Below are 60,948 nucleotides of genomic sequence, written 5' to 3' on the forward strand. Positions count from 1 at the left end.
ACAATTCAGTGAAAAACTTGCCTGAAAATTTCCAGTGATGGTAACCGATAACTGGAGGAGAAGATGTCCTTTAAGCTTCTTTTTCGGGTGGGGACAAAGTGATAGGTCAACCTGTAAAATTTTGAGCCAGAGCTTGGCCTGTGTGTCATCCCAATTTTGTTAATCTATCCTTTTGCTGCTGTACTCAGGTCTCCTGGTTGAGAGAAATCCACCTGTATTAAGAGACTAAAACATTCATTTACTATTTTTCTTACAACATCCATTTGGTTCATCTACCTAAATTTTACTCTCTCTCTTGGTGCATAGTTCACACAGTCAGGCAGTTGCCTTTTATGGGCATGCAAGTTTCCGGTCACTTACCCCCAGCAGCTGCGAAGCCGTCTCTCCCATATCAAAACTCAGCCAAACATCAAACATTCACCGTAGTCATTCAAAACTTTATTTGTAATATTATAATCAGCAAAATCAGCGTTTTAATTACAGGCATGTATCATTGTTTGCAAATCATACTTATAAAACTCAATAACACGCTAAACAGGAAGTCCTCTGTGGGCTTCACAGCAGCCACCTCATTTGCATGTTCACATACTATCTAAAAATAGCTCGCAGCGCTGCAGTGCACTGTCGTCACACACAGCCTCGTTTCACACTCAACTTTCTATTATATTACAAAGACGTCTTATATTTACAATCACTCTCAGGCCTGAAAGTTTTAGCGCCTACACAATTTTGACAAATTTAAGATAACGGGTCCAACCGAAGAAAGTCCAACTTTTTTGTAATCAATTAACCAGTATCAGCCTCTAACTGTATCTGGCCTGATCTCTAAAGTCCCTAAGTCAATTTACAGTGCCCAAAAAAGCGCAGATAAGGAGCCTCTAACTCCTAGCTTGTTCCAGGATGCCCTGTACCCCACAGTCAAGCCAACTGAACTAACCCTGTTCGCCGACAGGTCAAGGTCGCGCGTCCGCGGCCAGGAGGGAGCGTAACCTCCGGGCTATGCGCCTCCTAGTGGCCTCTAACCACCGTTCTAACAAAATTTATAATACTTTTAAACCGCCGTCAACCCTCTAAAACAAGAGTATGACTGACGCAGATGCAACGTTATGGACAATGGAGCCTCTAACTCTCAACATGGCCAACACAGATGCAATCCTTTAGACCAATGGAGCCTCTAACTCACAAACTGACCAATTCCCTATCAAACTACCTGAGCCTCTAACTCAGTATTATTTTACTTTACCTTGAGCCTCTAACTCAGTATTATTTTACTTTACCTTGAGCCTCTAACTCAGTATTATTTTCCTTTACCTTGAGCCTCTAACTCAGTATTGTAACTTATAAGCTTATTTCAAGTTTCAAAACTCATGAGATTTTTTCATCAAAATCAAAACAGGCCTTCACCAGTAATTTCAGTGAGTAGACTTTTAATTTATACAGTCCAATTTGGCACAGTTTGGATTTACATTCAACAGGTTGTGCCTCACCTTTAAATGTGCCGGCTTGCCCACTCACGTCAGACCACTGGCTCGTGCCTGCCCGTTCAACCACCTCGGACCGTCCAAACCTCCAAAACTTCCATCCCAATACCACAGGACGAGCCCCCAAAACTGTTACGGATTCAAATATTGGGAATGGATACAAGAGGAAACCCAAAATAACCACACTGGTCCGGCCGGGTCAAGTCAAACGATGATTTAATGAACACACGCGTGGGAGATGGACACCATACACAGACAGCATCAGATCTCAAAATGGTGGAGCCTTGATCAAACTCTTATAGCCTCTAGTGGCCCCCTCCTAATCATCAGAGCCTAAACATTCTTTCTCACACAGCGCCTAAGCTACGACCTTGGCTCCCTGTTTATCTGCTCCTAATGAAATGGGGCAGTATGCTCTGTTCTCTTCTAATCAGACAAATGAGACGATGACTTTCTGTGAACAATATTTCTTATAACTCAGCAGTATAATGCATCATAAAACAATATCATTCATTCACAATAAATCAGCAGTCTACTGTAATGCAAATCAGTTTACCAAATGTAATAATTATCACCTTCTTCTAATTCAGGAGCATAATGCAAACTAAAACTACATAATAATTCACAATCTTTAATTAGGGGTCTAACATGGCATAAAATAATATCATAATCCGACACTCCTTAAATATCAGTTTGAATATATGTTTTGATTTGTATAATTTTTCATACATTCAACTTTTTGTGCAGTTTACTTCTCACAGTTTATTTATCTTAAAAATATACAGGCGGTAGGATTATGAAACACACACACACACACACACACACACACACACACACACACACTGACATGTCCTGTGTCATGGCCCAACTTTTATAAGATTTTATTTTGTTATTTAAATATTCTATTTGATTTAATCTTGATATTGTTTTCTGTATTTTATCCCTCACTGTTTTTATTCTTTATCTTAGTTTCAAGTTGTTTCAGAGTTTAAAGACCCTTTGGGGGAACACTTTTTCTTCTTGGGCTATGTGTTTTTGTGACTAATCACAAATACACTTCAATACAGAAAACTGACTTTCTATTTCCAAAAATCTGGTTGGGAAAGTACAGATATTTTTTTTTAATGTAAAAAGAAAGGATGTCGATCCTGAAGCACTTATTGAAAGTACTGAGCTGCTCGTTTAAACTTCTCCTGACGTTCTCTGGTAGAGTTGGCCTTCAGATTGTGAATTTAGCATATTCTACTAAATAAAAGGTTTTTATTTAAGTTTCCTACAACTGTATCTTGAAAGAAAATAAGATTCTCTGCTAAGTGGAAGACATTGCATTCCATTGGCTCTATGATGTGACGGATCAATGTAATGGAAATAGTTTCCTTCTGTTGTTGCTGATGAATCACACAGAGGACCCACAACCGCATTTACAAATTCAGGTTGACAATGGGCAGAGCTCTTCAGTGAAATTGTTCTTTGCTTTTCTAACACAACTTATAAAGTTTTACAGCTGTGTACACCACCAATTAGAAAATAAAACCATAAAAAAATCCAATGTACAACCGGGGAATTTCCAGAGAAGACTTTAGCACTTACTGGATGATGTAGTGGTGTGTTTACGTAAGTAGCTGCCTCTGTTTAAAATGGCTACATAAATAACAAGTTTTTGATTAAATCAGAAGATCTTCATCTTTCCTAAATGTTGAGGTTTCACTTTCTAATTGCTTCTTTTATTGAGCATAAAAAGAGAGCAAAGAAGATGAGTGGTTTAGCAGACAGATCAGATAACAAAACTAAACATGTGGTTGAACATTTAAACAACAGGGCTCCTATCTGTGTGAAAAAGACCAGGATTTAGCTGGACTGCAGCCATAATAAAACTGACTTGTATTTATTACATGCTAGAGATAAAGAAGTTATTCAACCCTTGATAAGTACCTCCTTTATCAAAGAATACACTAAGCCGTCCTTTATGAAAGGACAGAAGATAATGTCAACGGACTATTGGACCTTCATTAATAAGATGAAGTGAAACTGATCGTGTAAGTGTTAATTATTAAGTTTCAGTAAAAGGACTAGATGTTACAGTATCAGGGGTTGTAACATCTAGTCCCGAATCTTTCATGGTCCTGGGCTTTGACCCAGTGTTTTAAGTTTGTTGTTATGTTTATTGTATTGTTTGGTCTTGTTCACTCTTTGGGGAATTATTGATTCTTATGTTACGTTTTCAGAGCCCTGATCCAAGTTGTTATTTCACAGAGTTTTGTCACCTCTGTGTGTTCTCACCAGCACCCCTATATGTAGTTAGTCATGTCTGGTTATGGATGTCAAATCTCTGTCTTGTCTCCATGTCGCTCTTGTTCTCCCTCTGTCCCACACTCTCTGTGTTTAGTTCATCTGAGTCTCACTAGGTGATTCTCTCTTTCCTCTTTTTATGTGATATCCTCTTGTCCTGTGTGCATTATGTTCAGTTCTGCTTCCCCTGTCTCGTCAGTCAGACTTCAGCCGTGTTCCCCTCCTCTCTGCCCCGATTTCCCTTTTGTGTAAACATTGTCTCTGTCGTCTCCTGTCTGCTGTCGATCTCCATCATCCTTCCAGCTGTGTGTTCTGTCAGTTTAGTGTTTCCCAGTTTAATTTCCAAGTGCCTTCATGGTTTTGTTATGTCAATCTGTGACTCCTGCAATAAAGCTGCCTTTGAGTCCTGCCTTTTTTGGACCTATCCCGCCTCACCCCACACAGCTTTCATGACAGTTTCCTGTGTGTGAACCTTCATGAAAAGCTGAGAGAAACCAAATATATGAACTATAAACATCTTTTCTTGCTTGAAGATCATACACTCTAATATATATATTACATGAAAATATCATGAATTGTATTTACATTATCAAAGGGAACATAAAGTTTAATATAATTCAGTCTGAATGTGTTTTGTCCTAAATTTAAGCGATGCTGTAACATCAGCCAATCATTACTCAAGTCACAGAAAGTTTTAGTAAAGGTCCAGTGGAAAAGCAAAAATCTCAACCTCACAACAATGTTGACCTCAATAAAACACATTTATGGTGATGCTAACAGAAACTTGATTTCCCTTCGCTTTTAGCACAACTACCATATTAATCTGATTAAAGGCTATTATTAGAGTTTCTTTTGCTGAAGCAAGCGATTAGGAATTGCAATTATAGCACTGCAGGGAAGAATATTTCAGAAATTAAGGAAATCAAAAAATGATGACTTGAGCTCAATGGTGGGCTGAGAACACAAGTCCATAAGTTCTCTATGAGCCTATCAATCTATCATCTTGATGCATTCTCAATCATCTAGGAAAATAAATCTCCAAAAGTTGATTCTGTTCATCTGGACATAGCGTATGAAGAAGTCACTTGGATGAGTGATGTCTCACATGTAAAAACTGAAAAAGAAGAAAGAGAACACCATCACAAATTCAAAAGCCTTCTCTCTTTAAACCTGTCAGCCTATTGTGGATCATTAAAACAATGGATGCTTGTGTACCAACCATAACTTATTTCATTGTGTCAGTTACTACAGTTACTACAGCTGTGTACACAGTGTGAAATAGTTAGATGCTATTAGTTTTATTTATTAGATTTATTTACACTTTAAAAATTCTAACAGGATATGTTCTTAAAGCGTAAGAGAAGTTTGGAATCTCTAAAACTGTGAAATTTTCCAAGGACTTAGAGAGGTTTTTCTCAGAAGAGGTTACAATTATTTGAAGAATTATACAGATACATGAACTTCATTTAGAAATCTCACTGGCAGTATATTCAGTGCACATGAAAAGGGCTTCATTTTATTTCATTTTATCTCCACTGTAAGATTCCCCAAAGACACAGTATGAGGGTCTATAAGCTGGAACACATTCATAATGTGAAAATACATTTTGCATGGCTTTAATATTATTTAACTTTTTATGTTTTATGTAGTTTAATGTAAAGGTTACTGTACAAAAAACAGTTGAGATGCGCAGATTTTTCACTAAAAACTTATGAAAATTAATTATAGCCCCTAATTTTCTTCTGTAATGTTTTTACCTGTTGCTGAAAGTGACCAGTAACTTTATAACAATAACTTCTCAACAACTATAACTCACTATAACTATTACTTAATGAGTAACCAATAACTTGTTCTAGCATAAATGCTATGGTGACTTCCAAACTTCAAAGTCCTTATTTCATCAACAACATAACATTTATTGAATTTGGTTTTATTCGGAATATTTGGAAACATCCAATTTCAATTCTTCTTATTATAGCATACAGTATAGTAGAATGGATTATGAGAAACATTGACAATTACAGGCAAAGCAATATCTATGAAAACATTGCTCTGAGTAAAATAAAGTGCAGTATATAACTACAACCAGTTCACTGATGTTCTCTTAAGGTCTTCTATGCATATTTGATGCACTTAAGGTGGTTTTTGAAGAAATGAAGCTGCAATTTGAATTCTGAGTCATTCTTTCTAGGATTTCTGAACTTGCGATAACGAGCACTTCTGGCTACATGTTGATGGTCAATGGATACATCACCACAAGTGGCAACAAGTAAATAGCCCAGGCCATCCATAAAGAACTCTAGATTTAAAAAAAAACAAGTATTTTAAAATAAAACATTTTGTTATCATAGCTAAGCAAAACTGGAAGCCCCCCCCCCCCCCCTCCCCCCCCTTCTTGTCGCTTTTAAACCAAACTGAAATCTGGACCTACCTGAATGTGCTATCCACTGTAGCTTAGGGTCAAAACCCACCCTCTGTACAGCATCTGTACGGGCCAGGAAGAAGTTGACCACTCCACTGGCCAAAAAGCATTGTGGAACTGAATGTAATTTCTTATTAGACTTCCTGTATAAGCAGCCACCTTCAGTTTCTTCTCCTTCTTCATAGATAAGAGAGAAATAAAACTGATTCTCTTTTACTGACCCACCAACCTAAAAAGAAGAGAAACCGAAAAGCAAGCTATAAATATTGTCATGAACAGAGATGGGCAGTAACATGTTTACTTTTTTTCAAGCAATGAGTAAAGTAAGGGATTACTATTGCAAAAAAAGTAATTAACACGTTATTGCGTTACTAAACTGTGATTTTGTTTGTGAGAGTGTCTCATGACAATGACGTAAGAGCGTGCATGTCCGTGGAAGCAACAGACGTGTGCAGATTAACAATGAACAATATGGAGTGCGGGAGAGAGTACGACCATGCAGCGTTTAAAGTGTGGAAGTACTGACATTACTTTGAGTTTGATTCTGTAAAAAGTGACAAAACCATCAGCGTCCGCTGTTACTCTGCGTGGGAAGAAAAGTTCTTTCTACAGAGAAAAATGTAACTTCAAATCTGAGCAAACACTGAGCACGCTGCCACAGGAATGTGACATTCAAAGAGAAATCCCCGGACCACCCCACTGACATGACTGCTGTGACAACGGGCAAACCCTCAAACTCCTGCAAACAGGTTAAAATAGATTTAAGAGCGACAGGACTCAGTGCTGCTGAGTCTTTGATTTTATTTATTTTCTGCTGTGTTTTACTTGTATATTAAAGAGATTAGAGATGAAAGATTAAAATATGATGGATTGTGCAGAAAAAAGAGAATTGGGCTGAAAGGTCTATTGCTTTATATTCAGGTTGTGTATCACGCTTTTAAAAACTAACTAAGTAACTAATTACTTTTGAAAATAGTAATCAGTAAAGTAATGGGATTACTTTCTTGGAGTAGTAATTAGTAGTAACTAATTACTATTTTCAAGTAACTTGGCCAACACTGGCCATGAACGCCGAACAGATAATTGTGACTTCTGTCGGATTATGATATTACTTTATGCCATGTTAGACCCCTAAGTAAAGATTGTGAATTATTATGTAGTTTTAGTTTGCATTATTCTCCTGAATTAGAAGAAGGTGATAACTATTACATTTGGTAAATTGATTTGCATTACATTAGACTGCTGATTTATTGTGAATGGATGATATTGTTTTATGATGCATTATACTGCTGAGTTATAAGAAAATATTGTTCACAGAAAGTCATCGTCTCATTTGTCTGATTAGAAGAGAACAGAGCATACTGCCCCATTTCATCAGGAGCAGATAAACAGGGAGCCAAGGTCGTAGCTTAGGCGCTGTGTGAGAAAGAATGTGAATGTTTAGGCTTTTATGATTAGGTGGGGGCCACTAGAGGCTATAAGAGTTTGATCAAGGCTCCACCATTTTGAGATCTGATGCTGTCTACTGTATGGTGTCCATCTCCCACGCGTGTGTTCATTAAATCATCGTTTGACTTGACCCGGCCGGACCAGTGTGGTTATTTTTGGTTTTCCTCTTGTATCCATCCCCAATATTTGAACCCGTGACAGTTTTGGGGGCTCGTCCTGTGGTATTGGGATGGAAGTTTTGGAGGTTTGGACGGTCCGAGGTGGTTGAACGGGCAGGCACGAGCCAGTGGTCTGACATGAGTGGGCAAGCCGGCACATTTAAAGGTGAGGCACAACCTGTTGAATGTAAATCCAAACTGTGCCAAATTGGACTGTATAAATTAAAAGTCTACTCACTGAAATTACTGGTGAAGGCCTGTTTTGATTTTGATGAAAAATCTCATGAGTTTTGAAACTTGAAATAAGCTTATAAGTTACAATACTGAGTTAGAGGCTCAAGATAAAGGAAAATAATACTGAGTTAGAGGCTCAAGATAAAGGAAAATAATACTGAGTTAGAGGCTCAAGGTAAAGTAAAATAATACTGAGTTAGAGGCTCAGGTAGTTTGATAGGGAATTGGTCAGTTTGTGAGTTAGAGGCTCCATTGGTCTAAAGGATTGCATCTGTGTTGGCCATGTTGAGAGTTAGAGGCTCCATTGTCCATAACGTTGCATCTGCGTCAGTCATACTCTTGTTTTAGAGGGTTGACGGCGGTTTAAAAGTATTATAAATTTTGTGAGAACGGTGGTTAGAGGCCACTAAGAGGCGCATAGCCCGGAGGTTACGCTCCCTCCTGGCCGCGGACGCGCGACCTTGACCTGTCGGCGAACAGGGTTAGTTCAGTTGGCTTGACTGTGGGGTACAGGGCATCCTGGAACAAGCTAGGAGTTAGAGGCTCCTTATCTGCGCTTTTTTGGACACTTTAAATTGAGTTAGGGACTTTAGAGATCAGGCCAGATACAGTTAGAGGCTGATACTGGTTAATTGATTACAAAAAAGTTGGACTTTCTTCGGTTGGACCCGTTATCTTAAATTTGTCAAAATTGTGTAGGCGCTAAAACTTTCAGGCCTGAGAGTGATTGTAAATATAAGACGTCTTTGTAATATAATAGAAAGTTGAGTGTGAAACGAGGCTGTGTGTGACGACAGTGCACTGCAGCGCTGCGAGCTATTTTTAGATAGTATGTGAACATGCAAATGAGGTGGCTGCTGTGAAGCCCACAGAGGACTTCCTGTTTAGCGTGTTATTGAGTTTTATAAGTATGATTTGCAAACAATGATACATGCCTGTAATTAAAACGCTGATTTTGCTGATTATAATATTACAAATAAAGTTTTGAATGACTACGGTGAATGTTTGATGTTTGGCTGAGTTTTGATATGGGAGAGACGGCTTCGCAGCTGCTGGGGGTAAGTGACCGGAAACTTGCATGCCCATAAAAGGCAACTGCCTGACTGTGTGAACTATGCACCAAGAGAGAGAGTAAAATTTAGGTAGATGAACCAAATGGATGTTGTAAGAAAAATAGTAAATGAATGTTTTAGTCTCTTAATACAGGTGGATTTCTCTCAACCAGGAGACCTGAGTACAGCAGCAAAAGGATAGATTAACAAAATTGGGATGACACACAGGCCAAGCTCTGGCTCAAAATTTTACAGGTTGACCTATCACTTTGTCCCCACCCGAAAAAGAAGCTTAAAGGACATCTTCTCCTCCAGTTATCGGTTACCATCACTGGAAATTTTCAGGCAAGTTTTTCACTGAATTGTTTTTGGCACCATGTGTCCCTGAATCTCACAAGCAAGCTCTAATTCCTGGCTGAAGACATGGAATGTTATTTAAGGTGGGAAATCAAAATTTGGGAAACAAAATTAAAAACATACACAATTAGAGAAATGCCTTGTTTGAGAAAAAAGTTAAAATAACCCACCCACAAACGCACACACACGCAATGAAGAAACAGCTTACACTCATGAACACGTGAAGATTTTCCAGCAAGGTTAAAGCAGCAAAACTTAACATACACATGTTGTTAAATGATAAAGTTTATCCACTACTAACAAATAAACTCTCTGGGTTGCAGGACAACAACTTGACTTCAAAAAGACAGACACTGGTATGACCAACCAGTGATGAAACAACAAATTTAGTGGTTAAAAGAGTCAAATTGTGACATGTTTTCCTCTGATTGATTAATACAAGTGAATATTGAATGAAATAAAAATTCCTTTTTTGAATTATTAAACATGATCTTAAGAATTTTAACGTGTACCTGTGTTGTCCTGTCAACTTGGTGGGTTAGGAGTTGATTATATAGTGAGAAAAAACAAAAAAAAGGGGGGGAGAAGGCTGACACAGGGCCTGGCCCCTCTCTGAATAACATAGCCAAAACAACATTATTTTCAAACAACATCATTTTCCTGTTCGTCTGTTTTTGTTTTGTTTTTGTTTTTTCTCTTTATGCTTAATTACAGGCTGCTTTGTCGGCCCGGAAAGCCGAGGCTGACCTGGACTCCTGCTCTCCCCTCTACCATCTTTGCTCTCCCTTCTACCATCTTTGATGTGACCCTGACCAAATGCTACAGCAGCTGGACTCACAACAACAGCCTGAGAATGTCAACAGTGCTGCAGGAAAACGATCTCATGCAGCGGAGACGGAGAACGTTAAATCCAAGGCCCGTTTCACTACACGGGGGAGATTTCCAGACAGCTTCAGCTGACAGAGCTGTGACGAGATGCCTATTAAGCCCGGATGAAAAGTGAGGCTGAGCAAAGAATGCTGACCTTAACAACACTGCATTAAACCTGTGCAGGACAGTGACGGACCAACACGGAGGATCGGGCAGCAAAAAGGGCGTGCCAGAGACACGAGGAGTAACTGAGGTCAGAAGGCACCTCAGATTGGACAAAAGCAGCAGAAGAACATAAGCTGAAGGCACAGGTGTCGGGGCTCAGCCAGGAGCTGACCTCTGAGAAGAGCCGAACAGCAGAGCTGCAGAAGGCCGTGGAGCAAAGCAAGGAAAACATCAATAAACTTCAATCTGACGTGTACGGAAAAGACTCTGAGGTTTCTGCCCTCAGTGAGAGCTCAAGACATCAGAGCAGAAACTGAGCATGCCTCAGGAGGAGCTGGCTGCTAATCGAACCCATCAGTCAGGCTTGGAGTCCCAGATACAGGACTTAAAATCAGGCCGGAGCTTGCTGGAGCAGGAGGTTGTCAAACCTGACGAGAAGCTCCAACACAGGAGCAAACCCTGAAGAACCTACAGAAGCAAAAAGGGTCATGTTAAGGAGGAGCTGGACAAGGAGAAGATGCAGGACACTGGAGAAAAGGAATGCCTCAATTGGGGCCAGAACCAGTATGGAGAGAACTTTGGGCAGCAGCACCAATGGACCCAAACGGACTGAAAAGGGGGAGGCAGGACCCCAGAGCACGCTTCAGGCCATGGTTTACCCAGAACACCAGAACAGGAAAGTGATGAACACAAACACACACACAAACACACACATCTACATACACTGACTCAGAATCAAGAGAAACACACATATGAACACATATGCACTCGTTGATTGACTGAGAAATGACACACACACACGCACACAAATCGAAATGCTGATTCAATTCACTGAGAAGTGATCCACACACACATACACACATACACATGTTTGTGCAATGAAGAGTGATACACACACGCTGATGCAATGAAGAATGCTTTACTAACAAATGCTATGCTGATACGCAAAATGCTGCACACAAACCTCCAAATACAGAATTTGTTACAACAACAAGAAGTAATTGATTGTTAATTGGTTAAATGCATTTCATGTCACCCAGAGGGCATTTGTGTAGATTTAGGGGACAGGGTCTAAAGCAGTTTGGTTATGAAAACAATGTCTGTGAGTGATGTCTGTTTATGGCTCAAGGCCTCGACTGAATTGTTTACTGTGCTTCGCACAGCCTGATAAGGAGCAGTGGTACAGAGTGAAAATGATGAATTAACGGTGTGAGCCTTATTTCGGAGCGCCACATTTTTGTGATTGAGATTTAATTGAAGGAGGAACACACTGAAACATGAAAAAATAAATAAATTTAAAAAAAAGAAAGAAAAGGGGACCAGCCCTTGGATTTACGTAAGCATCCCATGTGTATTTAACACAATTGCCTCAGGCTTTAAAGATCTGTACAAAATTCAACAGGAAATCATAGCTTCCCTGTATTTCCTATATTGTTGGCATGCTGGTGAGTGCTGTTGCTCCACAGTAAGAAGGTCCTGGGTGCAAGTCCACAGTCTGGCTAGTTTGCAGTGGTTTCTCTCTGGGTATTCTGGTTTCCTGCCACAGTGAAAAGTCATGAAGCTATTAGAGTTAGGTTAATTGATGATTCTAAATTATCCGTGAATGTAAGTGTAAATGGTTGTTTGTTTCTAGGTGATAGACTGGTGACCTGTTCGGGGTGCACCCTGCCTCGTAACCTATCACTTTAGAGTTATTTCCCAGCCCTCGTGCAATTAGGATAAAGATAGGAGGATGGTAGTTGTTGTAGACCCATTCAATTTTTATGGTAACCAGAATTTAGACTTTGTTGAACCGTAGGCAATATGAAGACAACATGTAGTATTTAAGGGACCAAGTAGAATTTGGATAAAAGTTATTGAATAGTGTTGAAATAAAATGACAGAATTGTGAAGGATTAAAATATTCCAGGAGCTTAACTTACTCCATCTGAACATGTCTTAATCGTGTAATATGAACTCAAAATGCACAGGTTTACTGAATATGAAAAGGTTGTGTTGATTTAACTCAGTTGTTTAAGTTTCTATCAAAGCGAAACATTTGTGTGTAACTAGTGTCCATTATTGAATCAAATAAGTCCAACATGTTTTTGTCAGTGCGAAAAGAAGTTACGGTACCTGTATTCCTACACAATATTGTCCCGGGACGGAGAAAAACTTTCTGGTGAAGTTTTGTTGATTTTGGGTTTTGCTTAAAACTAGGTTGATTTTATCAGTGAGGTTTGGATTGTTTTCTTTCTCTAAGAGAGAGAAAGATGGTTTTATGTTTGGACATGTTTCCAACGGGCCCCAGTATTTGTTATTATATGAGTATTTTATTGGTTACGTTTGTCTTTGCTTTTGTTACAGTGCACTGAAATAAGAACATCTGAGAGGAGTGATCCACCGGTGGTGATATTTTGGTATTTTGTGAGTTCCTGATTTAACAAATCAGCTCTTTAATCCAGGCCTGAGAGATTGAACTTTAAAGCGCTATAAAACATGATTACTGAAAACAGTTGCAAAGTATTTTTCTCCATGATTATAATGGGCTCTGGAGAAATTCACTTATATGGGACATTGATCACATGAGAAGTCCTGAGCCTAAAAGGATTGCAGCGAGTCAATCCAGTCCAAAGAAACAAGGAACTGTTTTCCTTTAAAATGATGACGTCATCTTGCTGGTGATGGAGCCTCGAATAGGTTGCGTGTGAGACTCCATTATCAGCAATATCTGGTATGAATGTGTGTGAATGTATGCATGTGACTGGACTGTGATGGACTGACGACTAAAAGTTTAAACTGACTTGATACTGAGACAAAAACGGTACCGACTTTAGGATTAGTAAATGCCCACAAACAATTCACCCAGCCTGTAAAAGAAGGGTGGATGTTTTGTCTCGCTTTGTTTTGTTTTTGCAGGAGTAGAAGGAGGACAGAGACTAAAGGGGGAGGCTGTAGCTTCACATGAGTGTGAACTGCAGACTTAACCCTTTGGTTGCTAATTTTGAGTTACTGATGTTTCCATCAAGAAAATTGTGTTTTATTAGCTGTGTTTCGATTAATGCATCACATTATATTGTTGGGAATGTTAAATGCTAAAATGGAGAGAAGCTTTGATTTCACTCATGACTGAAAATGTTATTATTAACCATAGCAGGCCACTGTAAAAAAGCCAATTAATTTTGATAGAGAAAAAAGCAAAAAAAACCCTCTATTAATGTCTATGAATAACAGGGGAATGATAGACTTGTTACATTTAAAATAGAGATATGTAATGACAAACACTGGTCCACGTCATTTAGGTTCTCCATTGAAATAGTCAATAATTTAGAAAAGTAAGATAGAACCGACAGGGGCATGTGCTGAGATGTGGTGCTGCACAAGAACGAGAGCAAAATAAAGAAAAATTATTGTGTTTAGCTTTGATAAATTAAAATTAAAATGTACCATTACACTCAGAGGATCAATATGAAATTGAATATATGCTAATTTTGTATGAAGTACATGACTGATAACTGTTCTGTCCTGAGCTTTTGTTTTTACAGCGCCCACTTGACCACACCAACAGTTTCTCGCCACCAAAATTGGGGACTTGCAAAGAATAGGGAGGAATATCATCAGAAGTGGGAAAGGTAAGCCCCGATGGGGGTGATAACATTATTAATTTCACGTATGGTCAAATTCTTAAAACTTGACCCCAAACATGAAGAATTCTTCAAACATTTAGAGACAGAGTGGAGTTCTAGATAAACATAATGTAGCAAACCACATAAGGATGGACCATTGGAATTAATAAGATGGTGAAAAACACGCAGGAAAAATGTTGATCATGTTGATTATGTTTATTCCAGTGTGCAGGGATTGGCTAATCTGACCAGGAAATGTTATAAATGGATTGTCGGAACAGTCAGCGTTAAAGTCACCTTTGACAGTCCAGACTAAGATGGCGTTGGACATCTTCAGGGCGGAAAAGGGTTGGTGTGACCAAGGTGTGGTTTGGCTTGTCGTATGTATATTTCAAGATGATATGGCTCTGGATGGACCAGTTACCAGGGCATGGAAGGAGGACAGACTTATTAAAGGAAGAGAAGGAATTTTCTGGGATTGGAGATCCTGTGGGTGAATGGTTGACTAAAAGCATGCATAAAATAAAAGCTATTTTTTGTTATTGATTGGTAATAGATTGATAATTGGCCACATTCACAGTTGTATTGACTTGTAGTGGACGTAGTCTACTTCATGTTTAAGAACTTTAATTAACAGATTGAAAATAGTGACATTAAAGGAAGAATATGCAGCGCCACCCTGTCAAATGCCAGTGCCGGTGGGGCTCAGGGATGAATCAGGTGAGCTGGATTCATGGCTGAATTAAAACATAGAGGCCCCTGCTGTGGTCAGTAAGGGATAAAAAGGGTGTGTTTTACTGTTATTTTAGCATCAGCATTATTGTTACATCAGAATCATATAACAAGTATTGCATTGAACATTTATTGAAGCTATTGACATATTAATATTTGTATTACAGTGATTGTTATAACCCCATGTTAATCTTCTATCTACAGGTGTCAAAAGTAGTCAACAAGTTCATGTTGAAGTGAAGTTCATAATAATACAGGTTTTGTTTGTAGACGATTGTGAAGACGCAGGCTCTGGGCGGAGCCAGGAGTTGAACAGATCTAACATGACAATTAAATTGGTTTCATTCCCTAACACAGAATAACAAGACTGGAGCAACGACACTGGATAGGAGAAAGTCTGATACTTTCTAAGATATGAGGTCACTAACCTTTTCTTTTAATTTTCTAGCTTCATTGAATGGACACATGGTAGAATTAGAAATGGCTAATTTGTTTATGTCTTTTATTAGAAAGAGTGGTTTTAATCATTTTTATACATATCTTGCAAATGTGCTTATAATGAGTTGGCACTCGGTTTTTTGAAGGTCATAAGCTTCGTTCGGCGATAGTCCGGACTGATAAAGTGTAGGAAATGCCTTGAGTGCAGCAGGCTAAATGCAAACACGCTTAAACACACATACACTAAATTAGGATAAGTCCTTGGGACATTCTGAATATTCTAAACAAATTCTGAATCACCAAAAGATCAGTAGACAACAACATTAGATTGTTAGAGCTGGGAAGAGACGTGTTTTGGTTTTCTGTCTCTTACAGAGGAAGGAACAGACACCAGACGAGGTCACAGATATACGAGGATCCTTGGCAGCAGAGACAGACACGGTGACTGCGGAAACATCAACTGGGTTCAAGTGTCATGGCATTTTGGGCTCCAGCTAGTCACCTCAAAAGGATGGATCCCATAAACACAGCAATAACCATGAAGGGGTTAAAGGAAATCCAGGAACACCACACCAACAACGTTCGAGAGGCTGTTGGTCATAAGGGGGACACGTTCCTGTTCCTTTTTCTGGGAAACACAGCGGTGACCCCAGAATACACAGATCATTGTTTGAAATCGGGGCAGAATAATCCCCTGATCTGTGCAACGACTGAAGGGTTGTCTAACCCCTGATGTTGAAGAAAGAAGAGCAGAGGATCACCCGACTGGAAGACACTGGTGCCTACAGCAATAAAATAAAGGTTAAAAGCTCCTCGGACAGAGGTTCTAGTCTGAGTACGTTTGGAGGGTATAAGGTAGCACCGAAATAAAGCTGTGGGAGAACTGGGGAGTGATGGGAGTATCATCTGTACCTACTGTTGTTGTTGTAATAAAAGTTTTTCTTGCATCTGAACTGCGCAAACACAGAGGTCATCTCACATATGGTTCACCCAACAGGGGGACAAAGGGCCTAAGGAGTAAGGAGAAATGAACCCGGCAACACTGGATTGCAGGGTGTAAGTGAGCTCTTTAAGTCTAAAGAGCTCATCAGGGGGAATTGTCGGATTATGATATTACTTTATGCCATGTTAGACCCCTAAGTAAAGATTGTGAATTATTATGTAGTTTTAGTTTGCATTATTCTCCTGAATTAGAAGAAGGTGATAACTATTACATTTGGTAAATTGATTTGCATTACATTAGACTGCTGATTTATTGTGAATGGATGATATTGTTTTATGATGCATTATACTGCTGAGTTATAAGAAAATATTGTTCACAGAAAGTCATCGCCTTATTTGTCTGATTAGAAGAGAACAGAGCATACTGCCCCATTTCATCAGGAGCAGATAAACAGGGAGCCAAGGTCGTAGCTTAGGCGCTGTGTGAGAAAGAATGTGAATGTTTAGGCTTTTATGATTAGGTGGGGGCCACTAGAGGCTATAAGAGTTTGATCAAGGCTCCACCATTTTGAGATCTGATGCTGTCTGCGGTATGGTGTCCATCTCCCACGCGTGTGTTCATTAAATCATCGTTTGACTTGACCCGGCCGGACCAGTGTTGTTATTTTGGTCTTCCTCTTGTATCCATTCCCAATATTTGAATCCGTAACACTTCTTTTTCTGTTTGTTTTTTTTAAATCAAAACCAAGTCTTTATCGCAAACTAGTTTATGAGGTGGCTAACCTTTTGTACTGTAGTTGACTTAATAAAATGGTCTTCAGCTAAGCTTGGTCCTAACTGTGTCTAACTTTTGCTTGTTATTGGTTGTAACTCTGAATAACAAGAAAAAAAAAATCTGATTGGCCACTTTATTGGCTTGCTAAATTGCACTTTGATGCAGCTTAAAAAACAGTCCTTTATTCTAACTTGTTTTTCTTTTTGGAATAGTCAAATAATGCTGATCAGTTGGGTTGTAGTCCAACACAAACTCCAAGTTTAATGACAGCTTCAGTTTACAACTGATATTTGAAACACAACCTAAACCTCTCAACCACTTCCTCCTGCTCACTGTTTACAATATAATACATGTGACTGTGGCTTTTATGCTACATGCTGTACAAAAGGTTATTCCTGTTCCCGTAAAAGTGCAAGGTTTATGATCAGTCTTATCAAAAGGGAATGAGCCTTGGTGGTGATGGTGGAATGGGCGTATTAGGTCACACTTAGAATGCAAACATCTGATTTAGCTAAAGAAGAAAAAAAATCTGACAAAAACACAGAATTCTGCAGTTAATTTAGTGTAGCAGGAATCTAGATCACATTAGTGATGAAAATGATCAACAAATTGGGGGGGGGGGGGGTGCTTACAACTGTTAACAGAAATGGATATATATACATATATATTATGTACATAGATCAGTTAGTGTTCTATTTAAAGAAGAAAACATAAATCAGATAACATGAGCTATTTCATTCTCACCACATCCAGTTCAGGGACCGCCTCCATCATCTCCACAAGCTTCTCTATCTTTGTCTTCTCTGTAAACAAAAAGTCATCATCCACCCACAGGAAGTACTTGGTGGTTACCTGGGAAACAGCCAGATTTCTGCCTGCAAACCAGCCCTGAGGATGAAAACATATTTTACAGTCTGTTTTAATGGTCCTTTACCCTCTGAGGTGTAAGTAGTCACTTGTGACATTCATTACTTCTAGACTGGACTATTGTAATTCAGTATTATCAGATTGTTCTGAAAGTTCCTAAAATCACTAATCCAAAACACTGGAGTCTAATCTTAAAAGCTGCAAACTTTTTCTTCTAAAAGCTTACACGTAGGGCTGGATGAAGGCACACTTGACTACCCTCAGACTACTGGATGATTTCATGCGATGCACTGAGCATTTCCTCTCCACTCTTCTTATATTTAGGGGATGAGTGATTTAAAGTCTAATTCTAGAAAAGAAAAAAGCATAAAATCCTATATTTTACTATTTTAATAAATCCTTCAATAATTATACTGCTCTGTCCAAGATGTCTGATAAAACTCAGTATGAATAAAAACCCCCACAAAAAACACAATCTTACGTTCTAAATGTCTATGCATACCTGTGCTGGAGGCATGATGTAATGTTTTCTCCGGTAATGTGCTCTGGTTCAAAGTTGTCATCTGCAACAATAACTTTTATGGTGCTATAGAATTTTCGGATACTGTCCAACAAGACCTTCAGCTGTTCGTACCGCAGGAAGGTCTTTGTGGCGATGGTAACTTGAGAGCTGATATCTGACAGACAGAAGCAAAAAAATGTTTCAAGAAAATAAGACAGATCATCTGCTACAGAGTAGAATGAGTTTTGTGCAAACTGTGCAAATTGAACAGCAAACTTTTCATTGCTGAAGCCGCTACACTGAAGTGCTGCAGCAAGGTCGTTGTTGCCTGTTGTTGTGGTAACCCCCGAACCAAATGGTGGACACCAGAGGTGAAGGGAGCCACCAGGCTGAAGTTGTGTCAGGCTTGGTTAGCCTGTGGGACTCCAGAGGTACCTGAAAGGCCAAGCGGAACGCAGCTTGAGCAGTGGGTGAAGCAAAAAACTTGAGTGTGAGAGCAGTTCAGAGCGGCCATGGAAAAAGACTTTCGGACTACCTTGAAGAGATTCTGGCAAACCTTCTGGCGACTCAGGAGGGGAAGGCAGTGCTCTACCTGCACTGTGTATAGTGCGGATGGAGCGCTGCTGACTTCGTTTGAGAACATTGTCGGGCAGTGGAAAGAATACTTCGGAAGGAATACTTCGAGGACCAGCTTAATCTCACTGGCACCGTGAAGGAAGCAGAGTCTAGGGACACATTATTTTTCGCATCTGGTTTCTAAGCACTCAGCCAAAGGAGTTATAGATTTAATAATCCACAAGGAACAAAAACAAATTGTGAAGGGGAATTTAACTTAGAATACTTAATATTTTAAGTGGCAGCACGGTGGCACGGTGGTTAGCACTGTTGCCGCACAGCAAGAAGGTCCTGAGTTCAATTCCAACATCAGGCTGGGGTCTTTCTGTGTGGAGTTTGCATGTTCTCCCCGTGTTTGCGTGGGTTCCCTCCAGGTACTCCAGCTTCCTCCCACCGTCCAAAGACATGCAGCTTGTGGGGATAGGTTAATTGGATAATCCAAATTGTCACTAGGTGTGAATGTGCGAATGAATGTGAGTGTGAATGGTTGTCTGTCCCTGTGTGTTAGCCCTGTTAGCCCTGTCCAGGGTGTACCCTGCCTCTCGCTCTATGACAGCTGGGATAGGCTCCAGCGCCCCCCGCGACCCTGAAAAGGATAAGCGGAAGTGGATGGATACTTAATATTTTAACAACACACTATTCCCACTAACTAGTAGTAAGATACAAAATAAAACCAAAGAAATAATTGGGTTGGCATATACTGTGAAAGAACCTTCATAAAATTCATGGTTTTCCTGCATTTCTCTCTCTCTCTCTTTTAATACCCTTGTTTAAAAAGTAGATTCCTACCTGTCCCCATGTCATACAGGACTGGTACATGAGGCTGCTTGATGGCAATAGCGAACACAGCTTTATGGTTTTCAAACTGGAAAGTTACTAAAAAAAGAAAAAGAAAAAATACTTATTGTACACTAAAAAGAAGATTTGGGCTTAAAAGACAAGACTGAGTTCCCAGACAATGCAGACCAAGGTCTCCAGTGTTGATATGGTAGACTGTGCTAGTATAGGACACTTTGACCAGCACGTCATTGAGCAGCTCCAGGCTCCCGGACTTGATTATCAATTCTTTCTCACCAGAACCTGTGAATTACAATTTCACAACATTTCATTCCAGTGTCTTCTTTAGATTGAAGTTTGATTGTGAATGTCATAACATATCAAACCCATCATATCATGCAGTGACCCCTCCATGCCCTATTCATACTTTCAGGACATAAATGTTCTGCCATAGAATAAAGTTAATGACTCAGAACATATTTGTTCCTGATTTGCAGTGACCCATCCTTTTAAAGGATATATCAGACACAAATCAAGCCAACAAATTAACCTCCACAAAATAACAGATTTGTTTAGTACAGGAGTTCTAGCTTTTTTTGTCACCAATTTGTATATAAACTGATGAGAAGTGGAATCTCACCTTCGACTGTGACCTCTGCTGGTGGAATATCTGTGGTCAGGATCCCTTTAGAGACTTTTAAGACCACCTAGAATAGAAAAATCTGAATAAACTAAAAAGTACTCCAAGTATTCATACTTACACAGACATCTGTGACATCATTCATTTTAATCACAGTGACAGTAAATGCTGGATATAAATTTACATAAAATCACAGAAAATTGTTTTCATTTTTAATTTACCTAATTTCTTGTGGTATTTGATTTAGATGTATTATCTTATATTTGAAAGCTGGCCCCAGACTACAACCACAAAACCAGACTCAGTGTCCTGGCCTGATGTTACTGCAGGGCTTTATGTATGCAGCTAGCAAAATGCTAAAGAGAGCTTAGGGGCCATCCACATGGGAAGCACATGACAACCAGAGACCAAAAAAAGTTATTACGGTAATGTAAATAAGTGACTTCAAGTGAGAATGAATGAAGAAAAGCACTGGTGGGGCAACTGGATAGGTCCTGAGTTAGACTTTATACATTAAAGTAATTATATTATTTGAGAAATAGCTTTGGTTTAATAATCATTTAGCAAATTATAAAATTCATATTACTAACACTCTGGCTTTAAATATCCAACTCATCTTCAGCAAAGTATCTAGGGCCTGACAATTTTGCTTACGGTGGGGTTTCTGTCTTCAACTCAAACTCAACACCAAAATGGCTTCATTTGCAAATGACAAAGAATTATTCCTACAACATAAAGAATGCAAATTCAACATCTTTGTTTCTTTAAATCTCTATGATAATAGTATTAAAATGAAAGTTACCAAGAGCTTCTAAGGTCATCACAATTACTATGAGGAAATTTAAAGTTTTACCAAGCAGAAATACTACAGTGGCAGCCTTGAAGTTCACTGTTTTTTTAAATGAAACATACAGACCTACCTTTGGAGAAATATTTGATACCCATCTTGCACCTCTACTATTCTAACAGAGTTTGTTGAGATTTGCCTATCAAGCTGAACTGTTTTATGACACTAACCTTGTAGCTGCTCCTTTTTCCTGCATGCAGCTGTAAACCTAAAATTAAAATGACCACACTGTGACAGCATCCCATGATGGAAAGAAATAGATACGTCAGTGGTTATATTGACCATATAACAAAGAAAATTTAAAAAGGCAAATGATCAAGGAAGTGACTGAACATGTGAAAACCGAGATCCACCTTCCTGTCTGTAACCATGGTAGCGCTACCCTGAAATTGTGTTTGATAATATATGACATGCTGCAGTGCCTTATTTGGCAGGATCTCTTTTATTACTCATTACCTATGTATTTCTTCATGTCTCACCTGGTATGACAGAGGAGGACAAGGGCTTTACTGTGTAACCTTGGATTGGATACTGCAGAGGAGAGTTGGGCAAAGCAAACAGCTTCTTGGACAGTACAGAAGTTGTCCTGTGGAAGAAATGAGGTGTATGCAACACAGATCATTTTGACTGATCAAGTATAATGACCACAAAGCAACAAATAAGTACTGTGAGGCCAAAGGTCAATCTAAGTAGTGGCATTATTGGATAAGCAATACATTTATCCATATGGGAAATAAAGCATGTAATCATGTTTTCAACAAACATGGAATCATTTCAGTGTGGCTAAAAAAATGAAAATAGTTAAACACCTCTTGAGTTTTGTTTTTTTTTTAGCTTTTGAGATTTAGTAATATTAGATGTGGTTCCGCCCCAACTGCTGGTGCTTTGCCCTGCCCCTGTCCCGATCAACATTTCTCACTTTTTAAGAGCTGGTGTGACTAGACCTCTATTCTGTGTGTCAACGTCATACATTTCTGGGCCCTATACTACAACGTGAGATCAACATACCCAGGGTATCTTTCTATTGTTAGGATTAATGTACTTTAAGTAAATTTTCAAAATATTCGTCTTTAAATAATAGTAATAAATATTTAAGTGCAGTTTTTCATCCTAAAAGAAAATAAGGCAGAAACATAAAAGGTTATTTGAACAGCTTCACCTTTAAACTCTGAGCCAACATTATTCTGTACATTTGGCGTCGGTACCAGAGAAAATGCATCAACATGATCCACCCTGGAATCCTTGGAAGCGCTAAAAAAAAGTGCACGTATACATGGCGTGCGATCTGGGAAGCACGCGCGAGTCAGAACTTGGATGCGGCAGGTCCTTGCCACTAGCGATCATGGCTGTTTAGAACTTTTTTCTGCCGCCAAACAGCGCTGCCTTCTTCCGGTTGACCCGATGTTATCGGAGCATGCTCACCCATTGCAGTTTTATTCGTCGCAATGCCAAAGGTATAGGAGGGGAAGTAATAAGCTGGACGTTATGTTCCTAACTGAGACATAGCTTTGCGCTGGTGAAGTGGCACCTTTGCTGGAACATTGCCCAGGTTGTCTGGGATGGGAGACGGGGTTGCCTCTATCATCAAAGACTGTTTTAAATGCAAATAGATTTTTTTTTCCTCATTTGACTCCCAGCTCCTGACTTTAAGCTGTCCTGTGGTTCTAACTATAGTTACCTTTTATCCACTTAAATATATTGGCCCTGTCTCAATATGCGTACTTGTGCATACTTGCGTTCTCATGTACTCGTGATATGGAGACCAAGTACTGTTCCAATTCAAAGTACGCATCAAGCCGAGAACGCGAAAAATTCCCGGATTTGTCCTTGCTCTGCCCATTTTATCGAGCATGCATCGGTGGTGACTTGTGTGGACTTGGTACAGCCAGTGGCGGTCCTAGCCTGTTTGGCGCCCTGGGCGAACACTCCCTCTGGCGCCCCCCCCCCCCCCCCCCCCCCACACACACACACACAAAACATATTAAGGATTGTACATTAACATAAAACTGTTGTACACACACATATACACATATGAAGAGAGAGAGAGTATGCATAGTATCCAAACAGCTACCAAACAGCCATCATACAATGAGAACAGGACAAATCAAAAACTGACAATGACTAATTAATATTAAAATCTGTAACATAATGTATTGTTTGGAGTTTAGTCTGTTACTGTTGCTATTTTTACCATTTCTTCTTGGAGCAACTGTAACCCACATAATTTCCTTAGGGATTAATAAAGTATTCTGATTCTGATTCTGATTGTTTCAGGATACATGACCTGCCATTATCCAATGACACATCTGCTTACCTGTATCTTTTGCTTGTTTCTCTTCCTCTTCTTTTCTCTTTTTTCTAAACTGAAGACATGATGGCTTTGAACTTTTCTTTTCCATCTTCCATTGGTTTTAATTTTGCACTCCAGTATGAACATTCATCCCCCAACCCGAGGTTCACCACAACATAACCTAACAGACCTACACCTTAATTCACAGATTCACTTTGTCTTTATTTCTGGGATTTCACACAACCCAGGATTCAAATCATGAATACATAATGGGCTTGGATTTACAACATTGTGAATGAAATGTGTTTTATTTGGAAGCAGCAGCCCCCCCTCCCCTTTTGACGGGTTGTGTGTGAGACTTTAAATCATCAAACTGTAAATTTAAAATTGTTATTGATCCCTTTACCCCGAGTCCTAAAGTGTATATTTATTTTCTTACTCTTCTTACATATATTGTTTGTTTATTTGCACTGCTGTAACTGGAGCCTCGTCGTCTCGTCTCTCTATATACTGGACTGTCTGTAGCGGAGATGACAATAAAGTTTACTTTGACTTCGGCAGCGAGCAGGCGCACCGAGGGCTCTCGCACTCACTTTTCGTGTATAGAATTTCGAAAAAACATCGGTGCAAATTATAAGTCTGTATCATAATGTCGGGTGTTTTCGTGTTTATTGGTTTGTTTTTATTTTGTTTTACTTTGCGAGTTGGTTATTAGACGCTGCTCCAGCCGGTCAGAAAATCCCCCGCCGCCCCGCCCTCTCCTCTTTGCGCCGCAAGCAGCAGGCGCACCTCGCAAACGAAGGGCGCCCTTACTCCCAGCAAATGGGCGATAGAAAACTGATCGGTGCCTGTGACATTCCCAATATGCGCTGGCTGATGTCGGGGCAGCATGAGTACGAGCATTTTTTATTTTTTTGCCGATGCCCGTGATGCCGCCCCCCACCACGATGCCGCCCTGGGCAACCGCCCGTGTCGCCCGTATCTAAAACCGCTACTGGGTACAGCTAAATATCCCAGAATGCATTCCGTCCAAAACTCAAACGCGGCAATGGCGGAGGACCGCGGCTAAAAAATATTACTTTTTCTGGGTCACAAAATAAACTTTTAAGATATTTTCAGGCGAGGATGTAGCTGTGTAAACTTCAAATATCTACTCAGTTTATCAAGATATCATATATTTCTATATATTTCCAAACGTGCTCCGATGTTTCTGAGGCCATGGTTCTCAGCCGGAAAAGGGTGGAGTGCCCACTCCGGATCGGGGATGAGTTCCTGCCCCAAGTGGGGGAATTCAAGTATCTCGGGGTCCTATTCGCGAGTGATGGGAGAAGGGAGCTGGAGATCGACAGACAGATTGGTGCTGCGGCTGCAGTGATGCGGACGCTGCACCGATTTTATTTGTTCCTGAGTAAATTGGTTTGGCTGAGATTAAAGTTAAGCTTCATAACATATTAATCACAGTTAAATTAAGAGGGGACGGCAGTAAAAACTCCGGACCTGTGACATCATCAAGTACGCTGGTGTTCCAATTGTACAAATCGCGAGTCCGTACTCGCGTTCTCGGCAAGTCCGGTCTCGCCGAGAACGCGAGTCTGTACTTGAGAAAGGGCTCTTGACTTGTTGATTTCAGAATTGTGTCTGGGCCAACATGCAAGGGCTACACCCTAGACGTTGTCCTGGGGTACCTACTGAATCTATCTGTGACTGAAACCTGTCTTTTACCTATTTTAGAACATTTAGCAATTTTATTTGATCTTTTAATTCCTACATCTCCAGCCTCTGAGAGGGGAAATTGTTGTTTTCTTTGTATCTGCTGCCTTTTGTTGTTCTTGTACATTCTTTTAATGTAACCTTTTATTGTTATGCTATTGACCTGCAGCTTTGAAACTGTGTTGACTTGTCTAAATTAGAAGCTTGTCTATCTGCCATTAGTAGCTGGTTATCTGATCATTTCCTGCTTCTTAATACTGATAAGACCGATTTGATGGTCATTGGACCACAAAGATTTAAGTACTTGTCCCAAAATTTCACCTTGAAAATTGATGTCATAAATTGCAAAGACAAGGTAAAGATTTGGGTGTGTGGTTTGACATGGTGCTCTCCTTTGAGTCCAATGTGGAAGAGAAAACAATGACTGCCCTTTATCACCTAAAGAACACAGAACATATCTAAAATCAGGCAAGTTTTATCACTGGACACTGCAGAGGTACTTGTCCATGCATTTGTGCCTTTGCATTTGATTATTGTAAAGCTCTTCTTTCTGGGTTACCGAAGGAAGGTTTTAAAGGTTTGTAAATGATACAAAATGCAGCTGCTCGCATTTTAACCCTTGTGCTCCCCTTCGGGGCAGCTCCGGACCCCGGGGCTCCCAGAGTACCCCTGGGTCGCATTTCACAGGCCGCGCATCAGGGTTGGCTCCCGCGCCCCGTACACCCACGTTTCCCTCCCTGAATGCCATTCCCGTTTCAATTTTTCTCCTAGTTTCGGGCAGGCTCTATCACGTTCGTCCATGGGAGGCCACTGTTAAAGGGTAATTTATAATTCCAACATTAGCGTCCGCTTCAATATCGCTACCATCTGGGTTTGTTATTTTCAACCTTAAACTCAGCAGTGTGTCATTTAAATCCAGGTAATGCAACCCGTTTCCAGGCACATAAAATTCCAGAGGTCCCCGATCTGTGAGCGCTGTTACTGGTAAAATTTCTGAATAACATTTGTCCTCAATTGAAAACTGAGTCAGTGGTGCTGTAAACAGATCCAATTCGCTCAAGGTGCATTCGCTTGATCGTTCGTGAAGTAAAGACATTGTTGTTTGTTTCATAGTTGTTTTTTAGAAAATATCTTGCTTAGACTTGCGTCCTGTACGTCTGACGGTTTTACCAGTCTGCCTCTTTTTCACAGTTTTCTTCGGCTTTTTAAACTCTGTCAGCCTCTGACCCAGAGGACGTTTTAATGGTCTACGTGAAATTATGCTCAGCCCCGAGCCCTCTTGCTTCTTCTGGTGTGTTCGAATGAGTCAAATTCGAGAGTGAGGAGGTGACAACATCTGAAGCAAAGCCTTTGACAGCAGGTTTCAAATGAGGTTTTTGCGATGCTCACACCCCGCTTTATGAACCGGGTTACAAATCTAAACAATTTTGAGAAAATAGATACTGTTCCTCGTCCGTAAATTACAGGCGCACCTGAAAAGCCGGGCAGACCATTACCAGCCTGCGTTTCGTAATACCGTATACATCTATTATTATCCATATTGCTATGAGTTATGGCAGATACTTGACAGGCTGGAAATGTAGCTTGACTATCGTTTTACCGTAGGTAAAGTTTACAGGCTCGTTCTGATCGGTTTTGATTTCAATATGGATATTTTTGATGTGTTTGCGAGCCACAGGAATGTAATCTGGTTTGTTAAAACACAGGGTGATGATATCTCCGTAATTACCCTCTATTTTGACAGTACGCAGTAGGGGGGAGTAGCTATCACCCACGAGCTGTAACGCTGCTATATCAGAATAACAGAATAGATGATAACACCCTGCCTTTATATCTGCAGGATATGGGGCAAATTTGCGCTCGAATCGCTGCCAGACACCTGCTGGGACACCAAGCATATATGCGAGAGGCGGGAAAAACCTGAGTTGATATATGCCTCCAGATGTGAATTCAAACTTTTTAACATTTGGGTGATATTTTAGATAAATATCCGATTCGATACGCCTGAGGCAGGCTTCAACCTCTGCTCTCAGCGTGTTAGCGTCCTCATAAAAGCCGGCGCGTATTTTTGTTTTAACCACGTCATCAGGCCTCTGCTCAGCATCACCCTTTTTCCTCCATTCAAAATAAGCCTTATCATTCGGGAGATTAAGCCATGTATAGGGATATGAAATTTCAGTGAGAGCCACCTCCCACGCCCCATCGAGATTGAGATGCTGGGCCAAATCAACACGGAAGCAGCTACTGGTGTTATTTTTAAATACATTCAAATTAGCGTTTGATGGTAGCTTTGATGGTTTGATGGTTCAGGCCAGTTCCTCCATTTCACCAGGAAATAAATCTGTCCCCTCTGTTTACGTTTTGAGAGAATTTTGTCCATGTGATAGAGCTTATCCATGACAAGACCGATTTTCTGCAGCTCATGCTCGTAAAAACTACCGATAATTTCTTCCCCATCGTAATCTTTGATTTTATAAACAGGAGGGTCTCTAGGTATGCATTGGTCAATAGTAAATATCTCACCGGTGAATGTTTGCTCATACCGCTTATCAAACACACCTCTAACTTTAGACAGCCTCACGTGATCTCCCTTTTTAAATTTCATGGGCTTTTTTCTACAACAAGAAGAAGAAGAAGTGCTAACGCTGTGTTGTATGAATTTACTTGATTCGGGGCCATTTTTATGGAACGATGATAACTAGTGTTATAGCTGTGTAATAAATCTTGTAACACATCGACATTTCTACGTGTATTTGCAGCAGTGAAATATCTATACATTTTACTTTTAAGAGTTCTATTAAACCTTTCACAGACTGAGGCTTTTAGATCGCTCCCTGTAGCAAAATGATTTATACCATGCTTTTTCATTAAAGATTGAAAACTGGAATTAAAAAATTCCTTACCACTATCTGTTTGTAGCTTTTGAGGAATTTGGCTATCTTTTAAGACATAGTCAAAAGCCTTAGTGACTTGAACGCCTGTTTTGTTTTTCAAGACTCTTGCATAAGCTTTTTTTTAGAGAAAATATCTATAACTGTAAGTAAATATTGATAGCCATCGTTATGCTCGGATAACGCTCTCATATCACAAAGGTCTGCTTGGTATTGATTAAGAGGTCTGGGGACAAATACGCGATTTCTCGGAAAGCGCAGGCGTGCAGCTCTGTGCAAGGTGTAAGCATCCTGTTCTGCAAGGAACTGCTGAGCTGTTTGCGCGTTAATCTTTGTACCAGTCTCATCCTGTACGCTTTTAATCAATTGTTGCACACCGCAAAAACTACCAGGGTGAGATGGGTCATAATATGTTCGTTTCAATAGAATCTGCTCTGCCATGTGTGATCTTTGAAGTAATGTTTAACTATGGTTTTATTTCATGATCGAGCGGTTACTTATTTCATGTAAACGAGTTCACAAAAAATATTTTATTTGATGTAATTAATAACATTACACTTTGATTCTAGTAAAACAAAATAATGAGTTTGATTCTTGCAATGCTTTTCCAATAAAGTTTTATTTGATGCAACGGTTTTCCAAAACAGTTTTACTTGCTGTAATGAAGAAAAAACGAATACATTTAAAACGGGTAAAAACAACTCCGAGCAGTAAGAAAAAACAAACAAACAGACAAAAAAAAAAAAACAGCAAAGCTAAAAACAAGAAAAACAAAACATTTGAGAAAAATAATAGGCAAGAGAAGAAAAACGATTACTAGGAGAGCCAAAGTGAGTAATTCTCGTCTAGTATGTTAGGAATAACTATCCTGGTCACCTCCGTGACGCTGGCGTGAATTTCTTGCAGCGCGGCCTCTATATCGCGGACATCTCTGAGTTCAAACAGATATGCCTGGGCAATGTCTCTGACTTGAGCCGCTGGTGGTGAAAAACCCTCTAACCGTAAAATTTGTAATAATGTGTTGGTGAAATGTCCATTCCATAGTCTTTTACAGAGTTCATCATAGTACCTGAAAAAGTAATATTTTTCCAGCGGGAAAAGACAAGGATGTCGTCTCTGTGAGGGGTGGGAGACCCTTCACCTGCAGTGTGGATAATGCTTCAAGTGATGTTCAGATGGAACTCATTGACTTGCAGTCTGACACACTTCTGGCAGAGCACTTCAGGTCAGTCTCACTGCTGGACTTTTATTCCTCCCTCAAAGAAGAGAACTTTCCACACCTGAGGAATCATGCTCAGAGGATTCTAGTCCTCTTTGGATCTACCTATGTATGTGAACAGACATTCTCGGTGATGAAGTTCAACAAATCCAAACACAGGTCCTCTGTCACTGATGACCACCTCTCAGCTGTTCTTCGCATAGCCACCTCAGACATTCAGCCAGATTTCAATGCCCTTGTTCAAAACCAAAACAGGCTGGATTATTCTCACTGAAAAGGAGGAAAACATGACACAAGTCATTATATTGTTGCATTTCTATAAACTTGTTGTTTGTTGAGTTAAACATGTTAAAATAAAATGACATTCATTCGGTGGTTGTTTTTGTTTTATTTGGAATATGCGCCACAATTTCACATAGCATAGCTCAATATAAATATTTACATTATTTTATTTTTGTTTTATTCTTCTGATTACCAGTACCAGCTATTCATAATATATAATTTAGTGAATTTTACAATTTAAGAAAGTTAAGCAGACTTTGGTTCAAGATGTCGTTGATGTGGCCCTCTGACGCAACTCGGGTTTCATGTGGCCCCTTGTAAAAATTAATTGCCCACCCCTGGTGTAGAGGGTGGAAATCAGCCAAGACAGCTCATGAAATATAATAATAATAATAATACATTTTATTTGAAAGGTCACTCAAGGTCACTGTACATAGTAGAATAAAAGCAACATAAAAGCAACATAAAAGCAAGCAGTTTACAGAATCATAAAAGCATAAGACATAAACAAATAAAAAAGCAGAGTGGAGAGGTTATGTGGGATAAGCTATTTTGTACAAGTGGGTTTTGAGCTTGGACTTAAAGAGTGAGAAGGAAGAGATATTTCTTAAATCAGGAGGTTGGGAATTCCAGAGTCGTGGAGCAGAGCAGCTGAAAGCCCGGCTCCCCATGGTTGGAAGACGGGGGGAAGGGACGGAGAGTGAAAGGGAAGAAGAAGATCTGAGACAACGAGATGGGGCAGTAATCTTAACCAGATCAGAGAGATATGGAGGAGAGAGATGATGAATAGCCTTAAATGTGTACAAGAGTATTTTGAAATTGATGCGATATTTGACCGGGAGCCAATGAAGCTGCTGCAGGACAGGAGTGATGTGGTGGACAGAAGGGGTCCTGGTGATGATACGGGCAGCAGAGTTCTGGACGCGTTGGAGCTTGTGGATGGATTTTTGAGTAAGACCAAAAAGAAGTGAATTACAATAATCAATCCGGGAAGTAACAAGGCTGTGGACAAGAATGGCAGTGACATGTGGGGGGAGAAAAGGACGGAGACGATTAATGTTGCGCAATTGATAATATGCAGACCGAGTAACATTATTAATGTGTGAATTGAAAGATAAAGTACTGTTGAGGATGACACCCAAACTTTTCACAGAGGAAGAAATGAAGACCGGTGAGTTATTGATAGTAATAGAGAAACTGTTGGTTCTGGATAATGTTGATTTAGTGCCTATAGAGGAGCTCGGATTTATTACTATTGAGTTTGAGAAAATTAGAAGAGAACCATGAATTTAGTTCAGCTAAACAGAGGGTAAGGGAGGATGGGGGAAGAGCAGAATCAGGTTTAGTGGACAGCTGGGTGTCTGCTTACATATTATTGATTTCAGTTGTGTAAATCTACAAGAGCCACTACAGCTGATTTTACTGTTCCCCACCTGCTAAATTACACTGTAAGATAGAAACCCCTGCTGAGCAAAAGGAACAAAGGCTGGTCTCAGTTTTGCCAGAAAACATCTCGATGATCCCCAAGACTTTTGGGAAAATACTCTGTGAACTGTCTCTGCTGCTCATCTTCAGAAATGAAAAGTATCTCAGTCTTCCACACAGCTAGCCTTTCGTTCTCGTCATTCAGATTGTATCATTGACTTTAGGATCTGTTGTTTGATCTTTTCCTTCCATCTCTCCTGGTTTATTTCTCACCGATCTCACTTGCTACAGTGACTACAATAAAAACATCCCGTTTGTGGAACAGCACATATGTGTCTGATCACTCTGGACTGCATGCTCAATACAAATCTCAGCTCCAGTAAGGACCTCAGTCACAAAGAGAAAACCTCAACACATAATATACACAAATCCCATAATGTGCACCAAATTAATACTGTTTTTTCTCAGTCCTTACAGCGCTTTCTGTCACCCAGAGCCAGTTAATGTCTCCAGACCAGCCCTAAAGAAGTGCTCCTTGATCTTTGAAAATGAATCCACTGTGAGTGTGTGAACAAATGTCATTGTTTTAAGCCCCACAGATACAATCATAGTCTAACTGTACAATGCAATGTAGTCCAAATAATCCAGCACATATGCAGCAGTTAAGAAAAGAGACAGAGGGGTCAGTGAGCAGGGACCTTTCAAAATGCTACATTTTAGTTTTTATCTTTCGCCAGAATCACACTCTTACTTTTCTGTGTTCATGTATTTTAAGTGAAATTAAAGCTAATTAGAGCTTAATGGCAAGAAAGCGAAAGTGGAAAGTGCTAAAAAAAAGAGAGAGAGAGAATTATCCTTTTAAGTGAATCTAAATATTTCCCTTCCTCTGTCTAAAAAAAGCATCATCTCCTCTCTCTGTTTATACCAACTCTATTGTCTGACTGGCTTTTGGAGACTCAGATTTGAAGTTTGCCAAACATAAAAATCGATATTGTTCACTGAATGTTTTCTAACAGTAAATATTTTTCAAACATTTGTTCCCAGTTTCTGTCTTTCCATGTGTTGTCCCTTAATCTGAACTGGAACCCAATGAAGCAGAGTGTAATCACCTCCTACGAGCCATCCTGTCACAGTGAGTGGAAGCTACAGTATCATATACTGGCTCATTGTGATTTACAATGTGAGCTATTCATGGTGGCCTAAAACAAACTGTGTGCATGCTCTTGTTGTTAAAGGGAATCGCCCTGCGAAGCCACAAGTCAGCGTCACCTCTGTTTCCTGCTTGTCCAAAGTGAACAGTCATGAAAAGATCAATTCATACAGAAGTGAATTGTAGTGGAAGCAGCAGGATCAGTCATGGACGCACAAGTTGTTTTGCAGTCTGTTTTGTGGCACCACAAGGGAGCCTGTAGTGACTGGAGCCCCACTGGATCATCACCAGTAGGAAAAAAAAAAACACCACGTGGAACATTTTTGTAGAATCGTTGCAAATTTTCCAGCACACACTGGATGTGATCTGGGAATGTAGTTTCTTGCAACATGTACTCATATATTTATGCAATACTTATGTAAGAATGCTGTTTGTTTACTTCAACTCAGCATTCAGTACAGTTATTCCCTCCAAGCTGATCACCAAACTTGTGGCTCTTAGACTCAGCAACTCCATCTGTATCTGGATCATGGACTTTCTGACCAACAGACCCCAGCATGTTAGGTCAGGCCATAACTGCTCTACCACCATCACACTCAACACTGGCACTTCACAGGGCTGTGTGCTGAGCCCGTTCCTCTATGACTGCAGACCTGGGTATGGATCCAACTCCATCATCAAGTCTGCAGATGACACCACCGTGACTGTCTCATCAGTGACAACGATGAGACTGGCTACAGGGAAGAGGTAAAGCACCTAGCTGTGTGGTCTGACAATAACCTGCTCCTGAGTACCAGCAAAACCAAAGAGCTCATTGTGGACTTCAGGAGGGAGAAGACAGATACCCATGTCCCCATCTACATAAATGGCACAGCTGTTGAATGGGTCTCCAGCTTCAAGTTCTAGGGGACCCACATCTCTGAGAATCTGTCCTGGTCAACTAACACCTCCAGCCTGGTCAAGAAGGCCCATAAGCGCCTTTTTTTCTTTACGATACTGAAGAAGAACCACCTGTCTAATGACATACTGGTTAACTTCTACCGCTGTGTGATAGAGAGCATCCTGACCAACTGTGTCACAGTGTGGTATGGGAACTGTTCTGTTGCTGACCGCAAGGCACTGCAGCGGGTGGTGAAAGCTGCCCAACGCATCACAGGGACTCCACTTCCTGCCATTGAGGATGTCCACAAGAAGAGATGTCTATGCCAAGCACGCATCATTCTCGGGGACTCCTCTCATCCTGCCTCCAGCTCCTCCCCTCCAGAAGGCGCTACAGGAGCCTTCAGATTAAAATCAGCAGGTTTAGGAACAGCTTCTTCCCCACAGCTGTCACCCTACACTGTTCACTATTGTAGTCTGTTCAGAGAGCTACGCTTCCACTGCTGTAGATATATTCATAGCACTCTGTAGATCTGTTTACCTCACACCGATACATCTGTATATATGTAGTACATCTGTATATTTGCTCTTATTGCACTTACTGATAAGATGCAAACTGTATTTTGTTACCCTGTATTTAGACATGTGTAATGACAGTAAAGTTGAATTCTAAATGCTATCCTAAACATTTAAACAAAAGCAGCTACACAGCTACAGGAGAAGTTTTTAGAAGTGATTTTTAGAAGGCCAGTAAAGAGAGCATGGAGACAGATGGAGGATTCCAAATCCACTGAATCTACACGCTTCCTGTTTCCACCTCATCCTTCCAGTGCTCTACTATACTCCCTGCTCTCTCTACCACAACTGTCTTTGAACTTGCCTGGGCCAGGTCTGAGTCCAGCTTTGCAACTCCAGCCAGGTCACATGACACAGGGGTTTGCTCTGATGTCAACAGGCAGGTCAGTGGAGCCCTCTGGTGATGGATTTATGCCAGTGAAACAGGAGGAGGCCTGAGAACAGACAGCAGGCTTAACTAGCAGGACAAAGTAGCATGTAGTACTTGAAGGAGTCATCACAGCCAATCAGTTCTCAGGAAAATGGAACATCACATACATTTTCTCTTCTTTGATTTTCATCAATGTATTTCCTTTGAAATTTAAAAAAAAAATTTTATTTTTTATTTTGAAATATTTCCTTCTGTCAATATTTCTGCCTGATTAGAAGCTCATAGGCAGTTCCTGTCACTCTACAATAAAATAATGTAAAGGCTGCCCTCTCTGCCATCCCACTAGCTGACCTAACTGACACAAGTAAACTGTGTTAAGATGCCCTACATGGACTAAGGTTCTTGGCCACATACATATAGATTTGTGTGGCTGTAGAAATCATGCCATGAAGCTCCCAGCGCACATTTTTGATGCTTCTGTCTGTGGCAGAGGTGGTTTTGGAGCTCGGCAGAGCCTTGGTGGCTTTTACTGACTATACACCCCTACCCATTTATTATGAACAAACAGCACAACTGTTTGTGGTTTTTTTCTATATTACACTTGCATGATTTAGATTTATACTTATGTGGCAGCTAATCACTAGCCTGACAAAGTTATTTTAAATGATATCATGTCATGAATAACATAAGTTATTTTCCATGAAATCGAAAAGTGGTGAAATTCTCAAAAAATGAATGAGACGTGCATGTAATTTGACATATTTTGTTGTTTTGTGTGTGTGTTTTTTGAAATTTTGACGTGTATCTGAAAAACACAATTTTGAAAACACTGGAAAGACCTCAAGACATTTTTTCTTTTACTTACTATGTAAACAAAAATTCCCACCAATGCTTTTCAGTGTGAAATTTAGTGTGTAGAGAAAATACCTGTGCCGGGTTGTCTCCATCTAGTGGTGAATAACGCATTACCACTACATCAGGTGAGTTTTTCTCTGTGCACAGTGACACAAAACTCATTTAACAACATAAACTATTTAAAAAATGATGTAGGCAGATCAAGGCAATGTTACAGATTCAGTAAGAACAGAAGTTTATTGCAATCCTTCAAATATGCAGGGCGTCACACTAACACAGTTGCTTATGTCCAGCATAGCTCTGTTATTATCAATTTGATTCGAAACGTGTCCAGTTTATTGTCTTAAACTGGCATTAAAGTTTCAATGAACTAAAGTGGTCCCTCTGAGTCAGCACCCAGAAAGCTCGTCTCTTTTAAAAATGTGGCCATAAATACGAGCGCTGCTAGGATCTTAAAACACTGGGGCTAAATCCAGACCTGAAATCTTTGGAAGTTTCACTCAGTAACAGCACCTTTTTAATATTATTGACTATATTTTATAGTCACATTTATATAAAATGTCAAACATTATACGTTAGCTAAAGGTTGAAGTCACAGAATTATACTGAACAACAATGCAAATTGAGTTTTTCTTGTTTGTACTATATATTTGATTTATTGTAAGCAGCGGGAGTAAAACCTAAAGAAAAAAATAGTAAAAATATGAATGAATCTCTGCTCTTACAGCTTGTGCTTTTATTGTGCCGTGATGTCTCCTTTGAAACTGTCCTCTTGCTCGTCTTTTGGATGCTCACCTCTTCTTCACCTTTCCTGTTCCTTTCACTAAACTGCTGCACTCTTGTTCTCTGCTCTCGCCTCCTGTTCTGGTTACAATTAGAATGCAGTCAGCATGTGCCAAATTTGATGCACTGTAAACAAATATCAGACTGTAGAAAAGCCAATAATAATGCACTGAGCAAGTTCATGCCATAAGAGCTAAATGGCCATAAAAGAAAATCCTGAATGCCTAATACAGGACAGGCCAACATTGAATGCAGCCACAGATCGACATCAGTCAGCTTTCTGCATTTTCCACCTGATCACATCTGTCCTCAAAGTCATGTCATTTCCTCTGTGGTTCATTTATGTTTACTTTTACATTTGCAGTGACAATAAATTTAGTGACATAGTGCACACATTATTTCCTATGGACTGCTGGGTTATCTTGGTTTATTTAAGTTAGTATTTTTAAAGGTGCAGTCAGTCATTTTTTAGGTTATTTGATAGAAAAAAAGGATCTTGTACTCATAAATAAACATAGAATAGTGGATAAAAATGACACATTGTTAAATGTGTCATTGGTCACTGCTTAATTTCCTCATTATTTAAGCATTACTCATCCTTAGTATGTCATTTATAAATACAGATATACGTTCTTAGAAAGAACCACTTCTGAACCTGATCTCCTTACTCCAAGGAGCTTTTGTGAGTTATCATTGTGCCAGAGGAGGAGGGCATCCAATACTTCTTTCATTTCACCTGGGTTCACCTGTGGGAAAGCACAGCGCCGAATACCCTGACTATTTCTTTGAATTCAGGAGTACTAGTGAACTAATCTTGAGTGATTACTGAATTATCTGAATAAAGCTAATGAACCAGAGAAATTCTAAACTCTTAAACATCCCAGAGATATCTGAATTTATGTCTGCACCTTCACACTCCAGATATGAAGGATCATACCTGTTTTACCTCCGGTGTTATGCCAAAAAGTGATCGTCTGACAAAAACTGATTTCCAATGTCTTTACTTATATTGGGAAATAGACTTTAGTGAACATGATTTACAAAAGGGTATATATCAAGTTTAATAACGACCCATTTTTTCAAGTATATTTATAACTCTGTGTTATTGTAACTATATTAAAACCAACCCAGTCCTATTGGGACACTTAAAATATGTTTAGAGAACTATTATTATATTTGTTGCAATTTCTGCTGTCCTCTTGGCCAGATTACTCTTTAAAAAAGTAATTTTAATGTCAAATGAATAAATACAAAGTAAAAATCACTGCCAAAAAGTGATTGCAGCTTCTACCTTGTGACAGGAATGTTGTTTGTGGCACAAGATGACTCAATATTACTCATGAGGGATACATGTGACATGTTTCGCATATTATAGACCAAAAAGTTGTCTATAGCAGTTTATCCCTCCTGTTATGTTGCGGGTCAGATTGACCCAGAACAGAAGAGATGTCACATGTCATCTGCATCACTACAGAAAACGAAAAAAATCTAAATTATAAAAGAAAATTGTAAAATAATCAATGCCAGTGTTTCTGACACTTTTGGATGAGTAAATTTGCCCCGGGTCAAATTAACCCAGAAGCATAATTGGTGTTCCTGGAAACCAACATAACAGGAGGGTTAAATATGATCAACTGGTTTTTGACAACTACCGAAAATTAGTTTATGGCAGATATGACTTTTTGACACAACACCAGCTAACTGACAAGACCTAGTTAAAAGCTAATATTACGGTTGAATATTACTGCACCTAACCTTAGGCTCCAGTATTCTAAAACTCGCACTTTCCCTCTGATAAACCATATGATTATGTAACAAATATGTCAGCTTACCAAAGAACAGAGGACAATTTATTCAGGGTGTGACAGCACTTTACCACCTGTGTCCAACATATAATACAAATTTCTGGACTGGAGCATGTACATCGTTAAAAACTCCAGGACTTCATCACAGCCTCTCTCACATCCGCTTTACATGTGTAGTTTACAGGAAACTTAAATAACACTGGGTGAATATGTTTGTAGCAGGATAAAATTAGGGTCCCTTATATGAATGGGATTTAAACAGGGAGAATGAAGAAAAATATTGGCATCAGTTACCAACACTTCACTCAATTGAGACTCACTTGTGTTTAACACTGGAATATGTGAACATATTACTTATTGAGTCCTTTCTCAGTCCATGGGTTGTAAAACCGCAACATCCTCCATCCGTAGTAAGAGAAAGCGTCTGTGGCAATAACCAAAATGTCTCCATACAGCCTTTGTGAATAAGAAAATATTTTTTAAAAATCTTTTTAAAATGTATAGAGCTAAATATAAAACGTGTCTGTGAGTCCTTCAGTCCAAATACTCGAGGTTGAGAAGAATATATAGCAGCCGCTGATCCCTCAATGGCACCAGTAAGACGGCAGGACAGCAGGGCCTCTTCCTCAGCAGAAGTCTCCTCCACTGCTAGCAGGAGAATGACACATGAGTATTTTAAAGGTACTGCGTGTACAGATATCACTGCTGGCTCACACAAGCTTCCTCTGACAAAGCTACAGACCTTGGCTGTGTCCCAATCCAGCGACCGCACGCTCCTGAGTACGCATTGTGAAACATATTACGTCACAGCGACGTGACGACGGCTGTCTCAATTTGAAGTGTACTCCAAATGCGCCGTCGATTTTCCCAAATTTGAAGTGTGGTCCGCTGTACACTTCGTGGTCCCATATATCCCACAATTCATAGCGCAGTGGTGGGTGTGGATAATTTTGCCGAAAAATACGGCAGAGGGCAGAGGCGGCGCAGCCGAAGAGTAAACTTTCAGAGGTAAGTTTACTGAATATGATGTCACTTATTTATGTGCGAATGTTTAATAATGAAGAACATTAAAACATGACTGTTGGCCACATGTCAGCAGAGTTATGTGACATTAGTGATGTGTCCAACTAACTTGGTTTTAAAGCCTTTACTTTTAAATATACGCCATTCAATAGTCGACCTTAATCTTACAGAGAATGTGATGATTTTATGGATAATTAAAGTCAGTCTTATATCCACAAACACAACAAGCTGAAAGTTAGTGAATGCTGCTCGGTTTGCAGTCCTGAATATCACGGCACAAGCAGGATTCACTGCACTGTTAATGTTAGCTATGTTATATTGCTGCCTCTGTTCGGTGGTGTTGAGCCAAACGGACTTTAACGTGTGTTTGAACGAGCTGACGGTTCATTCGTTAAGCTGAAAGAAAGATGCTTTAATCACAGCAGTCACACATGTGTCCACTGTACCATCTGGGAACTCTTCTTGTTCAGCACTCGTAATAACACAAACACTAAATCCTCCTTCTTTTGTGCTGTTTTGTAGCAGTGTATACACCTGAGACTGTCACCTGTCTGTCTGTCCTGCACTCTCTCTCTGTTTCTTTCTCTCTGATTGTGGAATAAAAGTATGAACATGTATTTATAAGTTACACTTGTGTTTGAATCCTGCAGCTTATCACACATTTGATTTCCATGTGTGACAACTGCAAGTGTCCAGAGTGAGGACAGACTGAGGGACCCACTGTGGAACATAATCTGTGAGGCTTTGCACCCCTGATGATCCACCAGGACAAACTCAGCAGTGTCTGAGGAAGAGGAGGAGGAAGAGCCAGCAGCAGCTGACAGATGGAGAGAATAGACAGACTGTTCCCTGTTTGTGAAGGACTGCTAGAAAAGTTTAGAATAACTAATTGTCTGTCCTGAATCAGTCTTATTAGGTAATGTTCAAATAATTTGATCATTCCAGCATTTTCAGTGTGGGAGAAAGTACTCAGGGCCTTCAAGTTACACACTATGAAAGGCAGCAACAAGTTTAATGTTCAGAAACCTAAAGTATGTATCAGCAGCAGAATGAAGCTAAAAATAAATTTTTGTTTCAGTTCTATGAAGCTTTGAGTATTTTGGATTAGTAGCACTGCTGTGTTTGTTGCATCATATTGATGTAATTGTTTATATGCTTTATATATTCTGAGGTAAGCTGATCTATAGTGTTACATCATATTCTATAAGGATGTTATGTGTTTGTTTACTTTCTGCCCAGTTTGACCCATTTAGCAGAAGTCAGCCTGTTTAAGGCTCTGATATCTACTCTGTATGACTTAAAGCAGTTATGACATGGTCTGATTTTCTCACCCAATAAAGGAATATTTCATATATCAGTCTACTCTTCATGTTATCAGACACAGTTATCACAGCTCGTACATTTTGTTTTTACACATATATGTAAGCATTGAGCCAAATGTGATAATGCCAACAAATTAAACGAACAATATTTGTCTCTTATATATGATACATCTATATCAGGGGTCGGCAACCTTTCTGATGACGAGTGCCATCTAAAATTTCCTCAGAAGTCAATGTGTCATATGATTGCATTAGCAATAAATTTAATAACGCTCTATATGAACAGTTACACACTATATAGAACCACTTTATAGAATTATATTTGTTTGCAGATGTTGGCAGCTATCAGCGAATAGTTATCAGCTATTCTGAAACAAAAAAAAAGGCACTTTTTATCCATAACAACAAATGAACTGTACAACAGAAAATGCAAATGCTATCTATGGCCTCCTCACAACAATGATAAGAAAAATAAACTGGGCCAATATGGCATATTTGTTAATACAGAGACACACATGTTAATGTGATCTCTGGTCTCCCACTCAGAGACACAGGTCTTCCAGTGTCCAGCATTCAGACGGCTACCTGAGGACACTCATGTGAGAGAAAATCTGCTCACACAGACATGTAGAGCCAAATACTGTCAATAAGGCCTCTGCAATGTTCTGAAGACAGTTAAACTTGTCAGGTAGTGATTTCCAGCAGGTGAAAAGGCAGCTCCATGAACACGCACAGCTGTGGATTCCAGCTGCATGGTTCGCCACTGAATTTTAGCTGTGAAAATATGCTTCTAGCTCAGATTAACAAAGGTAGGATGATTTGCCACTAAATTTTAGCTGTTAGTATGCTTGTAGGTCACATTCACAAAGGTAGGATGGTTTGGCACTTAATTTTACCCGTCAGAATATTTTTCTGGTTAATAATCACAAAGGTAGTACGGTTTGCCACTTAATTTCGTGTTGTGCGCATACGCAGAAACAATGGGTAGGATGGTTTGTCAGGTAGGATGGAACTAGCTGAAGTCCGGGACAAACTGCATTCCTTTTCAGCTCAATACAAAACGCGTAATATTTTCTCTGAATGCAGGACAATTCCGTCTTTTTACGGGACGGTTGGCAACTCTACTAACTATCAGTAGTATCATAGCACCCACCCAGCTGTATAGAAACTCCATCATGCTAGCTAGCACGCAGTACGAGTTACTGTAACTGACTGTAAAAAGTCAGCACAACAAAAATAAAACTCCACCTAAACTTGGTTTATATCTGACCAACATAGACTGCATGGTCATAACTTCTTACCTGAAGTTCAGTTCACCTGACACTCAGACCGGTGGCCGCCTCGGGTCTCTCCACTTGCCTCCCCTTTCTCTCATCCACCTGCTGACCTCCACCACTTGCTAATGTGGTGGAGGTCTGTGGAAGCCACCAACAAACAACTGGGTTATTTTTACACACTGACCAGCATCTGGCCAATCCACCACCTTTCAGTGTTTATAACGTTACAAAAAAAATAAAAAATCATTGGCCCACTGCGCAAATGCCCGGTATGCCCGATGGCCAGTCCAGCTATGGTTGTGCCATCAGTTAACCCTTCGCCTAGGGTTGCCGACCCCTGATCTATATATACACTGTCAAAGATACTTGTCTTTGAGTGAAGATTTAAGGTGAGAGGAAATATAAATAACTTCAACTTGAATCTTTGACACAGAGTTCAAGCTCACTGCTGTAATATATCATAATAATCTGACAATAAATATATTGGCCATATTATATTTACATTACCAAAGTGAGATGACTTTAGTCTCATGAACAACATTAGCTAATTGTTATTTACTAACTAATCTTGAAATGACTGTTCAGTACAGAAATGAAGCCCAACAATTATGTTTTTACAGTCCCGTGGTCTCAGCCTCAGCTAATCAAAGTGATGTCATAAAAAAAAAGTAATGAATGAACAACAAAACATTTTTCTCCTTCATTTCTGTCAAACAATGCTGTATGAAACGTTTCTTGCGGTTAGTATCATGGTTGCTAGGCAACCTGAGCAGCGCGACGACGGCCAGACCGTCCCATTTCACAAGCCTCTCATTTCCGCACTTCTCGTACTTCCTAGTACGCGCCGTACGTAGTACGCAAACTGCGCATACTCCAAAGCGTGCGGTCGCTGGATTGGGTCACAGCCCATGTGTGCTCATAGCCCCTAAACAAGTCTGCAGTCTGCTAGTTCAAATGCACAACATAAATTACAACTTACTGTACAATGAACACATATCGCTCACTGAGTTAGGTCATTCTTGCACCTTTTTTAAAACACACCCCTTTAGCTTACATCTTGAAAGTAGTGCAAGCCATATGGGTTCATATTCCAAACAGTAACACACGAACTTGATCACCGAAATCCGCTTAACATGGCTGCTAATTTTCAAGCTTACTAGCTTATTCACGATTAGCACACTAATAATCATCATTAACCACACATCATAACATAACCAAACGATAACATATAGAAAGAAACAATGTACGTATAAAACACAAATTCTTAACTAGCAGGAGAATAAATAATCAGTATTTTAAGGCTACTGCACGTACAGATGTCACTGCTGGCTCACGTGAGCTACCTCTGAGAACCATCGGTCACATTTTAACTGTCCGTTTTACAGCCTCTTCCAGAAAACGAACGCTTAAGGGGTAACTATACACATATACAGTATATTGATTTTATTTGGTTTTAGAGTTTAACCTGAAATCTTTAGCTGCTGAGCTGCAGAGCTCCAAAGCGTCCCCTGTAACCATGGCTACGCAGAGGCGTAACAGTGTTCCAACTGTGACGTCACGGAGGAGAACCTATGTCAAACTGATACCTGGATCAGCCTGCAACTTTTATTGGCACTTTTCTGCTGAGATCCGGAGCTCGACGCCCTGGCACCCCGGGATAAGATGAGTTGCTGTGTTTTTCACGGAGAAAAAATAATTAACATGGAATAACGTCAGTCTCAGATGGAAAAAAAAAGATCCAAGCAAAAGAGGACAGCAGATTGAGAAGAGACTTCTTCAAACGGTAAGGAGCTTCTACCAAGTGATATTTGATAAGGTTAAAACTTCAAGCTTAAATCTAATGTCCAGATTCATGCTAAACTTTTCTGATTACTCAGTGAATCTGTTCATATGTTGCTGTTTTAAGCTATTAATTTCATGGTGACAAATATCTTTGACAAAAAATGCAGGATTAATTAAAGGCTATATATGACTGCTAGGTTAGGACTTGGTTAGGAGCAAATAGAGAGAGAAAGAGAGAGAGAGAGAGATTTTTGCTCTGATAGAAATCTTTATTATTATTTGTTTGTTTGTGGCCAATACAATAAATTGTCTCCTGGCTTTCAGGTCCCCCTGAGCCAAATTTGCAAAAATACCAGATTTTACAATCAAGGAACAAACTAGAGTAAAGAACAAATTGCCTATTAAACAATAATTTGGAGCAGAGGGGCAACTTCCTCAGAAGCCATTAAAATGATTTGAGAGTAAAGATCATGCATCATCGTGGTAAGAAAAATTATATCCAATGTGTAGCAAAGATACAAGAGGGAGTCATTGAAGTGAAGGAACACTGAAGTGACACAAAAGATAATTCAAATTTTACAGTTTTTGCAATTAAGAAAAAAAAAACAGATTTAAAGTGAAACAAATATTTCTAAATCATGGAATGGTGCTGACATTATCACTCATTCCATATTGAGGTTTGCAGTCTTTCTCTACTTTAACTTTTGAAGTTGCATGTACACATATGCTTTAACTGCATATGTGTACATGCATGTGAACTGATGTGTGCTTGTGTGGTGATTTGAAGTTACGGTGCCTTGAAAAATTATTCATAGTTCTTGAACTTTTACACATTTTGTCACCTTACAACCACAAACAAAATGTGTTTTTTATTGACCTTTTCTATGATAGATTAACACAAAGTAGCACATAATTGTGAAGTGGTATGAAAATAATACATGGTTGTCAAAATTCTAAGCAAATAAATTTGGAAAAGTGTGGCATGCATTTCTATTCAAACCCCTGCTCTTCATAGAGCCACCTTTTGCTACAGTTACACCTGCAAGTCTTTTGGAGTATGTCTCTACCAGCTTTGCACATCTAGAGACTGAAATATTTGCCCATTCTTCATTGTAAAACAGCTCAAGCTCAGACAGATTGGACAGAAAGCGTGTCTGAACAGCAATGTTCAACTCTTGCCGCAGATGCTTAATGGGATTTAGGTCTGAACTTTGACTGACCCTTCTAACACATGGATATTCTTTGATCTAAAGCATTCCATTGAAGCTCTAACTGTATATTTAGGGTCATTGTCTTCCTGGAAGGTAAATCTACATCCCAAGCTCAAGTCCTTTGCAGCCTCCAACAGGTTTTCTTCCAGAATTCCCATCTATTTAGCTCCATCCATCTTCCCATCATCTCTGACCAGTTTCTCTGTCCCTGTAGAAGGAAAACATCCCCACAGCATGATGTTGCCACCACCATGTTTCACAGTGGGGATGGTACATTCAGGGTGATGAGCAGTGTTATTTTTCTGCCACATGTAGCGCTTTTCATATAGGCCAAAAAGTTTAACTTTGGTCTCGTCTGATCAGAGTACCTTCTTCCACATGTTTGCTGTGTCCCCTACATGGTTCCTGGCAAACTGCAGATGGAACTTTTTATGACTTTCGGTCAACATTGGCTTTCTTCTTGCCACTCTTCCATGTAAGCCAGATTTGTGGAGTACACAACTTACAGTTGTCCTGTGGACAGATTCTCCCACCTGAGCTGTGGAATTCTGCAGCTCCTCCAGACTGACCATGTGCCTCTTGGAAGCTTCTCTGACCAGTGCTCTTCTTGCTCAGTCTGTCAGTTTAGGTGGAGGTTTAGGTCATATCTTGGTAGGTTTGCAGTTGTAGGAAACCTTTTCTATTTTTGGATGATGGATTGAACAGTGCTCCTTGAGATGTTCAAAGCTCAGGATATTTTTTTATAACCTATCCCTGCTTTAAACTTATCTACAACTTTATCACTGACCTGCCTGGTGAGTTCCTTGGTTTTCATGAAGCTGTTTGTTCATTAATGTTCTTTAACAAACTACTGAGGCCGTCACAGAGCAGTTGTATTTATAATGAGACTAAATTACACACAGGTAAACTTGTCTAATTTGGTTGACTTCTAAAGGCAATTGATATCACTGGATTTTGTTTAGGGGTATCAGAGTACAGGGAACTGAATGCTAATCAACGTGACACTTTTCAGATTTTATTTGCTTGATATTCTGAAAACCATATATCATTTTGTCTGTGAAGGTTCTCAGTCATCCAGGTCATCGTAGTCAAAGGAGCTTGCAGAGAAAAGCGTCTGGACTTCTTTAAGTTACTTGAAGATGTTTCACCTCTCATCCGAGAAGCTTCTTCAGTTCTAAGGTCAAATGGTGGGGAGTCCCAGATTTCCCAGACTTGGCTCAGGCAATTAGAGCATCATCAGGGGGTCCTTTTGTCCCTCTGTGGGGGGATACTCCCACTAGGTTTAAATCTGGGACTCCCCACCATTTGACCTTAGAACTGAAGAAGCTACTCGGATGAGAGGTGAAACATCTTCAAGTAACTTAAAGAAGTCCAGATGCTTTTCTTTGCAAGCTCCTTTGACATGTATAATTTTCATACCACTTTACAGTAATGTGGTAACTTGTGTTGGTCTGTCACAGAAGATCTAAGAAAAATTCCTTTTACGTTTGTTGTTGTAAAGTGACAAAATGTGTGAAAGTTTTTCAAGGTACTGTAGGTCAACATTCTTCTTCTTCTAAGGTAGAGCAGCCTGGGCAGAGTATTGAAAATTTACAGGGATTGAAACTTTACTGATAAATGTGACAACCTATATATGTGATGTCATTACGGGATAATGACATCACATATATTTAGAATCTTACCACCAGTTTGATCCTTTGATCCTTAAATCCATAAATAGGGGTGAAAAGTGACGACTTGTAGTCCATTAATTGCAGCAATTATGCTTGCAGAATTGAAACATTCGCCAGAGAAGTATTTTGAAACATCTGGATCCTTTTCTGAGAAGCTGTTTAAAGATTCCAATTACAGATTCCACTTTTTTTTTCCTTCTTATGTTGTTCATTAACGGAAACAGTGCCACCCCATCACAAGGGCTGGCAAGGCTTTCGGAGCCTGGGGAGCGGACACCTGTATAAAGGGTGGCCAGGAGGCCCTGTCCGGGTTTTTTCTTCTTTCTTTCACACGCCTGGTGGGCGGTGCCACCCGATCACAAGGGCTGGCAAGGCTTTTGGAGCCTGGGGAGCGGACACCCGCACAAAGGGTGGCCAGGCGGCCCGGTCCGGGCTTTTTCTTCTTTGTTTCAGACGCCTGGTGGGCGGTGCCACCCGATCACAAGGGCTGGTAAGGCTTTCGGAGCCTGGGGAGCGGACACCCGCACAAAGGGTGGCCAGGCGGCCCGGTCCGGGTTTTTTCTTCTTTCTTTCACACGCCTGGTGGGCGGTGCCACCCGATCACAAGGGCTGGCAAGGCTTTCGGAGCCTGGGGAGCGGACACCCGCACAAAGGGTGGCCAGGCGGCCCGGTCCGGGTTTTTTCTTCTTTGTTTCACACACCTGGTGGGCGGTGCCAACCTATCACAAAGGCTGGCAAGGCTTTCGGAGCCTGGGGAGCGGACACCCGCACAAAGGGTGGCCAGGCGGCCCGGTCCGGGCTTTTTCTTCTTTCTTTCACACGCCTGGTGGGCGGTGCCACCCGATCACAAGGGCTGGCAAGGCTTTCGGAGCCTGGGGAGCGGACACCCGCACAAAGGGTGGCCAGGCGGCCCGGTCCGGGTTTTTTCTTCTTTCTTTCACACGCCAGGTGGGCGGTGCCACCCGATCACAAGGGCTGGCAAGGCTTTCGGAGCCTGGGGAGCGGACACCCGCACAAAGGGTGGCCAGGCGGCCCGGTCCGGGCTTTTTCTTCTTTCTTTCACACGCCTGGTGGGCGGTGCCACCCGATCACAAGGGCTGGCAAGGCTTTCGGAGCCTGGGGAGCGGACACCCGCACAAAGGGTGGCCAGGCGGCCCGGTCCGGGTTTTTTCTTCTTTCTTTCACACGCCTGGTGGGCGGTGCCACCCGATCACAAGGGCTGGCAAGGCTTTCGGAGCCTGGGGAGCGGACACCCGCACAAAGGGTGGCCAGGCGGCCCGGTCCGGGTTTTTTCTTCTTTGTTTCAGACGCCTGGTGGGCGGTGCCACCCGATCACTAGGGCTGGCAAGGCTTTCGGAGCCTGGGGAGCGGACACCCGCACAAAGGGTGGCCAGGCGGCCCGGTCCGGGTTTTTTCTTCTTTCTTTCACACGCCTGGTGGGCGGTGCCACCCGATCACAAGGGCTGGCAAGGCTTTCGGAGCCTGGGGAGCGGACACCCGCACAAAGGGTGGCCAGGCGGCCCGGTCCGGGTTTTTTCTTCTTTCTTTCACACGCCTGGTGGGCGGTGCCGCCCGATCACAAGGGCTGGCAAGGCTTTCGGAGCCTGGGGGCCGGACACCCGCACAAAGGGTGGCCAGGCGGCCCGTTCCGGGTTTTTTCTTCTTTCTTTCAGACGCCTGGTGGGCGGTGCCGCCCGATCACAAGGGCTGGCAAGGATTTCGGAGCCTGGGGAGCGGACACCCGCACAAAGGGTGGCCAGGCGGCCCGGTCCGGGTTTTTTCTTGTTTCTTTCACACGCCTGGTGGGCGGTGCCACCCGATCACAAGGGCTGGCAAGGCTTTCGGAGCCTGGGGAGCGGACACCCGCACAAAGGGTGGCCAGGCGGCCCGGTCCGGGTTTTTTCTTCTTTGTTTCAGACGCCTGGTGGGCGGTGCCACCCGATCACAAGGGCTGGCAAGGCTTTCGGAGCCTGGGGAGCGGACACCCGCACAAAGGGTGGCCAGGTGGCCCGGTCCGGGTTTTTTCTTCTTTGTTTCAGACGCCTGGTGGGCGGTGCCACCCGATCACAAGGGCTGGCAAGGCTTTCGGAGCCTGGGGAGCGGACACCCGCACAAAGGGTGGCCAGACGGCCCGGTCCGGGTTTTTTCTTCTTTCTTTCACACGCCTGGTGGGCGGTGCCACCCGATCACAAGGGCTGGCAAGGCTTTCGGAGCCTGGGGAGCGGACACCCGCACAAAGGGTGGCCAGGCGGCCGGTCCGGGTTTTTTCTTCTTTCTTTCAAACGCCTGTTGGGCGATGCCGCCCGATCACAAGGGCTGGCAAGGCTTTCGGAGCCTGGGGGCCAGACACCCGCACAAAGGGTGGCCAGGCGGCCCGGTCCGGGTTTTCTCTTCTTTGTTTCAGACGCCTGGTGGGCGGTGCCACCCGATCACAAGGGCTGACAAGGCTTTCGGAGCCTGGGGAGCGGACACCCGCACAAAGGGTGGCCAGGCGGCCCGGTCCGGGTTTTTTCTTCTTTGTTTCAGACGCCTGGTGGGCGGTGCCACCCGATCACTAGGGCTGGCAAGGCTTTCGGAGCCTGGGGAGCGGACACCCGCACAAAGGGTGGCCAGGCGGCCCAGTCCAGGTTTTTTCTTCTTTCTTTCACACGCCTGGTGGGCGGTGCCACCCGATCACAAGGGCTGGCAAGGCTTTCGGAGCCTGGGGAGCGGACACCCGCACAAAGGGTGGCCAGGCGGCCCGGTCCGGGTTTTTTCTTCTTTCTTTCACACGCCTGGTGGGCGGTGCCGCCCGATCACAAGGGCTGGCAAGGCTTTCGGAGCCTGGGGGCCGGACACCCGCACAAAGGGTGGCCAGGCGGCCCGGTCCGGGTTTTTTCTTTGTTGTTTCAGACGCCTGGTGGGCGGTGCCACCCGATCACAAGGGCTGGCAAGGCTTTCGGAGCCTGGGGAGCGGACACCCGCACAAAGGGTGGCCAGGCGGCCCGGTCTGGGTTTTTTCTTTTTTGTTTCAGACGCCTGGTGGGCGGTGCCACCCGATCACAAGGGCTGGCAAGGCTTTCGAAGCCTGGGGAGCGGACACCCGCACAAAGGGTGGCCAGGCGGCCCGGTCCGGGCTTTTTCTTCTTTCTTTCACACGCCTGGTGGGCGGTGCCACCCGATCACAAGGGCTGGCAAGGCTTTCGGAGCCTGGGGAGCAGACACCCGCACAAAGGGTGGCCAGGCGGCCCGGTCCGGGTTTTTTCTTCTTTGTTTCAGACGCCTGGTGGGCGGTGCCACCCGATCACAAGGGCTGGCAAGGCTTTCGGAGCCTGGGGAGCGGACACCCGCACAAAGGGTGGCCAGGCGGCCCGGTCCGGGTTTTTTCTTCTTTGTTTCAGACGCCTGGTGGGCGGTGCCACCCGATCACAAGGGCTGGCAAGGCTTTCGGAGCCTGGGGAGCGGACACCCGCACAAAGGGTGGCCAGGCGGCTCGGTCCGGGTTTTTTCTTCTTTCTTTCAAACGCCTGTTGGGCGGTGCCGCCCGATCACAAGGGCTGGCAAGGCTTTCGGAGCCTGGGGAGCGGACACCCGCACAAAGGGTGGCCAGGCGGCCAGTTCCGGGTTTTTTCTTCTTTCTTTCACACGCCTGGTGGGCGGTGCCACCCGATCACAAGGGCTGGCAAGGCTTTCGGAGCCTGGGGAGCGGACACCCGCACAAAGGGTGGCCAGGCGGCCCGGTCTGGGTTTTTTCTTCTCTCTTTCAGACGCCTGGTGGGCGGTGCCACCCGATCACAAGGGCTGGCAAGGCTTTCGGAGCCGGGGTAGAGAACACCCGCACAAAGGGTGGCCAGGCGGCCCGGTCCGGGTTTTTTCTTCTTTCTTTCACACGCCTGGTGGGCGGTGCCACCCGATCACAAGGGCTGGCAAGGCTTTCGGAGCCTGGGGAGCGGACACCCGCACAAAGGGTGGCCAGGCGGCCCGGTCCGGGTTTTTTCTTCTTTCTTTCACACGCCTGGTGGGCGGTGCCACCCGATCACAAGGGCTGGCAAGGCTTTCGGAGCCTGGGGAGCGGACACCCGCACAAAGGGTGGCCAGGCGGCCCGGTCCGGGCTTTTTCTTCTTTCTTTCACACGCCTGGTGGGCGGTGCCACCCGATCACAAGGGCTGGCAAGGCTTTCGGAGCCTGGGGAGCGGACACCCGCACAAAGGGTGGCCAGGCGGCCCGGTCCGGGTTTTTTCTTCTTTCTTTCACACGCCTGGTGGGCGGTGCCACCCGATCACAAGGGCTGGCAAGGCTTTCGGAGCCTGGAGAGCGGACACCCGCACAAACGGACGCATCTGAGGGCCGCATTTCGATCAGCCTTTGAATTGGGACAGCCTTCGGCGTGCCGCTGTGACGTAATCGGCCTTAAAATGCACCCTTTAAGGCTGCAGACCCTGAATTGGGATACAGCCTTCAAGACATGTTTAGGAGCTAATTTAGCCATTTTAATCACCTGTGTTGGATCAAGGACACATCTAAAACCTGCAGGACACCGGCTCTCGAGGCCTGGAGTTTCCCACCCCTGCTTTATATGATTTCTTCTGCACAGTTTTTATTTTTTAAACTGCATACAACATGAACATGACAACACCCAGAAAGAAAGCAAAAGCCAGTGCTTAACTCAATTAACAAATTCCTCTCACACGGCCAGCTTAAAGAGCTCAGTGAAACAGGCGTATGCTAAGAAGTAAAGAGCAAACTGATATTTCCATTCAGAACTGCTAGCTCATTTAAAAGTGGGGACCAATCCTGTGAACATTTCGGTTAAACGATGGGCGGCGAAGACAGAACGCAAGATGCCAAAGATGAAGAAGGTGATGAGAGGAAGTGAGAAAAAGGAAGAGTGGTGGGTTAAGAAAGGAAACCAAAATAGTGAATTATAATTCTGAAATCTGTCAAAGCTCTGCTTGTTATGTTAACTTCACAATCTTTCTGCTGTGTAAATGCAAGACACACACATGACACAGACTCTCACACACCGTGCTCTGGGTTTCATGTTTATTACTTTTCAATGTACAATGTAAATTTCCCAGGCATTGCTCCAGCAGCGTGCCAGCTGCTCACAATATTGCTCCTTTTTGGTCCCGACACCTCTCCAGCTTCTCCTGGTGCTGCCCCTTCAACCATCCACGTCACCTCTCCCTCTGCAGCTGAGCCACAACACACACCTCCCTGCCACACTGCCAAACCTCGACAGTGACTCCAAAAGTGGCACGAAGGGATGAACAACCACTCTTCTATAAAATATTCCCTCATTTGGTGTTTTGGACATGATGACGGACAGTGCTGGGTAAGATCTGAGATCCATGAAAGCCATAAAACACAACAGATCAGTAAATCCTGCAGTAATGTCCTATGGTCTGTCATCTTGAGTGAGACCAGTCCCAGAACCTTAACAACCTCAACCACTTGTAGCAGATGGCTGCCCCTCCCTCAGGTTTCATCCTGTTACAGTTTTTTCTGATGGCTTTAACCCTAACTGTGATTCTTATAGCACAATTCCTAAAACTATTAATACTTATAGCAAAACCACTCACTGAGTTTGCAAAACTAAAAGCACAAACACTTCTTTGCACTCAGTTTGCAATGTTGTAACACACACTTTGCAAGTATGTAGGCACAATTCAGTGCACAACACTCTTTTTGCAGAACTTTAAACACAACTCACTGCTTACACTCAATTACCAAGTTTCCAACACACTCCTAGCGAAATTATACACATGTATGGCTATCATTAACACTATTTTGCCAACTGTCTGGCACACTTTCACATGTGAAAACTGTTTTAGATAATTAGTCCACTTTGCAATCAGCCTAAGCACTATAAACAGGCCACAGGTAAGCTGTCTATGTGGAGTACAATGGAAGGAGCAGTAAGAGTGAGAAGAGTGAGAATCAGAGGAGGCTGAGGGAGAGGACGTGGAGGTGAAGAAGTTGGAGGAAGAGGACGTGGAGGTGAAGAAGCAAGAGGGTTAGAGGAAGTTAGAGGAAGAGGACAAGGAGGAGCAAGAGGAGGACGAGGAAGGGAAGGAGGAAGGGTAAGAAGAGTAAGAAATAGAATTACTGATGACATCAGCTCTACATTAGTGGACCATGTAATCAACCATGGAATGACCCTGAGGGAAGCTGGCCAACGGGTTCAGCCTAACTTGAGCTGCTACACTGTAGCAGGCATCATAAGGATGCCCGCAACAGAATCCGAATGAAACAAATCTACAGAGTATCTTTTGAAAGAAACAGTGAACGTGTAAAACAGCTGTGATATGACTATGTGCAGGTAAGCTATAGTATCATTGGTACTGAATTTGGAAGTGCATACTGTAGTGCCGTGCATGTGCCTGCTGTGCTGAATTTGTTTTGTCTTGTCTAGAGAGTGATGGAGCTAGAGGCAGATGCCATGGGTCATGAGCAGATTTTTGTGGATGAGGCTGGTTTCCACCTCACAAAGACAAGGAGACGTGGCAGGAACATTATTGGACACCGTGCCATAATCAATGTCCCAGGACAATGTGGTGGTAACATAACTATGTGTGTTGTTCACCATCATGCAACCCTGGGCCCATATAACACTGCATACATTATTACATTCCTGGACACCTTTGACATGCTCACCAATGTTCAGAGACCAGAGCAGACCAGATACGTCATCATATGGGACAATGTTAGTTTCCATAGATCTGCTTCGGTCCGCAACTGGTTTACAGATCACCCACTCTTCACTGTACTCAACCTCCCCCCATACTCTCCATTCTTGAACCCAATTGAAGAGTTCTTCTCTACCTGGCGCTGGAAGGTCTATGACTGTCATCCCCATCAACACATAGCCCTTTTACAGGCAATGGAGGAGGCATGTGGGGATATTGACCAGACATCATGTCGGGCCTGGATACGCCATTCCAGGAGATATTTTCCCCGGTGCCTTGGACTCGAGGACATTGCATTTGATGTTGACGAAATTTTGTGGCCGGACCCAGAGAGACGACACGATGTAGACTGATTTCTTTTTTTTCCTCAGTGAAATTACTGTTTTGTTTGGACTTGGGAATAAACACTTGTGTTTGTTTTGATGTGTGTAAATAAACACCAGTACTTGAAGTTTGGATCCCTCCATGTTTACAGACCTATGACAAAAGTATGAGCTCAAACTGACATAGCCTACTTTGTGCACAGAGAAAGCAAAAGCCAGATGTGTTTTTTATTCATACCATCAGTGTGCAGTTGGTGCATTGTGTGCTTATTAATATGATGGCTTGTGTGTTAACTGTTGGATACGAAAATACCATTTTTACAAAGGTGTGGAGAGTTAAGCAAGGGTTATTCGCTTTTGCAAGAAAACTACAATGTTTTGCTGATTGGGTGAAGAGTTTTCTTATTTGTGTGTAGAGTTTTGCAAAAATAGCCAATAGTTACAAAAAATGTGCTTACAGTTTTTTCTGACTGCTTAAGCACATTTTTTGTAACTATTGGCTATTTTTGCAAAACTCTACACACAAATAAGAAAACCTGTCACCCAATTATCAAAACATTGTAGTTCTCTTGCAAAAGCGAACACAGCTAGATTAACTCTTCACACCTTCGTAAAAATGGTGTTTTTGTATCAAACAGTACACACAAGCCATCATCTACTAAGCACACAATGCGCTAACTGCACACTGATGGTATGAATAAAAAACACATCTGGCTTTTGCTTTCTCTGTGCACAAGGTAGGCTATGTCAGTTAACTTCAAGTACTATTATTCACACACATCAAAACAAACATAAGTGTTTATTTCCAAGTATAGGATTATTTGCAATCGCCATATTGACTATATGGGTTTCTTGTTCTGCAGTGAACATGCTTCCTCTGCCCCCAGCATCTGGTCGTCTAGCAATTCTGTAAAGTAACAATTTCAGTATTTTTACATCTATGGTATTGTTGTGCTACAAATCTTAGTGCAAAGTGACTGTACTAACTGATTCTCATTTCAAAATGTCCTTATGATGCTTGCTACAGAGTAGTGGCTCGAGTTAGGCTGAACCCGTTGGCCAGCTTCCCTCAGGGTCATTCCACGGTTGATTACATGGTCCACTATTGTAGCTCTGATGTCATCAGCAATTCTATTTCTTACTCTTCTTACCCTTCCTCTCCCCCCTCCTCGTCCTCCTCTCCCCCCTTCTCATCCTCCTCTTGCTCCTCCTTGTCCTTGTCGTCCTCTTCATCCTACTTCTTCACCTCCACGTCCTCTTCCTCGGCCTCCTCTACTTCTCACTCTTCCTGCTCCCTCCATTGTACTCCACACACAGAGCTTACCTGTATTATAGTGCTTAGGCTGATTGCAAAGTGAACTAATTATCTAAAAAAGTTTTCACAAGTGAAAGTGTGCCAGACAGTTGGCAAAATAGTGTTAATGATAGCCATACATGTGTATAATTTTGCTAGGAGTGTGTTGGAAATTTGGTAATTGAGTGTAAGCAGTGAGTTGTGCCTACAGTTTTGCAAAGTGTGTGTTACAAAATTGCAAACTGAGTGCAAAGCAGTGTTTGTGCTTTTAGATTTGCAAACTCAGTGAGTGGTTTTGCTATAAGTATTAATAGTTTTAGGAATTGTGCTATAAGAATCACAGTTAGGGTTTAAGCATTCAGAAAAAACTGTAAGCTATCAGAAAAAACTGTAAATCCCATCGAGGAGTTCTTCTCTGCCTGGTGCTGGAAAGTGTACGACCGTCATCCTCATCAACAGGTAGCCCTTTTACAGGCAATGGAGGAGGCATGTGGAGATATTGACCAGGCATCATGTCAGGCCTGGATACGGCATTCAAGGAGATATTTTCCCCAGTGCCTTGGACTGGAGGATATCGCATGCGATGTGGACGAAATTTTGTGGCCGGACCCAGAAAGACGACATGATGTAGGCTGATTGTCTTTTTTTTTCCTTTTTTTTGTGAAATTCCTATTTTGTGTTCTGACTTTGTCTTGGTTTTGATGAGTGTGAATAAAGACCAATACTTGAAGTTTGGATCCTTGTATGTTTACATGACACTATGACAAAAGTGTGACCTCAAATTGACATCTGTACACAGAGAAAGAAAAAGCCAGATGTGTTTTGTATTCATACCATCAGTGTGCAGTTGGCGCATTGTGTGCTTAGTAGATGATGGCTTGTGTGTACTGTTTGATACGAAATCACCATTTTTACGAAGGTGTGAAGAGTTAATCTAGCTGTGTTCGCTTTTGCAAGAGAACTACAATGTTTTGATAATTGGGTGACAGGTTTTCTTATTTGTGTGTAGAGTTTTGCAAAAATAGCCAATAGTTACAAAAAATGTGCTTAAGCAATCAGAAAAAACTGTAAATCCCATCGAGGAGTTCTTCTCTGCCTGGCGCTGGAAAGTGTACGACCGTCATCCTCATCAACAGGTAGCCCTTTTACAGGCAATGGAGGAGGCATGTGGAGATATTGACCAGGCATCATGTCAGGCCTGGATACGGCATTCAAGGAGATATTTTCCCCAGTGCCTTGGACTGGAGGATATCGCATGCGATGTGGACGAAATTTTGTGGCCGGACCCAGAAAGACGACATTATGTAGGCTGATTGTCTTTTTTTTTCCTTTTTTTTGTGTAATTCCTATTTTGTGTTCTGACTTTGTCTTGGTTTTGATGAGTGTGAATAAAGACCAATACTTGAAGTTTGGATCCTTGTATGTTTACATGACACTATGACAAAAGTGTGACCTCAAATTGACATCTGTACACAGAGAAAGAAAAAGCCAGATGTGTTTTGTATCATCAGTGTGCAGTTGGCGCATTGTGTGCTTAGTAGATGATGGCTTGTGTGTACTGTTTGATACGAAATCACCATTTTTACGAAGGTGTGAAGAGTTAATCTAGCTGTGTTCGCTTTTGCAAGAGAACTACAATGTTTTGATAATTGGGTGACAGGTTTTCTTATTTGTGTGTAGAGTTTTGCAAAAATAGCCAATAGTTACAAAAAATGTGCTTAAGAAATCAGAAAAAACTGTAAAAGACCCAAAGCAGCTGCCCATTAATAAGGGCACATTAACGACATTGCTTTTGGCTGTTTTCACCAATGTCTTGTTCTGCTGGCTGAGGCCACCTACAACACACAAGGGCCAGTGCTGCTGGCCGAGGATAACTACACCACACCAGGCCCTGTGCTGGTTCCTGAGGCCATCTTCAAAAATCCAGGGCCTGTGCTGCTGGATAAATGCTAAACTGAGTCTTTGGGTTAGGGTATTAGGCAAGCATGCAGGTAGGGTTATAGGATTGTGTTCGTAACTTCAGGTACTAGCCACCTCATCGCTTGATTCCATAAATTGACACATTGTGCTGTGGGCAGCAGCCTACGGCCATACCACCCTGAGCACGCCTGACCTCGTCTGATCTCGTAAGCTAAGCAGGGCTTGGCTTGGTTAGTACTTGGATGGGAGACTGCCTGGGAATATCTGGTGCTGTAAGCCTTTCATTTTCATGTCATTTAACTGCTTTTGATCCAGAGAAGGGGTGTATTAAAAGACCCAAAGCAGCTGCCCATTAATAAGGGCACATTAACGACATTGCTTTTGGCTGTTTTCACCAATGTCTTGTTCTGCTGGCTGAGGCCACCTACAACACACAAGGGCCAGTGCTGCTGGCCGAGGATAACTACACCACACCAGACCCTGTGCTGGTTCCTGAGGCCATCTTCAAAAATCCAGGGCCTGTGCTGCTGGATAAATGCTAAACTGAGTCTTTGGGTTAGGGTATTAGGCAAGCATGCAGGTAGGGTTATAGGATTGTGTTCGTAACTTCAGGTACTGGCCACCTCATCGCTTGATTCCATAAATTGACACATTGTGCTGTGGGCAGCAGCCTACGGCCATACCACCCTGAGCACGCCTGACCTCGTCTGATCTCGGAAGCTAAGCAGGGCTTGGCTTGGTTAGTACTTGGATGGGAGACTGCCTGGGAATATCTGGTGCTGTAAGCCTTTCATGTCATTGAACTGCTTTTGATCCAGAGAAGGGGTGTATTAAAAGACCCAAAGCAGCTGCCCATTAATAAGGGCACATTAACGACATTGCTTTTGGCTGTTTTCACCAATGTCTTGTTCTGCTGGCTGAGGCCACCTACAATACACCAGGGCCAGTGCTGCTGGCCGAGGATAACTACACCACACCAGGCCCTGTGCTGGTTCCTGAGGCCATCTTCAAAAATCCAGGGCCTGTGCTGCTGGATAAATGCTAAACTGAGGCTGTGTCCCATTTCAGGGTCTGCACGCTTGAAGTACGCGCACTACGCATACTACGTACGGTGCGTACTATAAGTACGAGAAGTGCGGAAGTGAGAGGCTTGTGAAATGGGACGGTATATGCTTCGTCGCGCTGTTCAGGTTGCCTAGCAACCATGATACTAACCGCGAGAAACGTTACATACAGCTTTGTTTGACAGAAATGAAGGAGAAAAAATGTTTTGTTGGTCATTCATTTTTGTCATGACATCACTTTGATTAGTTGAGTATTTGAGGCTGAGACCACAGGACTGTAAAACATGATTCAAGGGCTTCATTTCTGTACTGAACAGTCATTTAAGATTAGCTAGTAAATAATAATTAGTTAATGTTGTTCATGAGACTAAAGTCATCTCACTATGGTAATGTAAATATAATATGGCCAATATTATAGTATTGTCAGATTATTATGATGTGTGTATATATATATATATATATATATATATATATATATATATATATATATATGTATATATATATATATATATGTGTATATATATATATATATATATATATATATATATATATATATATATATATATATATATACATATACATATATATATATATATATATATATATATCACTGGCTTTCAGCTTGTTGTGTTTGTGGATATATGACTGACTTTAATTATCCATAAAATCATCAGATTCTCTGTAAGATTAAGGTCGACTATATGTATATTTAGAAGTAGAGGCTTTAAAACCAAGTTAATGCTGAAAGTACAAACATCACTAGTGTCACGTAACTTTGCCGACATGTGGCCAACAGCAAAGTTTTAATGTTCTTCATTATTAAACATTCGCACATGAATAAGTGACGTCATATTCAGTACTTACTTTTGACAGTTCACTTTTCGGCCGCTCCCTTCTGCCGTATTTTGCGGCAAAATTATCCACACCCACCGCCGCGCTATGAATTGTGGGATATATGGGACCACGAAGCATGCACCGGACCACGCTTGATATTTGGGGAAATCGACGGCGCATTTGGAGTATGCATTTCAAGTACACTTCGAATTGGGACAGCCGTCGTCGCGTGGCAGTGACGTAACCGCACTTAAAATGCGTACTTCAAGCGTGCAGACCCTGAAATGGGACATAGCGTGAGTCTTTGGGTTAGGGTATTAGGCAAGCATGCAGGTAGGGTTATAGCATTATGTTCGCAACTTCAGGTACTGGCCACCTCATCGCTTGATTCCATAAATTGACACATTGTGCTGTGGGCAGCAGCTTACGGCCATACCACCCTGAGCACGCCTGACCTCGTCTGATCTCGGAAGCTAAGCAGGGCTGGGCTTGGTTAGTACTTGGATGGGAGACTGCCTGGGAATACCTGGTGCTGTAAGCCTTTCATTTTCATGTCATTGAACTGCTTTTGATCCAGAGAAGGGGTGTATTAAAAGACCCAAAGCAGCTGCCCATAAATGAGGGCACATTAACGACATTGCTTTTGGCTGTTTTCACCAATGTCTTGTTGTGCTGTATGAGGCTACCTACATAACACCAGGGCCTGTGGCTCTGGCTTAGGCCATCTACACTACACGAGGGCCTGAGTTGCCGGCTGAGGCCACCTACACCACATCAGGGCATGTTTCTCTGGCTGAGGCCACCTACACCACACAAGGGCCAGTGCTGCTGGCTGAGGCTAACTACACCACACCAGGCCCTGTGCTGGTGGCTGAGGCCATCTTCAAAAATCCAGGGCCTGTGCTGCTGGATAAATGCTAAACTGAGTCTTTGGGTTAGGGTATTAGGCAAGCATGCAGGTAGGGTTATAGGATTGTGTTCGTAACTTCAGGTACTGACCACCTCATCACTTGATTCCATAAATTGACAAATTGTGCTGAGGCCAGCAGCTTACGGCCATACCACCCTGAGCACGCCGGACCTCATCTGATCTCGGAAGCTAAGCAGGGCTGGGCTTGGTTAGTTCTTGGATGGGAGACTGCCTGGGAATACCTGGTGCTGTAAGCCTTTCATGTCCTTGAACTGCTTTTGATCCAGAGAAGGGGTGTATTAAAATCTACACCACAGCAGGCCCTGAGAAGTGGAACGAAAATCATACATGATTCCAAACATTTTTTACAAATAAATAACTGCAAATTCGGGTGTGCGTAATTATTCAGCCCCCTTTGGTCTGAGTGCAGCCAGTTGCCCATAGAAATTGCCTGATGACTGCTAATGACTAAATAGAGTGCACCTGTGTTTAATCTAATGTCAGTACAAATACAGCTGCTCTGTGACAGCTTCAGAGTTTGTCTAAGAGAATATTGGGAGCAACAATACCATGAAGTCCAAAGAACACACCAGACAGGTCAGGGTTAAAGTTATTGAGACATTTAAAGCAGGCTTAGGCTACAAAAAAGATTTCCCAAGCCTTGAACATCCCACGGAGCACTGTTCAAGCGATCATTCAGAAATGGAAGGAGTATGGTAGTGGTGGGCAGGTGAAGCTTCCTGAAGCACTGAAGCTTTTAATCCAATTGTTTCACCCCAGCGCAAAGTGTCTTGAAGCTTCATTTGCTCTAGTAGGACATTTACTGGATGTAAAAATATTAGTTGGCATGAATTTGAAGAGTGTGGCATTTTGCACACAGCCTTTAAATGTCAACAACAAAGGAGTGGGTAAAACATGTATATTGTAGTGATAGCAGTATACTGTGTATATTTATACTAGCAGTATGGAAAATGATTATTTGGAAATGCTTAAAATGGAAATGATGATTTACTGTGAGGTGTGGTTGAGGTATGGACAGTGATTAGTGCTTAGGGGATACATTGGTTTTTATTTAAAAACAACAGTTTCTCCACTGTGGCAGGTCGTAGGCAATTTATCTTTTTTGGACAATATTTCCCCTGCTTTTGAAAACACTCACTTACAGGGCACAGATGAGGCAGGGGTACACAGGTATGTCAGTGCTAACTTATATAAGTGAGGATAGACATATTTTTGTGTCTCCCAGTATTTAAGGGGGTCCTCCGGCCTTCCAATATTCCAGCCTTCCAATATTTGGCTCCATCATGTACCGTTGGACCTCAATATTTGCGTCTGCTGTCACATTTTGTGTCTGTGTCTGCCTGACACTTTCATCCAGGCAACGCCACAGGTTGTTACCTAAACAATAAGGAAAGTTTTATGTGATACTAACAACTCAATTTTCAATCCAATTTTATTTATATAGCGCCAAATCACAACAACAATCCCCTCAAGGCGCTTTATATTCTACAGTAGATCGTACAATAATAGATACAGAGGACATCCCAACAATCAGTTTATATAAATGCAACTCAAATGCAATAACAATAGTACCGTGGGAAACAGCCTCAACAGTTTGTGACGTTGATGGCTGTGGTGGTGGAGGCCCTCATTACGGAAGCACATTCTGCTTTCAGTCTTTTTTTCTGCTTCGCTAGCTCTTGCAGGGCTGAGAAACCAGTTTTCTGAACCTTGGGTCCAGCAGTGTCGCAAGGAACATAATGCTCATGGTTTGTATTTTATCCAGCTTCTCTCTCAATAGCATCCTCAGCTTCTGAGCCAGAGAAGACCCAATGGATGGTGATTTTTCCATTTGTTCATTTAGGCAATGATCCAGCATAGTGAGCAATGGTATGACCTTTGACCCAGACACCCTTTTTTCCTGAGAGAGCTCAGTGGTTGCATCGTTAAATGGTGCTAGGACAACCAGACACTCTAAAATTATACCAAATTCCTTGGATGAAACAGGTGGGATGTCTGTTGTGAGACTTGCCAAAGCAGCACCCACTGGCTCCCTTTGCTCGAACAGTTTTTGCAGCATATTATAAGTGCTGTTCCAGCGGGTTTCCACCTCCTGTATTAGTTTGAGTTGAGGCTTCCTTAGTTGTTCCTGCACCACTGAAAGCCTCTCCTTACAAAATACAATTTAAAAAAG

General features: G+C 41.9%; 1 long non-coding RNA gene, 1 other non-coding gene and 4 pseudogenes across 3 annotated transcripts; 4 read left to right on the forward strand and 2 right to left on the reverse strand.

The window, feature by feature from the left end:
- Positions 1-5,884: 5,884 nt before the first annotated feature.
- Positions 5,885-22,802, reverse strand: LOC148105721 (beta-1,4 N-acetylgalactosaminyltransferase 2-like; annotated as a pseudogene).
- Positions 22,803-28,714: 5,912 nt separating this feature from the next.
- Positions 28,715-42,368, reverse strand: LOC148105722 (uncharacterized). Of its 2 annotated transcripts, XR_015718523.1 has the most exons (4): positions 41,099-42,368; positions 34,937-38,100; positions 33,944-34,073; positions 28,715-29,597 (listed from the first exon to the last, which is right to left on the reverse strand). It is a non-coding gene; the product is annotated as an uncharacterized LOC148105722 (long non-coding RNA). The 2 variants fall into 2 exon arrangements; XR_015718522.1 differs by having other exon boundaries at positions 33,944-38,100.
- A 13,738-nt stretch (positions 42,369-56,106) lies between these two features.
- Positions 56,107-56,225, forward strand: LOC148105723 (5S ribosomal RNA; annotated as a pseudogene).
- A 390-nt stretch (positions 56,226-56,615) lies between these two features.
- On the forward strand, positions 56,616-56,734 carry LOC148105724 (5S ribosomal RNA; annotated as a pseudogene).
- A 1,532-nt stretch (positions 56,735-58,266) lies between these two features.
- On the forward strand, positions 58,267-58,385 carry LOC148105725 (5S ribosomal RNA). Its single transcript, XR_015718908.1, has one exon. It is a non-coding gene; the product is annotated as a 5S ribosomal RNA (ribosomal RNA).
- A 507-nt stretch (positions 58,386-58,892) lies between these two features.
- LOC148105726 (5S ribosomal RNA) lies at positions 58,893-59,011 on the forward strand (annotated as a pseudogene).
- Positions 59,012-60,948: the final 1,937 nt, after the last annotated feature.

This window comes from Neolamprologus brichardi, chromosome 3 (genome assembly GCF_056152115.1).
Source record: "Neolamprologus brichardi isolate AB-2024 chromosome 3, ASM5615211v1, whole genome shotgun sequence".
NCBI classification, from domain to species: Eukaryota; Metazoa; Chordata; class Actinopteri; order Cichliformes; family Cichlidae; genus Neolamprologus; species Neolamprologus brichardi.